A 72,089-nucleotide genomic window follows, 5' to 3' on the forward strand; every position below is an offset into this window, starting at 1 on the left:
ACACGGTGTCTTGCATTAATCATTCACCCCACCCACTGCACGACATTCAGGATGAAGACAAGCAAAGAGAGCACACCCGTTTAACTAATACAGGCTGCAGGTCTAAAGTAAACCCACTTAGGCGTCAATCCTCTTCACCCCTCCCTAGAAGTAACCCCCACTGAACAAAGCGGGGCTTGCTACTGAGTAAACATGCACTGGATTGTGATGCGTGTCTGACCAACAAGTTTGGCGTTCCGTGCTTGAAAATTTTCTTTGCTCGAATTAAAAAACAAACAAACCTCATTCAGTCTGCAGCATGGCTACTCTTGTAACAATAAACTTATGCTATATCGTCATTCTAACGATTTCCATATGTGAGGGTGAATTTTCCTTTGCAACCAATAAAACAATTCTTTTAGCTTGGGCTTGTTTTTAAAGAGGTGAAATGTTCAAAAAGCACAAGATGTGTACAATTAGTCTGAAACTGTCTAAACTGGCATATATTTTGAGATTGCCCCCCTCTTCTGTTCCATGAAGTCCTGCCTGTTCACCTAGTATTGTCTAATATCATTTCAAGCATTCTATTTCTGGGTGTGCTTGCTGAGAGCTGGGGGGTACTGTCGTATCCTGTACCCTGTGGAAAGTTCGAGTCTTCCAAGTTTCCATCTGTGCTTGGCCACAAATCTTCCAGGTCTGTTAGCACGAACAAGGTTAATAGTCTCCTGAACGGATAGACAACCTAGGCAGCCGGCCTGTAAGTGAATGAAATAGCTGCATATCTCAGATGTTGGCTATGCTATTTGGGCAGCCAAACTCTTAGCTGTAAATGACATAACGGTGTAAGGTGGGGATCATTTGAGGAATGTGATGGGTAGGGATGGGTAAATCTGTCCATGCTGGTTTCTCTGAGTTTCTCATTTTTCAGATCTTCAGTTCATTTCTCCACATTTTGACATCTGTTTGACTTTTTTTAAAAAAAGTCCTCATGAAAATTCACCAGCACTTTAGTGCAAAATTCTCTGAATAGGCAAATTTGCATTCCTTTTTGCCTAATACTCACATTTTGCAAAATGCACTGAATGCATTTGTCTGAGTGTTGTTTTCACCAACACATGCATTTTAATGCACCATATTATTATTTTTTTACACGTTACTTGGCTGGAGAAATGCAAAATTCAGTTCACTAAGAGCAGATTTCAACTAAGCAGGCCTGTCAATGGGCGTCTTGTTCAAAGATTTCCAACCACCTTCCATTGCTTGGTGTATTCATGGCATGTGCTTTTTTTGGAGCCTGGCATGTTTACCCTGTGCTGGATGAAGTATGGGTTGTTGTTGTTTTGCATATGCTTGACACATACTGTATCCCCATAGTTCCCTTAGTGAAGGAAGGATTATTCTGCTTCCAATCATCTGTGGGGCTTGGGACTGGTAGTATGTGCCTCTACCTGACTTATCCAGATTCCAGCACCCCACACTTTCACAGTTTAACTGACTGCAAATCTTCCTGTTTTATATAGTGCAATAGGAGAGCTGAAAATAATGCCAAAATATTTCACATCTGGCAACCAATGAGCCACTTTAGTTTCAGAGAGTACATGGGCAGACGAATCTAAAAAGCCCAGTACACTAATTTTCACGACCCTCTTGCAGCAGTGGTGGCTCATTTACCAGAGGTAATGCATTTAGCTCCAACTCGGCATTAACTCTGGAAACGTATACTTGATCCTGACCAAACGTAGCCTCCTAGAGCAAAATGTACAGCAGGAGACTTAGTTTGGTCAGAATTGAATACAGTGGTGCCCCGCAAGACGAATGCCTCGCAAGACAGAAAACTCGCTAGACGAAAGAGTTTTCCGTTTTGGAGGTGCTTCGCAAAATGAAACTCCTATGGGCTTGCTTCGCAAGACGAAAATGTCTTGCGAGTTCCTGTGGGTTTTTTCCCCTCCCCCCTTTTTCTAAGCCGCTAAGCCGCTTATCAGCTGATCCGATAAGCCGATAAGGCGCTAAAAGCAGCTAAAAGCCGCTAATAGCGCTAATCCGCTAATCCATCAATGGGCTTGCTTCGCAAGACGAAAAAACCGCTAGACGAAGAGAATCACAGAATTCTTTTCGTCTTGTGAGGCACCACTGTATATGTTTCCAGAGTTAATGCCGAATACTTTATTTCTGGTACATGAGCCTTCATATAGCCGCTAGAGCGCAATGAAAACTTGTTTCCCAAGATTTTTAGACTCATCTACCTATGAACTATATGAAACAAAAAAATTGTTGGCATTGCAGCATTGACAACAGTTGCCAGATGTGAATTCTTTTCCCCCAGTTTTCCTGTTGTTTAGTTGTTTAGTTGTGTCCGACTCTTCATCACCCCATGGACCCGAGCACACCAGGCACTCCTGTCTTCCACTGCCTCCCGCAGTTTGGTCAAACTCATGCTGGTAGTTTCGAGAACACTGTCCAACTATCTCGTCCTCTGTCATCCCCTTCTCCTTGTGCCCTCAATCTTTCCCAACATCAGGGTCTTTTCTCTTCTCATGAGGTGGCCAAAGTATTGGAGCCTCAGCTTCACGATCTGTCCTTCCAGTTTTCCTACCCCACTATAATAATGAATATAACCTTTACATCCCATGCTGTGTATCTTGAGTCTCCTTTCTGGCTGTGGGCGAATAACATCAGCAGACCTCACTTGGCACTATTGGTCACTGCCAAGGTAGCCCTTCTTCCAGCTCCTGCCACAGGTTTGCATGCAGGGTCATGGTGGTAAAACATTTCTTTTCAACTGAGCGTATCTTAGAACTATAATGCTAGAAATATGCAACCATCCTTAGCAATTTTGCCCATGCAACAGAAGAACCCATCCTGCTATATATATTTTTAAGCATCAGAAAGCTGGAAGAACCACTAGGCCTCTAGGGTGCTGTTGGCTTATCTTGTGAGGTTGTATGTATTCTCACTGAAGTACCTTGATCAAAGTGCCTGGTTGGTCACATCCTTACAGGGGTTTAAGGGCATCCTAGGCAGGCTAACTGAAACCCCCCCCTCTCCCTATCCAGGCAGTATTGGATTATTTGATGTGAATCCCTTGGTTGCTAACTGTGAACCTGCTTATTCCTCACTTTTCTTTGGATGCAGGATGCTTCAGAGTATTGTGTTGGGCTGGATCCCAGGTCTAACAGCAGGAGACACTTAAACAGACTGTATTGTTGCAATATTTCTAATAAAAAACATCTGGCCTAAGTACTCTAAGGGATGACCAGAGGGGAACCTGAAAAGCATATACACACAACCCACAGCAGCCAGCCAACTGGCCTAGAATGAATTCTTTCCTAGTGGTTAATATGTTCAGCTGCAGATGAATTCAGTTTTGACTCAGGCCAAAAGGCAATGGCTGCACCGCCAAAGTACTCTGGGTGATTTCATGGAATATGGATTGTTCCACAATGCACTTGCCAAAGACTGAACTATTCCAAACCCTACAAGTGTCCCTATTTTCCAGGGGCAGTCCTGGATTTATGGAAGCTATCCCAGTTTCTGATTTGATCCCAGAATGTCCCGCTTTTCCTTAAGATGTCCCTATTTTCATCGGAGAAATGTTTGAGGGTAAGGAGTTTAGAAGACACCTTAAGGCAGCCCTGTACAGGGAAGTGTTTTTTAAAAAATGTTTAATCTTTTATTATGTTTTTTATATATGTTGGAAGCTGCCCAGAGTGGCTGGGGCAACCTATTCAGATGGGTAAAGTATAAATAATAAAATTATTATGAATAATATTATGGAATACAATGTCCCTGTTTTCATTGGAGAAATGTTGGAGGGCATGCTATCCCTTTTAGGACGCATTTTCAAATTTCAGTCAATGGGTGCCATGTAGAAAGCTTTCACAGAAAAGCTTATATTCTGTTAGAAATGTTGCATGAGGCCGTGCTTGGCCTAAGATACTGTTTTCCCCCCATTTTGTCTGTTATTTTCCTTTACTTCCTCATTTAGCATAGCTAAGTGTCTGGGTTTAATCATGAATATTACAAGGAAAAGAATTACTTTTCCATATTGTGGTGCTCAACAGGACCTTTGGATATAAATGCTTGTCAAAAGGACAAACGGGTATAAGTCATGAGTGGGGACCTTCTGGCCCTACAGACATTGTTGACCACCAGTTCCCTTTAGTCACAGCTAGTATGGCCAATGGTCAGGAAGGAAGGCCACAAGCTCCCCATCTCTAGTATAAATGCTATTTCAAAGGGTCTTCCTCTCGTTCTTTCCTTGCTTGACAGTTCGATCCTATACATGTCTGCTCAGAAGTGTGTCTAACTGAATTCAAGGAGACTTACTCCCAGGTAAATGAATACAGTCACACCTTGGAAGTTGAACGGAATCCATTCCGTAAGTCTGCTAGACTTCCAAAACATTCGGAAACCAAAGCACGGCTTCGGATTGGCTGCAGGAAGCTCCTGCAGCCAATTGGAAGCCCTGTCGGATGTTTGGCTTCCAAAAATAATTCGCAAACCGAAACAGTCACTTCTGGGTTTGTGGCGTTCAGGAGCCCATTTGTTTGAGAACTAAGTTGTTTGAAAACCAAGGTATGACTGTATAGGACTGGAGCCAGAGATCATCCTCCCCGCAGATGAAGAAGAATTGTTATTATTTAAGGAAAGCTGGGCAGCTGGTTCAAAACTTTAGGCAATGGAAAACTGCAACGTATTCACATAAATTATTCTCATTCTGTGTTATATGATGTGAATATCACATATAATAACCACTGGTTGTGCTGTTTATATATATATATATAACAGAAACTAAGACAAACCATAGTTTTCTAAATATCTACTGTTAACATCTATGCATTGCATCCTTCATTAAGATGCCCTGTCTTGAAAATTCATTTTGTTCTATTCCCAGCATTATCGAAGGTCTACTTTGATAGCCATCCTTACAATTTTTGTTGAAGTGCAGCTCTTTATGCCTCCAAAAGGTAAATAATACATGACAAAGATCTACTGAAGTTATGGAACCTCTGACTAGCATTTTCCTTTAAATATTAAAGATTATTTTTCGAAGTTGTTTGAACTATGATCAGTTGCATGCAACTGTTTCCCTGTTAGAAGGGAAATATGCCAGACTCAGCCATTTTACCCCTTTGATGTCCATGCATACTAATGTTTGGTAGGGATTCTTATTAATGATTTCAGTGCAGTCTAAACTGTACACAATTTCTCAGCTGATTATTTAATTCTGAACGAAAGGCAAAAATTAATTGTCTGACTTGAGCTTTGCTAACATTCTGTGCATTCTTTATTTGGCAACCAGAAGAACATGCAATTCCAACTTTGCACTTTCAATATTGACGTCTGGTTAGGGAAAGAGGAGAAATTTGTTTTGTTCAGATTTTAAGCCGAGCCTTCCTAATTCACTTTGTGAAACAACATGTGAACTGAAACACAGCTGCCTTTTAAAGTTTGCATTCCTCTGAATCCTGAGATACATTTCTCCAGCCAAATAATGTGTATAAGATGTATTGGGGGAAAGTAGGCATAAAAATGATATATTAGTAGAAACAACCCACAAAAATGAATTATAGCAGTGAAAATATTTGCAACAATGTGTACATCGAGTACAATTGCAGACAAACATGTGAATGTGGATAAATTTTCACTGAAATGCTGATAAATTTTCATGGCAACTTTTTTAAAAAAATGACAAAGCAATCTAGTAATGCAGAGAAATGAACTTGGCTGTAATTCTCGAAGACCTGTTCCCTGCTTTGCAGGCCTTTTCCCACCTGGAATAGGAGGGAGGAGCCATGACTGACTCCAGCTACAAAAACCAAGGCTGCTGAACAGACTCTGTTGTTGGTGAGGAGTTGCTGTTGCTATTAATTTTTTGTATATTTATTTTAAATCTTATATGTGGAAATTGTTCAATTCGGTTGTCTACCTTTTGATGTTTGATTTGCTGTTTTTTATTATTATTATTATTATTATTATTATTATTATTATTATTATTATTGCCATAATTGTAATTATAAAATTTTAAAAATATGTTGTAAGTCACTTTGAGCATGGTTTCAACTTTGCAAAGACAGCATACAAATAAAATGCTTGATTTATTGATCTTAAGATGGGGGCGGGGGGGCAGGAATGAGAAATAGAAAGAATTCGATACCGACAGATTTCACTGTCTCTGTTCCAAGCCAAATCAACCCAGAAGGAGAGCCAGTGTGGTGTAGTGGTTAGAATGTTGGACTAGAAACTGGAAGATCCGAGTTCCAATCCCCACTTGGCTGTGAAGCTCACTGGATGACCTTAGGCCAGTCACTGCCTCTCACCCTAACCTACCTCACTGGATTGCGGTGGGGATTAAATGAAGAGTGGGGAAGCCATGTACGCCACCTTGAGGTCCTTGGAGAAACAAAGGAGGATACAAATGCAACAAACAAACAAACAAACAAACAAACAAACAAACGAGTTCTCCTGGGCAAGCCTCTTTGAAATGAATGCGAGCTGTTCCAGAATTCTCTAGCACAAACTCCATTCATTTCAGTGGGTCTTGCGCTAGCGACCTTTTGCTGTGCCCTTTGGTAAAACCATAACATTCGCCGAGAAGTACAAATAAGATTTTTTCCGACAGCATTATATGTCCCTAAACAACATCAGAACACTGTATTTTATGAGTTGGCGAAAAATCCCAGATGCAAAGGTGGCAAAGAAGATCTACTTTTTGCTGTATTCCCTTGCCTGATACAGGGCTTGAGCCACACAGAAGTCTGAACATACTTGTGAAATGCAGAGTTCAAGACAGTGGTTTTGAAGAAGTTGCTCAATAGCACAGCACTTAGTAAACGCTTGGTTTTTGCTGAATGGCACTTCATGACCTGCTTGCACGGGTCAGCAGATCACAGCTTGTGTGCTAAGATCCTTGAGATAGCACAGGTATTTTTGTTTGTTTGTTTAATGTGGTTTTCATAGCCAACTGGGAAGGGCAGTGTCATTGATTTTTTTTAAGAAACATTTTTCTATTGTAGTAGAAGTGTTTAGAGTGTAGGTTTTCTCCAGCACTTTCCAGGCAAATTCCCTATTTTGTTTTATTGGAAGCTTTTTGGGGGGAAACGAATGCTGAAAACAAAATTTGAAGATGCACTTTAGGGAGCTGCGTTTATTCATGAAGTCTATAATGATATATTTATCTTATATACAGAACCAGGCTTGTAGATAAAAATGAGGTGGGAGGAAGGAAATTACAGATGTGACTCTGAGCTCTGAGTTGAAACAGCAGATGAAGTCTTATGTAAAAACAGATTCAGTGAGGGAGCTGTGCTTTGAAAGAGATAGATTTAAATGATAGAGAAATCATGTTATTTAATAATGGATAAAGATATACCACAACGGGGATATTTGATGTAGTTGCCAACTGCTGTTATGCTCCCTATAGATGGCTTCTTTGCTAATGCCTTGAAAAATAATATTTATTTTCCTAGTGACCTTTTTTGGACTGCCATGAATTTGTGATTATTATTTTTATAGCCTTTAGAGTTCTCAGTTAGTTGTAGGGAATGACCTAACAGCAAGTTTTATCTTGGGGCGATGTGGGGTCTCTCATGCGGAATCCTAAACAGGACAATTGCTTGCTTTCAAACTGAATTCACTAAGATATATGTGGAATATTCTAAAAAATGTCAGACTTCGAGACAAAGACCTTGTTCAGATGTTTACTGCAAGGCTTGGCATGGGAAGGAGTAATGGAGGCATCCTTGCTCTTCAGGTAAATCGGTGGTAGCTAATGGGGTGCTCTCTAGATGTTTTGGACTACAATGTCCATCATCCTGGACTATGTTGGCTAAGAATAATGGGAGTTGTAGTCCACGTCAGAGGGAAAGTAGGCTTTCAGCAGTTCTGCCTTCTCTCCATTACCCAACATCATTTCTCTGTCTTCTTCATGCAGAAGACATACTACTTGCTTGTTCTTCCTCTTGCTTCAAAAAGGTGCTGAAGCAATGTTTGATATAAGCTTTCCATGTGGAGACCTGCACACTTTGTTCACTTACTTATCTATTTTTAAAAGCATTTACCCGGCCAGTGATCAGGGATGATGGGAATTGGCGTTGAACAACATATGGAGGTTACCACATTGGCTTCCCCCAATCTAAAGATTTAGTATTCTTCAGCTCGGGTCATTTCTTGTCACAATTTCCTATATGCGTTTAAAATGGATCTTATTGAAAAGTCATTCTCTAATTTTGCATCCACTCTCATTATCTGGCTTCCCATCCCCCTCAGTGTCTCATTGGCCTAGAAAAGCCCAGCTCCTTTCCTCTTGCTGCTTCTGTTCTGTTGAGCGTTGCATTCTCTGCTTCTCCTGTGAGCTCCCTTCACAGTTCTCTTCATAACCAGTTCAATTATCGCATGCACAGAACTTTGTAACTTTAGTGGCTTTTCTAATTTCGGGACTTGCAGTTTCTCCCCAGCTAGTAGGAAAATTAAGATTGGTAGCTGTGCATGTTACTCTGAAAGCATAGAGCTGATTTATTTATTTTGGGTGAAACGAAAGACGATTCACATTCAGAGACCTTCATTTCATTTGGGCCTTATTCCAAACTATCCCTCATGTAACAGGGAGAAAAAAGATGAACTTGGGTTTGAATAGATTGTGGGACTCATTCAGGATTCAGCCCTAAACAAGCTTAGTAGAGAGTAAGACTCATTGAACTCACAGATCTTACATCTTCTGCTCTCTGATTTTTAGACATTACACCACCCATAATGCAGATCAGACAGAAAGACAGGATTATACCAACTACAGACAACAATTGTGAGGTAAATGGCAGGCCCACTGAAATTAATAGACATGTCTAAAACTACAATCCTAATCCCACTTACCTGAAAGCAAGGCCAATTTAATTCAATAGGACTTACTTCTGACTAGCAATGATATGGATCGTGCTATAACTTACACCCAGATCAGGATGCAAATGCGTCCGACAAGTTATAATTCTCATTTGTTTTACAAACTAAGTGCCATTCCCTCAAGAAATTCTTTTCCAGTTTGAAATGTAAAATAAGGTGCTACACTAGACCAGGCTGCTTTGCAGATTTTATGCAACCAATTTTTATTATAAGCCCTTTACTCTTGGATGAAATTCTCATCCGTTGAAACTGTGGCTGATCATTGCGCAGTTATTTCAACTACAAAGTCAGCTACAGTGCAAGTGCAGAAGTTGTGGGTACAAGCGAAGAAATTCTGTCTTTAATACTAACTTTTTTCCTCTCATTAATCATTTTGAAACTAGGTACTTAGAGCAGTCTGAACCAAGCAACCTTTTCTTCGATGAGCATATCTTTTTGGTTGAATTCTCTTGATTGTTTCTTACCTCCCCCTCCATCCAGATCTAAAACCCTTCCTTTTTTGTTTTTGTTTTAAACCTGGCTTTGGAAGTGGGGAGCATGGGGTGGGGCAATAGAATAAGACGTATGTTCTTAGCCCATCAGGATGCATGTGGCAATTTTGCAGAATTCCCAAGATTTATCTGAAAGAGTCGATTCCAAGCTAGTTCTGAATCAACATGGAGGTTGCCCCTCACAAATTCAAAAGCTCATGTAGGGAATGTTCTGCCTTTGAAAATTCCTATATGAAATGACCTGATATCCATCTCTCAGTGCAATGTGAAGCTTAGCTGTTCACTAGGTATTTTACTTCTTCCAAATATCATAACAATGTGACACAGTTCTTGGCAGTTTGAATATATCCAAGTACACATTGAAACAGGAGTGTGTGTGTGTGTGTGTGTGTGTGAGAGAGAGAGAGAGAGAGAGAGAAAGAGAGAGAGAGAGAGAGAGAGAGAGAGAGAGAGAGTTTCAAATACCTATTTTGAGAGGGGTTTTCTTAAAACAAATTAAGGAGATTAATGCAGAAACAGAACAGAATGGGTATCTGTAACAATTGTCAAGATGGGCCAGAAATGGATTTCTTTGTCCATTCCTAGGCTCATGTTAAACACTGTAGGAATTCATAGAGAAGTTGCTTTTCAACAGTAATTAGTACAGTGGTTTGGGTAATTACTACAATGGTTTGAGTATGTGGGAGGGGGTGACACATTTCAAGAGAACATGTACAGTATCTATTGAATTGATACTCTTGGGGGATATACAATTTCCCACTCCATTTCCTTAGTGGGTTCCCCTCCCCTTTACTTCATCATCAGGGACATTTGCTTCTGATGTCACACTTTCATAGCTTGGTGAGGTTACTAATGAACCATGTTGATGAATCCCCCATGCATTGGACCTGGAGGCTCACTGCACAGGCCTGCTGTCACTACATAACTCACTAGCCTTTTCTGCCTCCGAGAACATTTTCTCTGATGTTTTTGTAGAGCTCCGTTCAAGCAGAGGACCTTGCGCTGTCCGTTTCCCTGCAGTAAGGTAAATGTCATCTTTTAACTTAAATCCCACTTCCACTTCCAATGAAGGCTTTGTTCCATGGAAGGCAAGCTGTTGCTGTAGCAACATAATCTATTTCCCTTTTGTTAATGAAATAGACAAATAATGGAGGAGCACAATAGATGGGAACCTTGATAGACAGAAGAGCAGCACCTGCTGCACAAAAATTAATTTGCCTTCTGAAACATTTCAGGAGGAAAGAGCCAGGGAAAAACATTTCTGACTAGAATCGCGTCTCTCTTTGATGGATACCCCTGTCCCCTCCTAGCGAAGGCTCAAATTTTGTGCTTGGGTACGTAATGCTGAAGGACAACAATTGCAACTGCTGTTTATATGATGCCTGCTGTGGATTCCCTGTTCCCATTAAGGGAAATGAAATTGTAGATTGCAGAATGATGACCAAAGCATAATTGCCTGATCAGATTGTTGGATTCCTAGGGCCTACCAAAACTGTGATAACTGTCCTCGTGCAGAGAATATGCCATCTCAGGCAGTTCATTTGAAAAATCTGCCAATGAATTGTTCTTCAGTTAGGATGAGGAAAAGGAGAAGAAGCTGGTCAGAGAGTGAAAAGGCTAGATGAGAAACTTTCTTTGGTTGATTCTTTAAAAAAAATATTTAAAGATTTTAAATTGCATGTCACCTGTGTGAAAAGTTGAAGTGGGACTATCCATTCATTAGAATAGCACCGTAAAGGTAAAGGGACCCCTGACCATTAGGTCCAGTCGTGACTGACTCTGGGGTTGCACAGCTTCTGGGTCATGTGGCCAGCATGACTAAGCCACTTCTGGTGAACCGGAGCAGCGCACGGACACGCCATTTACCTCCTTTACCTACCTGCCGGAGCGGTACCTATTTATTTACTTGCACTTTGACGTGCTTTCAAACTGCTAGGTCGGCAGGAGCAGGGACCAAGCAACGGGAGCTCACCCAGTCATGGGGATTCGAACCGCCGACCTTCTGATCAGCATGTCCTAGGCTCTGTGGTTTACTAAGAGCAGCACACGGAAGCAGAGCAGCACATGGAAATGCCGTTTACCTTCCCGCTGGAGTGGTACCTATTTATCTACTTGCACTTTGACGTGCTTTCGAACTGCTAGGTTGGCAGGAGCAGGGACCAAGCAATGGGCGCTCACCCTGTTGCGGGGATTCAAACCGCCGACCTTCTGATCGGCAAGTCCTAGGCTCTGTGGTTTAACCCACAGCGCCACCCGAGTCCCTTCATTTTTGTCTACCCTGACCAATAGTGGTTCTTCAGGATTTCCAATGTGTATGTGGGTCTCTCCTGGTACTACCTAGAGATGCTAAGGATTGAACCAGGGGCATTCTCAGGAAAAGCAAATGCTCTGTCACTGAGCTACAACCCCAAACACTGTTGTGTGCATGTGAATCGGTTCTTCCTCGTGATGTTTTCAAAGAGAGGGGGGAAATATGTGTTTGACACGGGACAAACTAGAAAACAGCCATAATTTAAACACACAAGGTGGTTTTGCATCCAATCCTATTCCACCACTTGTGGTAAACAGAGGCTTGAATCACAACAGATAAGGTGGGGTCCTACACAAAATAAGAACTTTATTCCCTGAAGTATTTTTCTTGTTGCAACATTGCAGCAACAATAAGGGAACATCCAAGTCTGATTTTAAAGATGGATGTGGCATCTTCCCCTTCCCCATGGAATTCCAGTGGAGGGCAGTGCAGTACCATATAAGGGTTTTCACCCCATGGCTGGCGCAAGAGTATAGTAATGGCGTAGCCAGATTTAAGTCTGGGCAGTTAATCTACTTCCAAGCTAACAGGCATGAATGGCTCAAGAAACCAAGCTGCTGTGATAATTAATATCACAGCAGACACACACACACACACACACACACACACACACACACAAAATACCGAACCATACGAGCAGTCCAGACTTTTTCTTGGACATAATTAAGAAAAATTAACTGCCAGATTATGTTGTGCATATTTTCCATCGCAACGTGACATCAGGCAACATGTAAGAAATGTGCTAACAAAATATTTTCCCCTCTTATAGGATTGGCAAATTTGTGTCTGGGATCTACCACCTCAGACTGCAGGTGAGGGCTCCTATTACGGCATGATCGTCCATGTAAGTCCTTGTATATAGAAATCTAGTGTATCAGGGAGAAGGCTAAAACACCCTTCCTCTGACATCTAGTTTACTACATGGAAGGGGTTTTCTGAATAGGGTAGGACTCAGCCATGTCAGGTGGTACAGCCCATAGGCAGCTTTATCTTCCCAGTCAGAATGAGATCAGAATAACACTAGGATTTCCCAAGTATTAGCAAGTAGTTTTGATCCTGTGATGATGATTACAAAATAGTTTTGAGACCATTTACCGTATTTTGTTCCTTTATTGGATCTCTGTCATGGGAGATGTAATCTGAACATGTGCAGTGTGTACATGCACCCCTACACACTTGTAAACAAAACTTGCACAACTGTAAAATTCAGCATGAAAATGGTGGTACATACCAACTTCCCCCAAATCAGGTAGCTTCTAGATGTTTTGGACTACAACTTCTGCCAGCCTCAACCAGCACGGCCAGTGTTCAGGGATGGTGGGAAATGTAGTCCAAAAACATCTAGCAGGAGCCAGATTGTGGGGAGCTTGACGTTTACAATCATTTCAAAATTAGGGACATTGGAAAGGTATGGATTCGAGTCAATTTCATACGTCCACAGCCAGATCACTTCTCTCAGGCTCCATCCCTTTCTTGGAAGAGCTTAAAGGGACAGCCTCTGGCTTGGAGCCTAACAGTTTTCCTACAATTCCTACAAGGCTTCTTGTCTGGATCTATAAGCTGTAGGGTTCACCTCTGTAGAGCGTACCATTCACCAGGGATGCAAGATCTGAAGGCGCCAGAGTTCCTGGTTCTACGGTCCCTAGTTCAAGAGGATCCAATGGGCTTTGGATCTAGTCGAGTTCCAAAACCTCTGCTCTCTCATGCCACTGGTCTGATGGCTCTGGGCCTTCTTTGTCTTACTCAGCTCAGTAGGTATCCTGAGAGATTTCTCTGGTGCAAATGGGTAGCATCAGCTTTCTGCCAGAGATGCTTGAACTTGTATGTCAGGACCTGGGAGAACCGACTACTTTCTTCACCTCCTCCCCATTCTCCTGCTCTGGATAAGCTTAGTGAGTTCTTGAGGGATAAAGGAAGAGGTAACAGAGCGCCCAGACACATTTTCTAGCATGTTCATATGAAGCATGCACAACAGATGAAGACCCTTTCAGGAGAAGGCCAAGTATCCCTGTGGATCCCAAATTAAGACTGTCTTTCTGCAGAGTGTTGCTAATGTATATAGCCTGGAAACACAGTGCAGATACAAATGAGCTTCAGGAGCTGGAAACAGTGGCAAACTCTGCCAGCATGGTGCTTTGCACACAATCCGGAGATGAAAGCACAAGAAGGAAGAACCTAATGCGTCAGTTATTCCACACCATAGAAAGACCATGAAATTCAGAAATCCAGAATCAGAGCATAAAATCTGGATGAAGAGAACTTTGGAACTAGGGATGCCTGTTCCGTGAAGTCTTGGGTTAGTAACTACAACGTGTCGTGGAAAGCCTTCCGGATGGCAAGTTCAGCAGCTGCCAATGGACTTCCTGGATGACACAGTCTCAACGGGTGTGTGACTTTTGAAGCAGAATCAGAAACTTTAAATTAAATACAAACATGCATCTGCAGGTAGGCTCCACCCCCCCCCCAGCATAAAACTTGGAAATCTCTCCCTGGTGGTACAGTTTAGAAAATGAATTCTAGCTGTGCTTTCAAATTATACTTTGTCTTTCCTCTAATTAAGGAAGTTAACTACAATGCAACAATTTATAAACTCGGGGCAGATGTTAAAGGGTGGAGAAAAACTATCACTAATTTGGCGTAGAAATGGGAGGCCATCTGTACCCTGAGTAACAACATATTTCACTCATTTCAGCACCAGCGATGTGAATACAGTATTCCAGCATTTGAATACTGTAGCTCTTTCAGTATTTGGAACATATTACCCATGGTCTTGCTGTTAAAAGCCTTCTGAGAATATTGTAACAATTAGCACCACCCTATGTGTTCCAAAGCAAACTTTTCTCATATCTTCTGTTAAACTTCAATCTATGCCCTCCCTTCGCTCCGATCCTGCACACAGAATTTATTAATTTTAAAATCCACTTAGGAGAGCGGCTGTTAAAACGATAAATGAGCAACCTTATTTGGTTAAAAGCAGAGTGGAACCTCCAAGTCTTTAAGGCAGAGCATTCCAAACGTTTCATGTCAGTGACACACTTTTTAGACATGCACGTTTTGTGACACAGAAATTCAGTTTTACTAGCAAACTGGAGGCTAAACTAACCCCTTTCCAGCCCCGGGAGGACCGCAGGGAGTGTTTGCAGGACACACCTACACACTGCAGCCAGCACACTAACATATCACGACACACAGTTTGGAAAGCTCCGCTTTAATGCAATAGTGGGGCACCTTTTACAACCCCAGGGCCACATTCCGTTGTATATCAACTTCTGGGGGCCACGTGCCAAAGAGGTGTGACTTTTACCTGTGTACAATAGTCTACATTCCTGAGAGGCAAAAACCAGAGGTTTTAAGACACACACAAACACACAGTCTCTCACACACATGCACAAACATTCAAGCCAGGTGCCTTCAAGCCAAGCAAAAGTACTTGAGGGTAGGGCCAGGGCCAGTGTGGTGTGTGGCTTAGGGAGAGTCCCAAAGAGGTCTAGAGGGTCACATTTCCTACCCTAGCTTTAAGGCACATTTAATAATATCCAGAGGAGACAAATGTACATCCTGTGGGAGGGATTTCCTGAAGGAATGGGGTTGGTATTTGGTTATCACAAAATCTCCATTTATTCTGCCCAACAACCAGTAAGAGGGATCAGTAAACCCCAGGATTTTCCACAGAAAATTGGATTGGATGCATTCCAACGATTGGTTAACTGCACTAATCCATAATGGAATGTCGTAAAGGAGTTTTGGGGCTACTTTGGCATTAAAGACATTTAGAGCAGCTGGAACGAACCGATTCCTTCTGTTAAAGAAGAAATGGGTGGTGGCCACATCCAGTGTCCTCTTAGCCACCTTCCAAGGGAGCAAAGGTAAAGGTAAAGGTACCCCTGCCCGAACGGGCCAGTCGTGTCCGACTCTAGGGTTGCGCGCTCATCTCGCTCAAGAGGCCGGGAGCCAGCACTGTCCGAAGACACTTTCAGGTCATGTGGCCAGTGTGACGAAGCTGCTCTGGCAAGCCAGCACCAGCGCCGAACACGGAAATGCCGTTTACCTTCCCGCTATAAAGGGGTACCTATTTATCTACTTGCACTTAAGAGTGCTTTCGAACTGCTAGGTGGGCAGGAGCTGGGACCGATCGACGGGAGCTCACCCCGCTACGGGGATTCGAACCACTGACCTTACGATCAGCAAGTCCTAGGCACTGAGGTTTTACCCACAGTGCCACCCGCGTCCCTTCCAAGGGAGCAAAGAAGAAAATAAAAGTGAAGCACGTAAAAATAATGCTTGATTGATTGCCTTTCAAACATACATCTCAAGGTGATGTACAAGATACCAGCAAAAGCCCATCTCCAGCTCATTCCCAGTTAAATGCAGTGCAGAAAACAAACACACAAACAAAGCAGACCTATGACAGAGACCCATTCATCCAGGTGGGAATACCAAGCCAGTCAGAACAAAAATGACTTCATCTGTTTCTGGGAAGTGCAGATAGTGGGCACCTGTTTTGTCTTGAGATGGATGCTATGCCACAGAAGAGGGAGAGCCACAAAGACAGCCCTGCTCTGAATTATTGCGGATTTAACAACACTTCAGTCCTTAACTGCAACTACTAAATTAAATATATTTAAATGGAAAGAAGAGTCATTGTTCAAAGCAAGCATTTAATAATCTAAAAATAAAAATATATGGTACTTATTGAATTACAAACTCTCTCTCTCTCTCTCTGGAAGCCACTATCTATTCTGATTTTTTTGAAATCCTCAGACAATGTGCCAATTTTTATATTACCAATTGTCCCCAAGCTCTTTCATACTTATTCTTTAAGTGATAGTAATGGATATTTGTCTAAGATAAACCTTCCATCACTTCAATTCATACCATCAAATGCATAACAAGCTCTTTGTCAAATTGAGATTAGCAGATGCTGTTGCTGAAATGACCTGAAGCCCAAGGAAAGAGTTTTGTTAAATAAAATAAAAGCCATTAATAGCTGTGTGTTTTCCACTCAACAATAGCTGTGAAAAGGCTATGCTGAGCTCTAGCGATTTTTTCTTGGGGAAAGCACCCTGTTATCAAAAGGGCAAGATTTTGTATGTTGATATTTGCTTCAGTTTCTATGAAGGATATGACCACTGTCGTCTCACCTCTGCTCAACACCGATTGGAAGGAGGGACAATCTTCCCAGCCACAAATGCCACAGAATCATTTCAGAAAGAAGTTTGCATTTGCAGAATCCCTTAGGTCTGTGATGCTGCTTTCACTCAGACACTGTCATCAGATAGTTAGTCTTCACGGGAACAATATGATAATATGGTTGAGCCCATAACCCCCCCCCCCAAACAGTTCATGGGAATCATTCCTAAAAGCTTCTCCTGGGAGCCAACCCACAGCCACCAATTAACTTCCTTTATCATTACTTAAGTGTGGAACAAGTTGGGTGGCTGTTTCTGTTTCACTGGAATCCCTCCAGCAATTTATAATTCCCAGAACATTTCTGCACTCTAGTGACGCCTGTCTCTGAGCCACACAACTATGAAGAATGATGTGTCTCCAGCTATGCCTCTCTCACAGATGCTTTAGGGTGGAGGAGGAGAGGAATTAAGTGGTTACAATGAACCATGCAGGACCAAAAAAGAAGTCTCTTTTTGAAAGATGAAGTCTTCCAGTAGTATTACAATAACTTAAATGAACAGCATGACAGAGCGATCCATTGGGTATCAACTGGAGATGGGGAATTATGGGAGATTCATAAGAGTTTGGGTTTTCTCATTTGCCGAAGAATTAAGATACCTTTGTTATATTTATCTGATAACATAAGTGCTAGTGTTCTTCTGGATAGGTAATTATGCAAAATCCTATAATGTGCACTTGACATTTCTCAAGCTTGTGATGTAGAGCACATACTATCCCAGATCCTGCATGGTGGAAAACAAATTGATGAGAATTGTGCTATTTAAAGTCAGCAAGCAAAAGCCTGTTTATTTCCAAAATAGTTAACTGCTAAGCCCTAACATAGTTCCCTAAGTCAGAACTATGTTTTTTAAAAAATAAAAAACCCCTATGTATTTGCATCATCTCAGTGCCATTCCTGCTGGTCCTCATTACCCAGATTGCTCTGTTGTGTTTGATGCTGAAGAGACCCATGACCTCACCAAAACAATTTTTGTTAACTCAAACCATTATCTTGCAACACAAAGGCCTGAGACACATCTGTCAACAACTGCACTGCCAACTCACCCCACAAGTATTTGATTATGATTTCATAAACAGGAACATTTCTCCAAAAATATTTCACAAATCTTCTAGCGGGCAAGAGAAGAGTATGAAGACAGCCGAGTTAAACAAAGGAAGCTACACTGCAACGCAAACTGGGTTAGAATCATAGAATCATAGAATCATAGAATCATAGAGCTGGAAGAGACCACAAGGGCCATCGAGTCCAACCCCCTGCCAAGCAGGAAACACCATCAGAGCACTCCTGACATATGGTTGTCAAGCCTCTGCTTAAAGACCTCCAAAGTAGGAGACTCCACCACACTCCTTGGCAGCAAATTCCACTGTCGAACAGCTCTTACTGTCAGGAAGTTCTTCCTGACAGTTGTTGTTGTTGTTGTTTTGCTCCCTTCCCCCAACCTTGGCAGATTAAGCAACTCAAGAAACACCCAGACCTGAAGAGTCGTGAAGTACAGATAACTGCAAAACGCAGTTGTTTCTTCTGTTGGAGCCTTACATCCAGCAAAACAACAAATCCTTATCACGATGCAGTTCTTAAATGTAATCACTGGTGATTTAAAAAAGCCGATTTGGTGCACATCAGAGGAAGTTAGACACTCCTCAGCCGTCCCATTGAAACAAATGCTGTGTAACAGCAGAGCTAAAAGCTTATGTTCCTCTGATTTCCATGAGACTGTGGCACACTAATGTGGGAGTGAGCCCCATTGAACTCAAGGTGACTTACTTCTAAGTAGACATATGTGGCTTAGTTCTTTCACCTTTTTTGATCCAGTGGCCTGATTTCCCCTCGTGGTGCGTGTGTCACATGTCAGCCATGGGTATGTGTAGGCCACCATGCACAGGAGTCCCAAACACACAGAGAGACATGCACAGACACACATGGGGGCTCATTCTTCCTCCTCAGCTAATCCGTGCAGATAAACTATGGAGTGGAAGTAACGCTGCTCCATCGCTGCTCACCAAAATGATCAATGATCCATTGGGGTTCTGGGCCATGTGGAGAGTTTTAAACTTCTCCACCCAATGCTGTGGTATGTCATTTAATTTTTGGCTTTTGTTTTTGCCACTGCCATGGAAACTGGTGAGATCTTGGGGCAGTGGGGAGAGAAACTTCTTGCTTGGGAAGTGCATCTTACTGCTGGTTGGGGGTTAGCTTCTCCCGTTGTCTAGGATTGTACTTACATCACTCATACACAGACACGCAGTTAATCTAGTAGATTTTTTTGTATTCAAAGAAATGGCCTGTCATGGCTATGATAAGCGATAATAAGTATTCCTATAAGATACATGTGCTTTGAGTCCCTTGTTTGTCACATTCTGAATTTTTTAGTAATAGGCATGGATAGAAATATAAACTGCGAAGAGATCCTTAACCATTATTCAACACATTGGAGGCTTCTAGATCTCATATCACTTGTGTAAGAATTAAAAGGAAGTTTTCCACATTGGCTTTTGCCCTTGAATTTCTGCATAATCCACTGTTGGAATGCAAGCTTCTGTCTTTTCTGCACAGTCAAGTTGTTTGATTTCTGATGCAATGACAGTGCGACATTCATAACTTCCAGTTTGGCAATCCCTGATATTATCCCTTGGGTAATCTGCTTTTCACCATTTCATCTGTAGGAATATCTTCCTAGTTCACTTTACATGAAAACAACAACAACAACACAACATTAGCTAAATAGCCAAACCATGTTTTGCATTCCATATTTTTCTGGATATATTCCTTTTGTCAAGCCATTGTACTGTTGTATGTTGAGCTTGACATAGAGTGGGGATTGTTAAAACACGGGATTGCTTGTCACATGATCCATTAGTCTGAAACTTACCAAGAGTCTTTTACTGAGTTCTGCACTCTTGATAGTATTGCACTCTTATTCTAAAGTGAGAACAATTTCTTCTTTTTTTAAAGAAGGAAAAACCTCAAATCACCCTTGGCTTTGCTAAGTGCAGTTTGAGGTACAGTGCAAAGGAGGAATATATACACATCTTCCCATTTATTGGCAAAGATGGAAAACGTACTTCCCTAAAGTACTTTTGACTATTTATCTGAGAGCTTTATAACCCTAACAAATGGGCACTTATGTCTTTGTATTTGTGGGTAAAAGAGGGTTTATTCAACAAAAACATGCACGGCAGTAGCTACTGTGGCTGCCAGATTATTTGCTCTTTGTGTGTATGAATTTCAGCAATTTTTTTTTTATTCCATCTCCTTTCTTCGGCTTTTGCAAGGCTGTAACCTGCAATATTTGGTGCTTGCAAAATGACTTCAATGGCAGGCTGCTGGGGAGTTGCAATGCCCCCCCCCAACCTCCCATGAATTCCTTCCCTGCCTCAACTCTTTGGCGCACTTCACACCAGTCAGCACATTGGAGCTATATAACTGAGGGTATAACCATTGTTTATAGGTTTTCTGTAGATTTTTATTACAGCTGTGACATTAGATTGATGGACTATTTCCATCTCGTTCCCTGCCAATTGTGCACTGAATGGATACATGATGGCATGATGGATGTGTGTCAGGGCCACGGCCAAGAGACAGCTGCTGCAAAAACAATCGCTGCAATCTTGATATGGTGCTAACCTTCCTACACTTTTGCTAATTTTTCTTTAACACTGAACAAAACCTGAACATGCTCCGTGGAAGGCAGGGGAAAAGAAGGTGATTGTGAAAGCGATGCAAGAAATAACTGCCGCCCCTCTTCCTGGGCCAATTAGGGCAATCCCCTCCCTGATTAGGGAAAATGTTCTTCAGGAAGCTAACAAAATAGAATACTGCTATGTTCTAGGAAATGTCAAAGGTGAGCCTGACTAGAAATAAGATTTACTCTTCACTGAGGCAAAAAAGAAGGAATGGTTGCTCCTTTGCAGCAGGGAATATTTAGGCTTTGTCTGAGGAGAAGCACGAATTAGCTAAAAGCAACAATATGGAGGAGCTTTCTGGGAGTGGGGGTAGAGGTAGAGGAATGCTTTTGAGATGAGTCATCACACCTTTTGAGCCTGATTTACTGTGTCAAACAGCTATTGAAGTCATCTCTCGGGAGAAATGATATGAAACAGAATTTGAACATTTCCAGCCCATTTTTAACATCAGGAATGCTATCACTGGGCCTTCTCAGTAGTGGCACCAACCCTGTGGAGCACCCTCCCATCAGATGTCAAGGAGATGAGCAACTATATAACCTTTAGAAGACATCTGAAGGCAGCTTTTAATGTGTGAAGTTTTATTATGTTTTTATATATGTTGGAAGCTGCCCAGAGTGACTGGAGCAACCCAGTCAGATGAGTGGGGTACAAATAATAATAATAATAATAATAATAATAATAATAATAATAATAATAATAATAATATCATTCCTATTTTCATCAGAGAAATGCTGGAAGGTATGCATTCAGGAGGTCCAAGTTTAAATCACTGGCCTCTCCTGGTAGGGCTGGCAGAGACCCCAGTGCTGCCTGTCAGTAGGGAAGTTTTTAATGTTTGATGTTTTATGGTGTTGTTACTATTCTGGGGAGCAGTCCAGAATGTCTGGGGAAACCCAGTGAGATGGGTGGAGTATAAATAATAAAATTAGAAGAAGAAGAAGAAGAAGAAGAAGAAGAAGAAGAAGAAGAAGAAGAAGAAGAAATATTGAGCTATAGGGACAAGTGGTCTGACTCAGTCCTATGGACCACATATTCTAGCTATAGTAGCCCAATGTACAGTGAAGCGCGTTTTAACCTAGTGGATCTCTGAGTGCTTAAATTGTGTTGTATTCTTGTCCTTGTGTAAATATATCTTAAGACAGGATAAGAAATCAGGTCTGTCAGTTACCTTATTGACCACTTTCCATGGCCTCATGCTGTCGACAGTGGCACTAAATACATTTGAAATAGCAACTGAAGGACCGAGGTTTCCTTTGGGTGTCTGTCCTCTCCATCTAATCTATGAAGTACCTCACTGTGCTAATCTCCAGAGATGATCCTTCCCTAATCCTACAATGTTTGGATTTTCAGGTGCCATGTTCCTGAGCAGGTTCTAACTGAAACAGGCTTCCAGTCAAAATGAGCATATATCCTCACAGTCTGAATGTTTTAGTACTTGTGATGGACTTTTTATGTGCACAGTTTGCAAACTAACAATTATATGCAGATATTATTTGGTGAATAATTAATATTTTAATTCTTCTGGTAATTAGAAAAAAAGAAATACATGGAATAATTAAGACTATAATTGCTAATTATGCTTCGTTTTGTTTGCTGAATTTGTTCTTCGTTCCAAACATATTACCACTTGAAGTTTAAACAAAACTTGCTGCTGAACTTACATTTTGAATCGACATTTGCTGAGAAGTAAATTGGTGAACAATGGATATCAGAAATTGAGCAGGAGTTGGACCTCAAATAAAGGCATTAATGGGTTGCCTCTTTAAATGCAAGAGGTAGGAGCAAAAGCAACAGTGTGTTTGTATGTGTTCAGAATGTGAACTCTGTTGTACAAATGCTTGTGTCCCGTCTCTTTGTGTCATATCCAGACCCCTTTCAGACCAGCTCAAAATGGGATGCACCTTCAAAACACCTTATCTCAGGACTGTTCACCTGGATATTTTTCAGGGATATCAGCAGCCGTCCTCTCACCTGCCCAAGTGGGGTGTTGACAGGGGAGGCAAGCACCGTTAGAGGGATAGCCTTAGTGGTGGGAGTGCATCTGAAGTCTAAAACTTTCTCTAATGCTGACCTCCATCATTAACCAATTTGCTTTCAGCAGAAGTCGATTCGAAATGCAAGTTCGCCAGCAAGTTTCATTCAAGCTCCAAGTGGTAACAGGTATGGGCTGAAAAACAAATTCAGCAAACAGAATGAAATATAATCAGCAATAACATCCTTTCTTTCCCAAAGTATTTCTTCTTCTTTTTCCCCCTGAAAGCTTTGCTGATTGAAAGAGATGTTTGCCGCATTCAGACTTTAGGCAGTTTCCCAAGCTGTATTTTTAGGACACAGCCAGGGGTTTTGTGTGCTTTCAGATCACTCTCACATATAAACTTCCTGTCATATTCTTCCTCAAAAAGAAAAAGATAGTCTCCCCCCCTCCTCCTGCACAACACACGCCTAGAAATTGCTGGTGGAAGCATTCCTATGATTGGTTTGTACCTGGATGAGTGAACGTCGGGAATCTTTGCATGGCACTATGAACTTCTCGGAAGGTTTGTGTGGTTTCTATGTTTTGTTCAAAAATGAAATTCTTTCAAAAAGTTTAACATAAGAAGAGCTCTGTGGATCAGGCCAAAGAACCATTTAGCTCAACATCATGTCCTCACAGTGGCCATCCAGATACCTATGAGAAGTTATTTTTGTTCACCCTTATAAACATAGGCCATTAACAAAGGAGATAGACGATTACCTCAGTACATAGGACTGTGGACTCCATTTATGTGGAAATCTGTTCAGAGTTATCTTTTTTTTTAAAAAAAATACTTTTTTGTTAAAGAAAAATAGGAGTGATTATCTGTGGTTTTTAATTGCAGTAGTATAGCATCTAACAACTACAAGCACATTCCCATTAGATATCCATGGTGATAAAGTGATAAAGTCCGAGGGTCATAAGTACAGAGTTTCTAGTCAGTCAGGGTGGGGAATGAACTAGCAAAGTGGTTTGAAATGCTTAAAGGTAAAAGGAGCTGAGAACACCCATTAGACAAATAATATGACAAGGACCCTAAAATTAGGAACATCTGAATTCAAGATGGATTCAATACAATTTGATTTAGGTAGAAATGTAGTTCTCAGGGGTAAACTTAGAAAGAGGAAATGTAGAGAACGCAGCCTCGAAGGGGAAATAGTTTATTCTTCCCCTCTGCCATTTCTCATGTTCTTGAACACTGCCAAACGTATGTAATTGCTATAATTATTTTAGCAAGACTGCTATAAAAAAATTCCTCCTTTAATGTAAAGGTTTTTTTTTTTTTATGTAGCTCCTCTTTTGAATATCTGGGGGGAAATGCATTGCCTGCTAATGCTTATCAAATTATTTTTCTCAAGACAATTCCAAACAGGAAACACTGGCAAGCGCTCTCTGTCTCTCTCTCACTCATTCTTTCTCTCTCTCACTCTCTCACAAACACACATGCACCCTTGTGTTTGTCTTTCCTGGTGGGTTTATTTTAATACAACGTTTTTGCTGCAGCTGTTAGTGTTAATGCCAGAAGATTCTCTGACGTATATATTTGGGGAGATCTTCATTTAAGACCTCAAGGTAAAAATTAGGCCCTCTCTCACCTTCACAATATCATACAGTCAGGGCAACAAAGACCATTTTAGTTCTTTAGTCTGTTTCAATAGAAAGTTAGTTATCTTTAAGGAAGAACACAGGATCTTTGTATTTATGTAGAAAGAGTTCATAAAAAGGAGAAGTCATATGGCGTGGCATTATCTTCATAATATAATTCTGCACATATTCTGCACATATTAATAGAAATCAGTTGTTAACAAAATTACTATTCAGCTGCTCCCCTCCACTTATTCCAATATGTCTGCTAAGACACCAAAACCCAAACTCTAGAGTACTTAAAAGGTAAAAGACCCCTGGACAGTTAAGCCAGTCAAAGGCGACTATGGGGTGTGGCGCTCATCTCATTTCAGGCCAAGGGAACAGACAGCTTTCCGAGTCATGTGGCCAGCATGACTAAACTGCTTCTGGTTCAACGGAACACTATGATGGAAACCAGAGCACACGGAAATGACAACTACCTTTCTGTTGCAGCGGTACCTATTTATCTACTTGCACTGGTGTGCTTTCGAACTGCTAGGTTGGCAGAAGCTGGGGCAGAGCAATGGGAGCTCACCCCATCACACAGATTTGAACCACCAACCTTCCGATAGGCAAGCCCAAGGGGCTCAGGGTTTTAGACCATAGTGCCATCCGTGTCCCACTTCTAGAGTACTTATCCCATAACAACAAGACCTAGTGCAACTATCTTATGGGAGGCACTCAAGCACATATTGCAAATTTAAGTTTGTGCAGTTAAATAGGATCAAAGCACTAGTACCAAAAGAAGAAGAAAGAAAGAAAATCCACTTTAAAAATAATAATAGGAAAGCAGTTAGGAAGTGAAAGGGAAATGTACAGAAAAGAGTAGGACAAACAAATCATTAACAACAAATCATTCTGTAGTAAAAACAGTACAGAAGCAAATCAGAATGAATTATAATTATATAACCATGCTATAAATAAATCAGAATTATTACATTTGAACAACAGCAAGAAGAAGAGCAAAAGGAGAGCAAAAGCAAACTGAAACCCAGTCTTCCTCTGAAAAATCACACTTCTCTGAATTTTGCAGTGTGGTTCTCCAGCCAAGTAATTTATATGGTGTATACAAAAATATATATACTAAAGTAGCTATAGAACTGCACTATAAATTAGTGAAAATAGCATGCAAAAATGCATTGCTTTGGGGGAAATCACTTTGCAAAAATGGGTGTTAATCAAAACTTCATACAAAAATGTGTCTATACTGAGAATGTCACGTTAAGTTCTGGTGATTTTTCATGAGAGGGTTTTTTGTTTTTTTTAAAAAATCACTAACCATTGTTGAAAGTGGACATCTGAACTCAAGAAAGGAAAAATGACACTGAAAGAAACACAAATTCGCTCATCTCTTCCCTCCAGAATTGTGCTAGGAAGCTGTGCAAGAATACACAAAAGTTGTATACTTGTTCTCTGCCAGCCAGGTCCTTCTGTTGAATCAAAAACTTTCTGTAGCTTGATAGAGCCTTTCTATCCATGGATGGTAAAGCCTGGATCCAACTGACTAAAACCGAGAGGTCAGATATTTTTCCTAAATATCAGTTCAACAAGCAGAGAATCTCTCTTACACTTCTTAAACACTTTCTAACCCTGCTTTATTTTTCTGTCTCCCATTAAACTGGTCTTCCATATTTCATCATGCCATTCATGAAATACCTTCAAAATCTTCAAAATAATACTTACTGATCTAGTGTATTATTTTGTAAACCTGTTTGTGCTCTGCTAATCTTGACTTAAGTTTGAAAGACTCGTCTACTTGCTTCCATCATTCCTTTTTTTTTAATCAAACAAACCAAAAGGCAGTCCTTTTCACAGTAGTTCTCAAAACAAAACTGTAGAAATGGCGTTTTTCTCACCCCATATCTCTGTGTATTCAGTGTTATATCTGCTTACTATGGTGAAAAACAACTTTCTGCTCACTGGAAGCCTCACATAATTAAGACAGAGCATGAGGTGGACATTTCAGTTTTTTTGCTTCAGTTTTCCCCTTAGCTATCACCCCCCCCCATATTCAGAAATAATGGCTGTTAACAATTTATAGCCCTTCAAAACGGGGTGCATGGATTGTTTTAAATGTTTTCTTTTTCCTCTTTGGTTTTAATGAATGTATATTTTTTGTGTTGCTTGTTGTTTGTTTTTCTAAAAATAGCTTGTGTTGCTTGTGGTGAGAGAAGGCATCAAATAAGTTTTAACAACAGCAGCAACTTGTGTCCTTTTACATGCTTGGTTCCAATTCAGATCCACCTGACCTGATGCTGAAACCTGTGATGAAATTGATCTAGTAATAATTCATATATTGGTCCCTAGAAAGGCCTACTATATTTAGCTGTACTGATCTATAGCTGGGGAAAGTACAATGTATTAAACAATAATACTAGAACAGCTTTGCAGAACATTGATGAAATATAGTCTCAAAAAATAAATTGCTTATATTCAGCTATTAGTACTCAACATCAATGTTTGGCATCCAAAAAATCATTTTCAGTTAGCAAACTCAGGCCCCATTGGCACTGTCCATTTAAAGGAGTATCATACCACTTTCATCTGCCATGGCTTTCCCCAAATAATTCTGGGAACTGTAGTTTGTTAAGGATCCTGAGATTTGTTAGGAGGTGCCTATTATCCTCACAGAGCTACATTTCTCAGAGTGGTTTAGCAATCAGTCCAGTTTTCATTTACTATGAACCAGCAAGACAGAGCAGCCCATTGAAGCAGGCTTTTACATTGCAATATTTACTTGGGCCCCATTCAGCTAAATGGATGTAGACAGTACAGTGTATCACCTTTTGGGGTTACTAGTTACAGCGTGTGACTGATTTCTACAGCTGGAGATAGATTGGGCCTTTGTATTTGAAAATTCACTTCAACTTGAGATATGGATAAGTACTCTTATCTATGGGATTCCGTTTCAAAATTCATTAGGTTTTCTACTTTAATTTTGATATAGGGCTTAAAATATTTTGAGCAGGTCTCTGTGGCGGTGTTAGGCCCGTTTCAGTGAATCGCAGCTACTGGCACTTATCCCCCCCCCCCACTGCACCCCTTTTGTGAGACATGGAACTTCTCTGGAGGGGAAAACACTTGCACATTATCATTTGCAGCTGTTGGATATACCACAGCCCTGATAAAGCTTTGCTTGCAACAGAAATGCTACACTCTCAACCGGTGACCCTAGAATTTGGCTAGTACTTCAGCATCGCCAAATAAGGTATAAGTGGTTTGTTATCACAGCCATAAATATTTACATCCAGTGGTGACAAATATATGAGAAGTGTGGAATGACTATGTAATTTAAGTTGTTCTCCACAAGTGTGCCAGTAGTTTTGTTATCTCCTGAAGGCTGGCAATGAATAGCTCCCGCAGGCTAAATGAAAGCACAAACTCAAGCTGCTGTCACTGGCCTAATTGGCCATTTCTAAAGCATTACTTACCTGTGGGGTCTGGCTTGATTCCCACGTCTCTTCAAAAGCTCCCTTTTCTTGGTATTTGTACAATTCATAGAATGTAAATGCAAATTTTAATGAATTGCAGTGCAGTTTGTAAAAGGGCCAGGAAGGTGGAATACCAGGAACAACAACAACAACAAACAAACAAAATAAATAAATATAAAAAATAAAAAATAATGTTATTTGTACCCCGCCCATCTGACTGGGTTGCCCTAGCCACTTTGGGTGGCTTCCAGCATATACAAAATAATAATAAAACATTAAACATTAAAAACTTCTCTATGCTGGGCAGCCTTCAGATGTCTTCTAAAGGTTGTGTAGTTTATCTCTTTGACATCTGATGGGAGGGCATTCCACAGGGCAGGCGCGACTACCGAGAAGGCCCTCTGTCTGGTTCTCTGTAACTTCTCACAGTGAGGGAGCCACCAGAAAGCCCTTGGAAATGGACCTCAGTGTCTGGGCTGAATAATGCGGGTGAAGATAACTTTTCAGGTATACAGGGCTGAGGCCGTTTAAAGGTCACCACAACACTTTGACTATATTATATTGAAAGGATACTTGAATACAAAAATGTGTGTATTTGGAGAAATGTGCAGTAAAATGCTGAAAAATCTCCATGAACCTAAGACTGGGGAAATGAGAAAGTGCTTAGCCTTCTCCAAGGAAGTAGCACTAGCAAGGAAGTAGAACTAGCAAGGAGCACAGAATAGACCTTCACAAGGTGATTCAATACTTTAGCACCCCTTCCCTAAAGCACTGTGATTGGAGAGCCCAGGTAAAAGCAAGGCCTCGGTCCAGTATACCTGAAGGAGCGTCTCCACCCCCATCGTTCTGCCCGGACACTGAGGTCCAGCGCCAAGGGCCTTCTGGCAGTTCCCTCAATGCGATAAGCCAAGTTACAGGGGACCAGGCAGAGGGCCTTCTCGGTAGTGGCACCCGCCCTGTGGAACGCCCTCCCACCAGATGCCAAAGAGAAGAACCACTACCAGACTTTTAGAAGACATCTGAAGGCAGCCCTGTTTAATGTTTAAAGCTTTTAATGTTTGACAGACTACTGTATTTTAATATTTTGTTAGAAGCCACCCAGAGTGGCTGGGGAAGCCCAGCCAGATGGGCGGGGTATAAGTAATAAATTATTATTATTAATAGTAGTAGTAGTAGCTAGACTTGTCAGTCACAGAAGAGCTTTCCTTCAACTCTCTGCCCACACTGGTGTTTTTCTCATACAACAAAGTTGGGGAGAAATGTTTCAATCTGTGCAGAAACACTGGCTGTCCAGTTGTTTGTTTTGTTTTGTTTTGTTTTGTTTTTGTTGTTGTTGTAAATCCACATCTCAAAATCACACTGGAGGACCCTGCTTCAGCTCAGAACCCTAAGGAAGGGTTCTTCTTTTAGCTTAGGCAAGCCTCAAATCTGTCTGAAGCAAGATTTGTCCAGCTCTGATGCACATCTCTAGTGTGAATGAGAAAGTAAGGAAACTTAGAACACAATATGTAAAATATGGATCCGAGGGAAAAGCTCCCCTTTGTCCCAGCCTTTCTTTCAAGGGGTTTGTCCATAACAACGTGATTGTAATGTACTCTGTTCAACCCTCTTTCCTGATCTAGGTATATTGTCAGAACAGATGCATCCGATTCTGGCACAAATGTCTTGCTAACATTTACAGTGCTGATAATGAAGCAACTTGGGAAATATTACTTGCTCATCAACAGAAAACACTTACTTTTTTCCAAAGAGTGAATAGGCAGTGTCAACTGATTAAAACTGTATTATGTAGGTTCTGCTTGGAACCCATTAAGAATAGTCGCCCGGCTTATCTCTGCAGCCGTTTTGCAGCATTTTCTTGCAGAAGCCAGCTGGTGTGTTTTATACAGTGTTGGCTAATTGTTTGCAAGGAAACATTCCCAGCCAAATATAAGCAAAAAAGCTTACTGTGCTTTTTCATATCTATTTCTGACTATTATTATTATTATTAATGCACAAAGCCATCCGCTTTACCTGTGCAGAAGAAGCATCTTAAACTATGGGATCAGTTGAACTGTTGAAATGTCATCTCAGAGTTTTGCCACACTCCATCAATTGCTGGTGGGCTCTCGCACAGAAATCTATGTGTCAGGAAACAAAAATACCAGTTAAAATATTCCCCTTTCTCTCCATAGCACCTCATTATTTATATCATATTATGCATAGCTTCTAGATAAAGTAGGTTTGGACATGTTGCCTCCACACTTTGGTCTCCTGCGACCGGTTAAAAACAGCCCTACCATATTCACAAAGCTTTTCGTTACAATCTAGGCCATTTGAAGGAGTGATCAATCAGGATCATGTTCAAATGACAGGACTAGTACAGACTGCTGCTTTTTAACTCAACTTAGCCACATGTTACTATATCTCTGCAAAATGCATCTTAAGCAGACTTGTGAAAAGGATGTCCTTTCCCTCTTTGATTGTGTCCTGCGTTCTCACCATGACAAAGCTATAGTAATTATGCCCCATTTTTTTCACCCCATTCCGTTTGAAATGAGGTTGGCATACTTCCTTTCTTTGAGCTGTCCTAAGCACAGTTGAAATGAATTTGTTCCTAACATTCTCTTTAAAATTCTTTTCTACAAATTTGGGTATGGAATACTGCCCAGACATTCTCTTGACTGCTTGTTGTTGTTTTTTTCTGTTTACCAAATGTCTGATATCTGTAATTTACATCCAATGATCTTTTATGCTAATATTTGAGAGCTTGTACTTGATCACATCATAGTACTTAGTGTTATTGACAGTGTTGATAGTTTGATATATATTTCTCATATCTAACTAGATATAATAGTGTTTAGCTGTTGACTCTGTTTTACAGTCAACATGCAGTAATATTTGGAGCCACATTCAACAAATTGTTGTATTATGCCCAATAGCACAATGGGACTCCCACCCCCACGTGGTTCCTGTGCCCCCCACCTCAATCTGCTGTGGAGGGTCAGGGGAACCCCCATAAGTGTGCAGGGGGAGCAGAGGAGAAATGATTTTGTTGGGCAAGCAAAAATGCTTAAACTGACAGAATAATCTATTTAGCACTACGCTGAATACTACCCTTAGTGTCTGATAATAGTAGGTGGCTGACAACCTTTGAAATTGTGTCTTTGAAGCATGCCCAAATCAAAACAAACAAGCAATGCCAACAAATCTAAAATACTGCAGCTCTGGAATTTAGGTCGAAATCCTATATTTATTCACTTATTTCAACCATTTGGATTCTGCTTGTTCCGGGATGATGGGGTTCATCTTTCAGATCGGGGGAACGATATTTGGTTAGGTAGCATCATCAGCAGTATTAGGGATTCGTTACAGCTGTGAGGGTATTGGCGGCGAGCCTCTTGGGCTTGGGTGGCGGTTAGGCATTGGAATGTGTTCATGGTGTGTGGAAGGGCTAGGTGTGGCCATCACCTACCCCTTCAATTTTGGGTATTCCGTTAAAGGAATCCGGCGGTCGAGGATCCTGTCTGATGCCTGTGTGGTGAGGGGCCATGGCACGACCCTCGGTGACATCAGGGGTGAGCTTATAGTTGCTTATAGAAGGCTCCACCTTCTGGTGAATAAACCCCCTTTCGGGCTCACCCCCTCTCTGAGGGGGTGGAGTCTATCTGTCGTGGTCCAATGCCTAAGCCAATACCTTTCACTTGCTGTAATCAATAAAGTTGTGGCCTTTTCTTGCCCATTCACCTTATATTCCGTGTCTGTGTGTCTTCATTTCACAAAGCGGGGATCGGGTCCTCGAACCACAAATATTAGTTGTCTCTGGAGACCTAATACAATGAGACTAAAATCAGAGAAAGCTATAAAAAATCAAAGTTTAAAAGTTTGCTAAAATAAATAAAATCTTAAGTAAGTTCAACAGGAAGGGGGCCTGTTTGAACTTAGCTAGAATGCAGTTCAACAAAATTGGGCCCGGATGGTCAGGGATGATGGGAGTTGTAGTTCAGGAACACAGCTGCATCTTCCCCAGCTAGATACAGAATATCAGTTTATAGGCTGCTGCACTGTGACCTCTTCATCATGCCACCATTCTCAACCATTTCCACCAAATATTTTGAGTGTTCTTTGTTCGTTCGTTTTGCCGGCTCTTTGCTTCCCCAAAAAGATCGGGGTAGAGGAAATTATTCTAATCAAATAATTCTCCCTGTTGGTTACTGTGACTTAGTGACACGTGTACAGCACCGTCGGTTTCATGGGGGTGGTGGTGGTTTGAGGGTCTGCACCTGGCTTGTTGCCATGGATGCAATTATACTGAGTGACATTTAGGGTACCCAGTATATTAATAGCATATGCTTACCTTCCAAGATGGTGACATGAAACTGAGCTTGTCCTCCAAGGATATCCTATTAAGATTCTGGTTTTGTGGATTTCCTATGCTTCATGAGAAGACACGTCTAATGATTCAGAATTAAATATAACCCTTCAGCTGACAATGACGGATGTATTTGAAGCACAACAACTAGTCAGAGAGTACTAATACCATATCCTGTTCTCTCTGTCACTGGCTTTTAATTGACATTCAACTACCCCCCCCCCAAGAAGCATCAATACTTTGGAATCAGGCAGGCCTTTTTGAGTGAGTCCCACCCTTTAGTTCTTGTGAATCACATATTTTTCTACAACATTCTCTTTGCCACCACAAACAAATTATAGACTTTAACTCTCGGCTGTCAGACAGACAATATTTTGGCAGCCTGTTAAGTGCAAAGCAGGTGGGGCAGGGAGAGAGCTGTGTCGTCCAAAGATTATTGTTGTGATATTGTTTGTTTTCTCCTCCTTGAAATCAGATTTTTGGGTTTTTTTGTCTTTAGATGGTGGTATTTCTGAGAGGCATTGAACTCCTAAAGAACTTGAGTTTTGTTCTTCGAACACTTTGTCAGCTTAATCTTCCCTTTCCTATTTTATCTCCCGCCTTTGTAATACCTCTTCTCTAAACAACGTTAATAATTACAACGGCAACAACAAAAATTATTGCAAAAAGAAATGGAGGTTGTTAACAAAGCCACAGTTTGTGAGGGGGCTCAGTTGATGAGACTGGCACATTCAGTGGCCTTTGCTCAAAGTTTGCAATGTCGTCTTGCCTAAATTGAACATCTATCTCTCTTGTCACACTCTATGTAGTGCTTAAGCGTGTTCTCCCTAGCAGAGAGCACGTGTTGCGGTTGGGAACAGGCCACCCTCCAGTGACTAGGCGAATTTAGTTGAATCCCGACCATTTAAATGGTTAAACTGGGTTGCTGGGGTGTTTTGATTGTTGCCAATTCAGAGGAGGGGTCAGAGTCTATATATACAGGGGCCAGACGTTGGCACGGCCTCTTGGCCGTTTTGCATCGGATCACATGGAGCACTTGGACAATCTTCTCATTGTCTGGTTACATTTCTTTATTTCTTTATTTTCCCCTTCTTTTTAATCCTCTCTAGTCCCTTAAATAATTTAATTACCCCCTTTTCCTGTTCAATTTCCCACCCCACCCCTTACCCTGCCCTGTGGGAAGATTCTCCCTGTATCTGTGGCTTGCCTTTCCCAATAGTGAGAGAGCCCCCGTTAGGGGCTTTCTTTCGCAAAAAGGTTTCCCCCATTTCTCTTGTTGAAATTGTGGGGCTAGTCAGGGCTGTTTCCAGCTTAGCTGGTATCACTTTCGTTTATAGTATCCCCAAAGGTTGGCTTTATGTCTCCCTGTGCCTCCAAGGACTATGAGCACTCTGTATATGCTCTTGAACTATGCTGTTTCGGAACAAGTTTATTTTCTTTAAGTTTGTTTTGCCCTGATAGTGGCAACTGCCATTTTAGAGATGCGCCATTGTGGATTAGTGGCTAAAGTGTAGGACTAGGACCTGGGAGACAGGGTTCATATACCCCTCTTAGCCATTGTTATAACAAAACAAAACAAACTGCTCCTTATGGGCTATTCTGTTGCTGGGTAGTTCGGCCCATTTGTGATAAAAGAACTTTGGGTTTCTTGAAGGGGTGCTTCCCTCTAAAAGGGCAAGCAGGGGTACCTGGACAAGCTGTGGGCTACCTCAACTCTGCTATTTCACTGGAAACATTTATGCCTGGCCTAGCAGGTGACCCTAGGGCTTTGCCCTAGAATTCGATGGCCTGTAAGTGTTTCCGGCCTCAATAGTGTCCCCATGTGGTCCATGAAGAATTGGTTTCACTGGGTCAGCGGATAGTGCCGGTAATGCCTAGGTTGCAGGATTGGTCCCTGTATGGGACAGCTGCATGCTCCCCTATTGCTCTACCTGGACACTTAAGTCCTTTTGGTGGTTACCTCACTGCGAGGGATGTAACGGGCGCCATGTTTGCAATATGCAACTGGGAGAAAGCACCTTTGCGTGCGTTGCAGAGCACGGCGCTGCACGGGCTGCAATTGCATTGCATTGCTAGGAGATTTGCAGTTGCATTGCACGGAGGGTGTGTGCATTGCACGGAGGGTGTAGTTGCATTGCACGGAGTTTGTTGTCGCATTGAACAGAGGGTGTGCAGTGCACGGAGTGTGTAGTTGCATTGCATGGAGTATTGTTGCATTGCAGGGAGTGTGTAGCTGCATTGCATGGAGGGTGTAGTTGTATTGCACAGAGTGTGTTGTTTTGTTTTGTTTTTGCATTGCACGGAGTGTGTGTGCATGGCACGGAATATGTAGTTGCATTGAACAGAGGGTGTGCAGTGCACGGAGTGTGTAGTTGCATTGCATGGAGTGTAGTTGCATTGCATGGAGGGTGTGTGCATTGCAGGGAGTGTGTAGCTGCATTGCATGGAGGGTGTAGTTGTATTGCACAGAGTGTGTTGTTTTGTTTTGTTTTTGCATTGCACGGAGTGTGTGTGCATGGCACGGAATATGTAGTTGCATTGAACAGAGGGTGTGCAGTGCACGGAGTGTGTAGTTGCATTGCATGGAGTGTAGTTGCATTGCATGAAGGGTGTGTGCATTGCAGGGAGTGTGTTTTGCATTGCACGGGGTGTGTAGTTGCATTGCACGGAGGGTTTGTGTGTGCATTGCATGTAGTGTGTAGTTGCATTGCACAGAGTGTGCTTTTTTTCCCCATTGCACGGAGTGTGTAGTTGCATTGCATGGAGAGTGTGTGCACTGCACGGAGTGTGTTTTTGCATTGCACAGAGTGTGTGTCTGAAAAGGAAGCTGGCTTGGCGGCAGCTTGGTTGGGACTTCTTTAGGGGTTCAGGCCAGCATCGGCCCTGTAAATTTACATATCATGATGGCAGCACAAGATGCCCCCTGCCCAAGCGGGGGCTGGAAGCTGGCAAGCAATAGCTCAATACCATTTGCCCATATTCCCATTTTATTTAGGGATCCAGTTGGATATCGTTGCTAAAACATACCACTTGGCTATGGAGAAGCTGTCTGCCTTGAAGGAAGTTAATTTGTAATACTTCCTCTGTAGCAAGTGATGCTTCACCAGATCCGATCTTGCTGGGTCACTTAACTAATCTTCCCACTAGGCCAGGCTGCCTAGATTTCACCCCTCCCATATCCAAGAATCTCCTGAGGAGTCTGCTGATTCTCCAGAAAGGAGGAGGCGTGTTCTGGTCTCTACTTATTCTGCTCCAGCACCAAGTCAGTCAGTCAGTCAGTGTCGGAGAGGGAGAGAGACTGAGTGTTAGAGATCATGTGTAGAGATAAGGTTGCTGCTAAGGGCAGCTGCAGACACTCAGTGCAGTGCAGCATTTATTTATACTTAGACCTATTAAGCTCTGTATATAGTTTGTATAGTTGTAGATAGAATAAAGAAGATATTCTACAGAGCTGCTCTCCGAGTTGTTTATATACTCTGCTAGACTCTGCTGTGCGACGACTGTCTTCTTGTGGGAGTGAATCTGGTGCTCACAACTCTAAGCTGTGAGTCCACAGCACTTTGACCTGTTCCTGTGCAGAAGGTGGTCTCTGGAAGTGCTACCCAGCTCGCCTAGCCCAGTCGGGGCTGAAGTGGATGAGTCCAGTTGGTGGCACTGGCTCAAGGGCGATGCTGACAGAGGTCCCCTTACCTTTGTGTATGCCTACCAAGTGTGGTGAAGGCAGATATCAGGCGATGGTAGCAATTCCTGAATGTATGCAATAGTAGTTCGCCATGGCAGGATACCTTGAACCCGCTCAGGGATTTTCAGGTTCATGCTGGTGCTGCTGGATCTTTGCCCTTTGGTTTTTATTTCAAGGGCTGCTGGTGTGCAAAGCTATGGCCTCAAGCCTGGTGTGGTGAGGCAATCATGTGACATAACTTTTCTTGAGTTTTCCCCATTGTAGTAGCAGTTCATGTGGCCCGAGGAGTTCAGTGACCATCGGATCTGCTTTTGGTCTGATAACCAGGTGGTGGTGAGCGTCTTGGCAAAACAGTCCTCATGCTGTAACACAGTCTCTGCCCCTCCGCTCATGCTTTCAAGCTGCGCCACGTAAGGTTTAATATTGTGCTTTCTACTCTCCAAATTACGCTGACACTATCCGATTTCCAGATGAAGCGCTTCAGATCCTGGGCTCCAGACTCAGCTATTGCCAGACTTTTCCAGTCTTGTGGCATTTTGACAACAATTAGTAATTTCAGAGAGCGGCAGCTTCCATTTCCCCTTCTGCTTTTACCTCTTATGGGAAGGCCTGGATGGTTTTCTTAGCCTTAAGCTGGCAGTTCTTGGCCATTCGGAAGAATTTGCCCCCATCCTCTGAGCAGATCCTGCAGTATTTGGTCCACCTGCTGCAGATTGGGCATGCGGTTATAACTATCCGAATTCAGTCCGCTGCAATGTCTGTTACATTGAAGCTTTATTTTTTCAGAGACCCTTGTATAAAGTTTGCAGCGTGCAGGGCCTTGGAAGGTTGGAATAGGCTCCAACCTCATAGGACAGTGGGCAGGGAGTCGGTCAATTTTACCTATGCAGTATCTGCAACAAGTTAAAACTTGTCTGCGGGTTAAAGATCAAGGTGAGACTCCTTTCAGTAGTCCATTGCATTTTCGCACTGAGGGTTGGGGAAATGGTTGTTGGAGCCAGCACGGGGCTGAGAGTCTGGAGGCTTATTGCTTCAGGACTTTTCCTTATCCTTTGGAGCTTGTCATTAGAGCTGTTTACTCTAAAACAGACTTAGTGGGCAGGAGTGCCACAATCAGACTTCCCGCCACAGGTGAGGAGGGCCCTTGCCCAGTTATGGATAACAGAATATTTGGCTTTTTATTCCCTGGGGGCTGGCCCGCTCCTAGTGCATGAAAATGGGTTCCCGTTAGCCTGGCATCAATGTGCTTACGTCGTGCACCAGTTATTACAGCCTGCGGCTTGCTTACCGCTGAACACTCCTCATTCCTTACGATTAGGTGCTGCTGCAAAGGCTGCACACTGGGGGCCTGTCTGTAGACAGGATTGTGAATACGGGTCATTGGAAGTCTGACGCTGACAAGGGTTATATCAGGAAGTGTCACAGTGATGTCTGTGCTGATGCTTGTCTGTTGTTTCCTTTTTTTCATAGGAGCAGCTGTGCACATTTGGGCCACAGCATTGTACACTAGGCTGGCAAGCATGTTGACGGGTTTGGACTGGGGCGCCATCTCAGTCTTCCTGCCCATGTGAACATATACTGGATGTCCAGATGGGGAATGCTTTGGGAGGAGATCCTTCCTTTGGTGCGGTCGAGTGTGAACTGTGCAGGTCCTCCCGCAGTGCTGGTGGTACAGCTGGGCGAGAATGTTTGCTGTCTTCCTCCAGCATAAGTTTGCATTCCTGCATGCAAGAGGGCTTGGATTGAGTTGATGGCAGCTCTCCCTGGACTCAAAATAATTTAAGGCATTGGTTCAAGGTGGTCTGGAGGGGGGGTTGGAGCACCTGTCCCCTCCAATGCGCAAAGATGTTCCATTAAGGGAATCCAAGGATTTGCCATGCTTTTGTCGACCCCTTTTGAGGGGTAGGGCCATGCAAGAGTCCCTGGGAGCATTTGGGGTGAGCTTGAGTATGATCCTGGTTCATTCCTCCCCCATGCTGTTTACTGGAACTGACGATATGGTGGGGCCCAGTCGTCAGTGCTGCCCTGCTGAGGTCAGGTGCAGCTAGTCGGGAGCCAATGCCTAGACAAACTACCACCGAGCAGGCCAGAAAGCATGTTAATAAGGCGGTGGATAATAGAATAAAATAAATAAAGTAAATAAAATAACAAATAAAATAAAATAGGTCCTTGCTTTAGGTGGTTCTGTAATATTGCACCCTCCTAATTTTCTTCAAGGCTATTGCCCTCTTTAGGGCAGATGGGGTGCATCTTTCCCCTATGGGGAACGACACCTGGCGGGATGCGATTGCCTTGGGATTCATTGCTCCCCCACAATGTTTGCTGGTACTGACGATATGGTGGGGCCGAGTCGTCAGTGCTGCCCTGCTGAGGTCAGGTGCAGCTAGTCGGGAACCAATGCCTAGACAAACGTACCACCAAGAAGGCCGGAAAGCATGTTAATAAGGCAGTGGAAATAAAATACAGGTCGTTGGAAATCGAATGCATTCAAAGATTATGTTCGTTAACATTATTGGTGTCTTACAATTTTTGCTTGTTTCATCTTATTTATCAGGTTTAGCGGTGACCCGTGTTTGGATTGTGGGGCACAGTATCGTCCATTGGGCTGGCATCGCAGCACGGCAATCTGGATTGGGTCCAGATTTCGGCTTTCCTCCACATATTCGCTTGTCTTGGCTGTCCAGACGTGGGATGCGCTGGTCGGAGTTCCTGCCAAGTATCCGGAGGCAGTTGTCCCTGGAGGGGCCGCCAGCTGCTATTGTGGTGCAGATTGGTGAGAACGACCTGGTGCCCATGGACTGTTTGTCACTACGTGCTGCAATTTTGGGTGACCTGGAGACGCTGCGTGCAATGGTGCCGACAGCAAAATTTTTTTTTTTTTGGTCAAAGCTTTTGCAACGCTGCGTTTGGAAGGGCAGTCGTTGCCCGGCTGCCACTGAAGGCCCGAAAACGCATCAATTCTGCTGTGGTCAAAAAAGTTTTGGAGCTGGTGGCGATGCAATTTCCCACCCCGAGATTCTTTTTGAGAGGCCATCCTTTTTCCAAGCTGATGGCATGCACCTTTCCGCTTCAGGGAATGAGGATTGGATAGGTGCGGTGGTGACCAAGCTGAGGTCTTGGTTGGGGCTGTGAGTGGTTTGGCGGTGAGCTGAGGGCTCCATGGCGGTTAGGCACTGGTTAAATTGGTGCTTGGAGGGGTAAGTGCCTACCCCTCCAAATGATGCGAATGGGAATTCCGTTAAAGGAATCCAGGGGCTTGCCATTCTTTCGTCCTTGTCCCCGGAGTCGGACTTGGGCCGTGCAAGCCCCACAGGAACATGAGGGTGAGAAGTAATGGTCTGGTGCCCAGCTTTATTTCTCACCCGATACTTGTTTCCCACGCTGGCTTCCGCTGGTATCCGGAAGGCCAGCACTGTCCCTGAGGGCAAGGACAGATAGTCGGAACCAGTGCCTAAGCAACCACTCACATTTTTGTATTTGAATAAAGTTGTGGCCAAAATTATGCCAAAAACCTTAAACAAAAAATTGATGTGTGAAGTGTGAATTATTGGGGGGCTACTGTGACTCAACACGCAAAGCGTGTTCTCCCTAGCAGAGAGCACGTGTTGCGGTTGGGAACAGGCCACCCTCCAGTGACTAGGCGAATTTAGTTGAATCCCGACCATTTAAATGGTTAAACTGGGTTGCTGGGGTGTTTTGATTGTTGCCAATTCAGAGGAGGGGTCAGAGTCTATATATACAGGGGCCAGACGTTGGCACGGCCTCTTGGCCGTTTTGCATCGGATCACCCGCCCTCCCTCCCTTGTTTAAGGGGGGTATTGAAGGATTGCTTGACCTTGCTATGCCTGTCATGGGGTCGTTCGCCTTGGTGCGAGGGCTTGGTAGGAATTTTGCCATCTGGCTGATTGGCTGGTGCCATTTGGTTTTTGCCTACTGCGTAGCAAATCGTCACAACTTGTAAGGTTGGCGGTTAGGCACTGGTTAAATTGGTGCTTGGAGGGGTAAGTGCCTACCCCTCCAAATGATGCGAATGGGAATTCCGTTAAAGGAATCCAGGGGCTTGCCATTCTTTCGTCCTTGTCCCCGGAGTCGGACTTGGGCCGTGCAAGCCCCACAGGAACATGAGGGTGAGAAGTAATGGTCTGGTGCCCAGCTTTATTTCTCACCCAATACTTGTTTCCCACGCTGGCTTCCGCTGGTATCCGGAAGGCCAGCACTGTCCCTGAGGGCAAGGACAGATAGTCGGAACCAGTGCCTAAGCAACCACTCACATTTTTGTATTTGAATAAAGTTGTGGCCAAAATTATGCCAAAAACCTTAAACAAAAAATTGATGTGTGAAGTGTGAATTATTGGGGGGCTACTGTGACTCAACACGCAACTGCAGGGGGAAGGAACTGTACCATCTAGATTGTCGACATTTTGCCTCTTGTATGCATCGTGGCTCTGGATTGCAGCAACAATACCATACATTTGAATTTGAAGAATCTGTTTGATTTTCAACTTTCCACACGCCCCCGTTTAATTTATCTCCATTCTGAGTCCTTTATTGCAGCAGCTCTCTCTGAATTCTTATTCGATACGGTGCTATCAGTGGATCTCTTCACTTCTCAAGCATTGTCACATTTTGCCCCAAAGACTGTGTATTGTTTAACCTGTTTGGAGGAAAGTTAAAAGAGTCCGTGATACAAATGTATGAGATATTTCAGACTTTGGCATGTAAAGCCTGCTTGAACCACTGCGCTTCTAAACTTCACACTTTTTCAGCACTGAGAGCTTATCCAAAGTAGTTCTGGTTCATAGCACCTCTGCTGGGAAAGCAAAAATAATAATAATAAATACTTGGAAACCATTTCAGAATAGCTAATCCTTTCTAAGGATGAGCAAGGAGACCATAAAATTTATCTTTTATTTCAAATACACACTTGCTCTGATATACCCTGAAAACTGGTTGACGAAAATACACAGGGCAGGAAGGGAACGCCAGCATGAGTGAAGTAAAGGTCAAAATGAGAGAAATCATTAGCTGGCAACTGATAGAGGAACAGGTGAGTGGAGCTGTTGGCAAAATTTTCTGGAAATGAATTGTGTCTACTGCACAGGGACCTGTCATTTTGTTTCTCAAATCCCTCTCTGCCCACACAAGTGACCTGGAAAAATGATGGGTGAAAGATGGCAGTGAGACCTGTGCCTGGTTCTTATTGCAATAGTCTTCCCTTGAGCCCCTCCCTCCCAACTGCCTTGCTTTAGGAGGCTGGTGAATTGCTTTGAAAGATTTTCCCCAAAAGAAAGGTTAGATTTTCCCCTCTTTGCAATGCAGCTTTGCTGACTCCCAAGTCTTTACAGTACGGAATCTGAACAGAAGCAGAAGGAGATGAGGCAGTGACAATAATTCAGTGTCTTAAACCTGGCGTTGTCGTCATAAATCCCAAGCCACTCTGCAATAATAATATGGTGTGGGAATCAAAAGAAGTGTTTTAAATGGCACATTTGGCTTGTCGCATCAAGAAAGAGATTCAGTAGCCTGGGATTCAATATAGCGCTTTCCGAACCCAGTGCCAATGTGACAGTTGCCTGCCTCCCACCAAACAATACATTTCTCCCCTTTTATTACAGACTTACTATATCAGGAAGTTTTTAATGTTTGATGTTTTGCTGTGTTTTTATTATGTTGGAAGCCACCCAGAATGGCTGGGTCATTCCGGTCAGATGAGTGGCATTATGTAGTCAGTGGTCTGTGTTTGCCTGAGCTTGAGTCTGGACTAAGGATTCTGAGCCACTGTGTTCTGATTCGATACATGATATCCAGTCACAGAACATTTCAGGATTTGGGCCTCTGCCATTGGCCCTTAAACTCTGAGTCATGATTCGCAGTTTGGAAGTTTAGACAGCCAATCACATTGGCAGTGGGAGTGGCCCAAGCCTTCAGAAATGCATATAAGCAGTTGCTTTGCCCCTGTTATCCAGTTCTGTAGTTCAACAAAGGTTCTTGCTGTAATCACTGTGCCTTGCCTAGTGGGAACCCACCTACACTTCAGGTGGGGTATAAATAACAGCAGCAGCAGCAACAACAACAACAACCTAATATAAACATGGAAGTTTGGGGAAAGGCCATTGCTCAGTGACTGAGCCTCTGCTTTGCATGCAATATGTGCCAGGTTGAATCCCTGGAATCTCCAGGTAGACATGGAAACCTGAAACCCGGGAAAGCTAATGCCAGTCAGTATTGGCAGTACTGGGGCAAACGGACCAGCATAATGACTCAGTCTAAGGCAGCTTCCTTGGTTCCTGTGGAACATCTCTCTGATATATTGGTTATCGTTCAGAGGAACACTTCCTGACGTAGCCATGAGACCAGTCAGGCTGCCTCACTTGCAGCAGAAGGTCATGCTTCTGAATACTAGTTACTAGAAGCCACAGGAAGGGAGAGTACTGTTGTGTTTGGGTCCTGCTTCTGGGTTTTCCTACAGACATCTGGTTGGACACTGTGAGAACAGGATGCTGGATGTGAGAAGAAGGACACTGACAAACTGGAACGTGTCCAGAGGAGGGCAACCAAAATGGTCAAAGGCCTGGAAACGATGCCTTATGAGGAACGGCTAAGGGAGCTGGGCATGTTTAGCCTGGAGAAGAGGAGGTTAAGGGGTGATATGATAGCCATGTTCAAATATATAAAAGGATGTCACATAGAGGAGGGAGAAAGGTTGTTTTCTGCTGCTCCAGAGAAGCGGACACGGAGCAATGGATCCAAACTACAAGAAAGAAGATTCCACCTAAACATTAGGAAGAACTTCCTGACAGTAAGAGCTGTTCGACAGTGGAATTTGCTGCCAAGGAGTGTGGTGGAGTCTCCTACTTTGGAGGTCTTTAAGCAGAGGCTTGACAACCATATGTCAGGAGTGCTCTGATGGTGTTTCCTGCTTGGCAGGGGGTTGGACTCGATGGCCCTTGTGGTCTCTTCCAACTCTATGATTCTATGATTCTATGACTAGATGGGCCATTGGCCTGATCCCACAGCCTCTTATGTTCCTAGTGATCAGTAGTAGTATCTGTGATGAACATAAACAAGAACCGGAAGTTATAAAGTGCAGGGGAAAACATTATTATTATTATTATATGCCCATCTGACTGGGTTGCCCAGTCACTCTGAGCGGCTCCCAACAAAAATAGTAGAAACACAATACAACATCAAACAGTAAAATTCACATAGTCTATCTGTTTGACATCTGCTGGGAGGGTGTTTCACAGGGAGGGCGCCACTACCGAAAGGCCCTCTGCCTGGTTCCGTGTAACCTCACTTCTCGCAATGAGGAGATCACCAGAAGGCCCTTTGATCTGAACAATGGGAGTGGAGGTTCTCCTTCAGATATACAGGGCCGAAGCCGTTTAGGGCTTTAAAGGTCAGCACCAACACTTTGAATTGTTCTAGGAAATGTACTGCTAGCCAATGTAGTTCTTTTAGAACCGGTGCTATATGGTAAGGTTAGCAGATTTTTTCCAATGAATTCGGGGACACTTTTCAACTTCCATGGATTTTGTATGGGGACTGATTTGTAAATCTGGGGAATGTCCCCGGGAAACGGGGACATCTGGTAACCTTACTATATGGTCCCGGCAGCCTCTCCCAATCACCAGTCTAGCTGTCACATTCTGGACTACTTGAGGGGGAAAACATTTATTATCAAGCTTTTAAAAGAGCAAAACACCACAGAGTTCTGAAATAAAACAATCCTTAATGGGTAGGATGCATAATCAAAAAATGTTTTTGTTGTTGTTGTTTTTGTTGTTAAAGGACTTAAGAGACAATTGTATTTCTGCTGTTCAGGAAAGGATTCCAGGTTCAAGATCTGTAAGAAATGAAGGAGATAACTCTTAAATCACAGGCATTTTTAGGATCCAGGTTACACTGAAATACCTTCGTTTTGCACCCTTCATCTGTCCAGATGGAGAGATAGAAACAGACAAATGTCGAACCACTAGTCAGAATTAGTTTTTTAATGAACCACTTCTCTGCTTTCATTTGATAAAATAAGGAACTATCTGCTGCTGCTGCTGCTGCTGGCTACAAACTCAGTGAGAATAAAATATTGTCTGGAGTCATGGAAACTAATAAATCCTCCCCTGACAATTAAACAGGTTGGCATAGGGGATAAAATTACCTTTCATAAAAATGCTGTGCAGATGGTGAAACCACAGGAATTAAACAGGGATCAAAATTCTCCAGAAAAAAATCAAATTGTGGAGATCTTAGGAGAAATTGATTAAGATGTGGTTTAAACTGTTCCTGCTTTAAGATCCTCAGAGGATTTGTTCAGTGGTTGTGTATATGGTCCCCAACCTGCTCAGTTGGTTTCAGCCTGTGCCATATTTTAAGATGTGTAGATATGTGTTGTTGTTTTTTACGCCCCCCCCCCAAGAAATCTACAGGATCCAATCTTTCCGGATAAGATTTCTGCAGCATTATTTTGCTGCAATTTTAGCTTCTTTTTGCATGATTACAAATCTGTGGAAACATTCGTGTTCCTCAAGTTCCGTTTCTGATCTTATATACGCAAAGTCCTCAGCAGAAAAAGACGAACCCCTAAGTGCTTACAGGATGAAATGTCATTTCAGTCTCCAATTTGTTTTTCCTTAGTAGGAAAGAATCTAAGTAAACGCCAAAAGCAAGATCTTTCTTTCTTTCTTTCTTTCTTTCTTTCTTTCTTTCTTTCTTTCAAAAACAAACAAGCAGAAGTAAATCATATGTAATTCCCAATGGTGAAATATTTTTTTTCCTGGGATTTCTAGAGCAATTTTCAAAGTGCCAGTGACACAGAGGAAAAAAGATTTAAAGAAACTGACAGACAACATTATTCTTGAAATCTATCTCAAAGGGCTCCACTCAGCATGGTAGCACCCTTGTCGTTTTTTCAGCCAAGTACCTAGAGGCAACGTTACTCTGTGGAACCTTTCAACATTTATTTCTGAGGCAGACAAAAAGTACAAGCGCAACTGAGAGGATGCAATGACTGTGCCTTAAGAAGCCTAAAAGAGCTGGAGTTTGCGACTAAAGAAATAATGCTTAGCTCTGCTTGCTACCTTCCTCAGAGCTTCTGGTTACATTCTTTAAGAAATCGAATGGTGAGCTCAATAGACCAGTGGCCTTGTTGGATATGATGATTGTTGGCTTTGGTTTTGATTACTTCCCCTGCCTTCATCTCTTCAGATGTTTGCGAGACTTTATTAAAGAAAAAAAATGGTCTACCTACCGCTGATTCAGTTTAAGGCAGATTCAAGACCCCTTTGTGCACTGTGCCATGTGAAGGTGGTCTTCAGAAGAGTTAAATCTCCTGGGCCAACCTCAGACATTTATTTATTTAAGAAATTTATGAACCACTCAAACATTGGCATTTCTAAGCAGCATAAAAAAACCCAACCCCATTCTTAAGATGAACTTATAAAACAATAAGCGTTGATCATAAAACCGAACTCTATCTTAAAATGCCTGCTGGAGAGAGAAATTCTTAGGCTGCATTCAGACAGCACTTTATTCGGCGAAAGTTGAAAGGACCAGTGGTTGTTAAAACAAACGAAAAATAAATGAAGGATTAACATCGGAAATGGTTTATCTGGACTAATTGAGAAATGCAATGTGATATTAGGTGAACAGCACTCCGCGAAATTCAGAACATGGGGAGTCACCCAAAGATATATAATTTGGCATTGATATTTGGCTTTTTTGATTGTATTATAATTTGGAATGTTTTAATGTGGTTTTTATTGGATTGTTAAAATGGAAAATTTAATAATTTTTTTTTAAAAAAACAACAACAGACAGCACTTTATTCTGTTTTTGCGTTACCTTGCTGGATAATTGTCTTTCACACAACATAAAAGTCATGTTGGGAAATCTAGTGGAAGCTGAGTGCTCTTTCCTGCGTTAATTGCTTCCGGGGGGGGGGGGATCCATTTGTGACCCTGTAAACCCATAAAGTCACGAGATGAAATTTGGGGTGGCTGTATCCTAGAATACAGTTCTTTCATGCTGTTCAAAATGAGGTACCAGCAATGCAAGGGACCCTTTCATGTGGCTATTGGATGAAGGGGACAGGGATAAAGATCACTTCTGCTGATAGTTATTTATTAGTTTTGTTCATAAAATGTATACACCTCTTGATTGTAAAAAAGAAAACCCCTCAAAACTGCCTTATACAGAGTCAGAGCATTGGTCCATATGTAGCTCAGGATAATCAGCAGTGACCTGCAGTGGCTTTCCGAGATTCCAGACAGGAGTGTATCTCAGCCCTACTTGGGAGACTCCAGGGATCAACTAATTAAGCATGAGGATCTCTTGTGCATTTCCTGAGCCAACCCTGAAACACAAAATGTTTCAAGGGCATTGGATCAGGCCCATAACTGAGTGCAGAGAAGAAGCGGAAGATTTTTTTCAGCAATGCTGCTCACACCCCCCCCCCAAACTCCTGCAAGTGAAAGGACTTGCCGCAATTGTCAGCAAGGTAATTATAACGCTTTTGCATTTAGAACAGGGAGAGAGAGAGAATCATTTCCTGAATTTCTTCCCTTGTATTATTATGTCATAAATGTAAAAACAAAAAGTCAACAGCGGTGGAAAACACAATAATCTGTGTTTCTTTCCCAAACAATCATTTTCTTTTAAATGGCAGATATTACTGCTTAGAATAGCAACTCTCTGGTGAGATGCTTTTAGTGTAATAGCAGGAGTTGAATTTAGACTGCAGAATTATTATTTTTAATAGGAGTAGTGGTTCTCTTATATATAATTACCTAGGAGTGTATCTTATGTAAAAATTTGTCTACTTCAACATCTCATGATGACATTGCTAAGAATGATACTTTTTCCAGAAGGTATAAAGAGTGTCTCTATATTACAATAGCCAAGATATGTATATCTCTATGATTCTGCCCTACAGTTTGGAAACACACACACACACACACACACACAACCTGTTTCTGTGCTACCAGCTACTTATTTCCCCCATTGCTTTTGAACCGTCAACATTCCTTCTTGACATTCCATGGTTTAATTCAGCAGTTGCAGCATTACCTCCATTGTCAGTTTATCTCCAGTAATGGGCTACTGCTGTTTTGCTCGTTTATGTATCCCAATTGGAGAGGCTTGGGAGAAACGCACCAAATTGTCACGGTGTTTAGACTGCATGGGATGTTGGGAGCATGTTCAACATGTGTTGGGAAGATGGCTAAAATGCTGACAATCCTGAAATGTCAGACTTGGTAACTGAATATATATTTTTCTCCATCCCCACCACTAACTTTCTTATAAAATCATTGACCACATTCGCACCATATATTTAAAGCAGAATAACATGGCTTCTCCCAATGAATTCTGGGAACTTTAGCCTGCTAAGGGTGCTGGAAGTTAGGAGATCCCTGTTTCCCCCGCAGAACAACCAATTCCCTTTCCCAGGGAACTCTTGAGAACGTTATAGGGAGCAGATCAGAAAAGAGGAAAGCCAACATTTGCAAAGTCTCCATGGGAACTTAGGTTTTGAAATGCTTCAAAATTACTGACCAGTTCCTTGGTTGTAGCCAGCCCTTAATGGAGCAGGACCAGGTTTAAGGTGCCGATAGAATATCAAGCCATTACGATGTAGTTGTGGTCCAGTAGTAGCTGGAGCAGATGGTCTGTGGAATCCCCGGGGCTCTGTATGGATGGATGTAGCTGTCACCTTGCAGATTAGTTCCTCACTCTAAGCAACTTGTTAGATAAAGTAGCTCAGGAGTGGGCTTTGGGTAATTTTTGTAATATGAGGCCAAAATTTGGTGACCCCAAATGGGTCTTCTCAATCCCCCCCCCCTCTGCTCAGCCCCCTGTGTGGGGGAAGCACTTTCACCACCCTAAATCTGGCACTGGAGTAGCCATTCTGTCATGCTATGACTTCTTGCCCTCTGGCCTTTTTTGGATTATGACTTTCTGCTTGGCCTTCTTCATCTGCTGGCCTCCATCCCATATATTCTTTGTTCACTTCCTTTGGGCTGCCTTCTTGCCTTTCACTCTTTTTATGTTTCATTTTATCCAGGCTTTTGGCCATATAATTTCAAGGGTTTGGGGGGTATATTTTTTCCTTGCCTTTTTTTTCTTGTGGTGTGGGTTGTCCTATACTTGTTTATTATATATGCTTGGATGTGTTTTTAGGCTTTTACCTGTTCTGGATTTTATACCTGATTTTAATGTTTGCACTATCTTCTAAGCCACATTGGGCTACTTTTTGTATATAAAAAGGTGACTAAAATGCAATAAATAATATAGTCTTCCAACAGAGGTGGTCTCTTCAAGGATGTGATAGGAGATTGCTATGGGATCAGAACACAGAATTCAGGACACTAAAAAACCAATGAAGTGCAGACTTCCTATTTTCTTCTAAGAAACTAGAAACATCATTACAGTGACTCAGATACGAACCTGACTTTTGGTACATTCAAGGCATCTTGTTCTCTAGAACAATCTGAAAATGAAAAGGCTAAGTTCCTTAGCAAATCATTGTCCAAGGGACCTCATTATCATGTGAGTGATAAGACTTTGAGGGAGAGGAAGGACTATATGATTAGGCTGGTGTTTTGCTACTGAGATTTCCAACAGGTGGCACCTGTTTACTGTTATTGTATATTTAGTTAAAAAGAAAAGGGGGAAAACCATAATGTGCAGGGCTGTCCACATGGAGCTAAAGCTTTGGGGCAGGTAATTATGTCTTCTGGGATTATGGTTTGTTTTTAAGTCATGAATACCTTTTTAAAAATCCAAAATATTTGTATGTGCACGTTCATCTGCAGTTATTTATCCCACCAGCAGAAATTACCTATTTGAGGCAGTGTGTTCTTGTGGCCAGTTCCAGGCTTTTTGTTAGGCCCTAAAAGGGAGGGGGAAAGCTTTCCAAATGAAACAAAAGTGGAAAATTGTTGTCATAGTGGGTTTCCCCCGCTTTTTTTCTGTTTTCCAATCAGTCACACTGTTTCGATATAGCTGTCTTTTCTCTTGGAGCGTCTTTCCGCCTTTCTGGAATGCAATCTTGCTAAAGGTACTTCCAAACTTTCATTGCCGAAAGGAGGGATACCTTCAATTCTGCAGATTACAGCAGATTTGCAGCCTGTTACGTGTTGCGTGTTGAGGTCCCCAAGCCACCCCTCAAAATAACTCACAACTCACACATAATTTTTGTTTAAGGTTTTTGGCATAATTTTGGCCCCAACTTTATTAAATTAGGCATTGGTTTAGACTATCTGTCCCCCCGCGTGGGACAGAACTGACTTCCGAACTCCCTCGGAAGGCAGTGAAGGGAAAACAATATTGGGGAGCAATGGAGCTAAGTCATAGGCCCTCACCGCTCACCCACATGCTCCCCAGGGCTTGCAGGCCCTAGCCCCATTTCAGGGGTTCAGACGAAATCGTGGCAAGCCCCTGGATTCCTTTAATGGAATTCCCTTCCGCACCAGCATTGGAGGGGCAGGCCCAGCCTATCCTTACCCCTCCTTCAACCAATTTATAACCAATGCCTAACCGCAACCTTACAAGTTGTGACGATTTGGTACGTAGTAGGCGAAAACCAAATGGCACAGCCAATCATGAGGAGATTTCACCCCTCCCATATCCAAGAATCTGCTGATGTTCTCTGCTGATTCTCGAGAGAGGAGGGGGCAGTTTCTGCTCTCTACTTATTCTGCTCCAGCCTCACATCAAAGAGAGAGAGAGACTGAGTGTTAGAGAGAGATCGTGTGTATGGATAAGGTTGCTGCTAAGAGCAGCTGCAGACACTCAGTGCAGTTCAGCATTTTCATTTAGACCTCATTTAGCTCTGTACATAGTTGTGTATTATAGTTTTAGATAGAATAAAAGAATATATTCTACAGAGCTGCTCTCCGAGTCGTTTATGCTCTGCTATGCTCTGCTGTGCGACGACTGTCTTCTTGTTGGAGTGAATCCGGTGCTCACAACTCTAAGCTGTGAGTCCACAGCACTTTGACCTGTTCCTGTGCAGAAGGTGGTCTCTGGAAGTGCTACCCAGCTCACCTAGCCCAGTCGGGGCTGAAGTGTGTGAGTCCAGTTGGTGGCACTGGCTCAAGGGCGATGCTGACAAATCAGCCATATGGACAAAATTCCTACCAGGCCCCTGCCCCAACGGCAGACAACCCCATGACAGGCATAGCAAGGTCAACCAAAACACCCTGAACTCAGGGCGGGTGGGCGGGTGATCCGATACACTCAGCGAAAGAGAAAGCAATAAGCTGAGTGCCCCAGTATTTAAAACCTTCGATCCCACCCACCACATTGCAACATGCAATTTGCCCCAGCAACCCAGCCTTCCAGTCAAATGCCCCAGGTCAGCATATTCAACCCTGCCTGGCAACAGAGGGATGGTTCGGCGGACCCCACCGCAACACATGCTCTCATTTCAAGGAGAACACGCTCTATAACAATAGGATAGCCTGGGTTGCTTGTCTTGTGTTCCTTTTGCTTATGACAGAATTTCCAAGCATGTTTCTTTTTCTCTCCACTTCCTGATTCCCCGCCTCCCCTGCAAGACAATTCAATCATGACATTATGCTTTTAGCCTGCTCAAATTTAGGACTTTTTTTGGATGTGGTTTTGAGCCGATAAAACAATTGATCACTGGGTGCTTTGAACAAGATGTCCTCAACATAATGTAGCGTGATTTGTTTTGGGGCTGCGTATGAGGGAAAGGCAGTGCCACTGTGCAATTAACTATAGATAATTGTTACTGTCACCTTTGGAAAGTGAGACAAAGGCTCTTTGAGATGCTTCAAGAGGTTTCTCATTCTGGACTGCTGAGATTTTAAGAAGGGGGATTTAGCAGTATGACGTCAAAATCATTGCAATGTGGAAGAAACAAGATTACCACCCAGGGAGAGGGCAAGAAAAGAAATCTACATACAGTAACTCTGAAAAATTAAATGCTGTACTAAGCAGATGGACAAAGAAGAAGAAGAAGAAGAAGAAGAAGAAGAAGAAGAGGAGGAGGAGGAGGAGGAGGAGGAGGAGGAGGAGGAGGAGGAGGAGGAGGTTTGGACTTGATATCCCACTTTTCACTCCCCTTAAGGGGTCTCAAAGGGGCTAACAATCTCCTCTCCTTTCCTCCCCCACAACAAACACTCTGTGAGGTGAATGAGGCTGAGAGACTTCAGAGAAGTGTGACTATTCCAAGGTTACCCAGCAACTGCATGTGGAGGAGCGGAGACGCGAACCCGATTCACCAGATTACAAGTCCCCTGCTCTTAACCACTACACCCTGCTGTAGTGAGCCTATTTACTATGAAAAGTGTTTATAAAAGTTTAACTGTTGGTTTACTTCAGTTGGACTCCAACTCCCATCAGCCCCAGCCAGCCTGGCCAATGGTTTCGGATGATGGGAATTGCTGTCCAAAACACCTAGAAGACCCAAGTTTGAGGGAAACTAGTTTAATGCATCTCGGATCCTTAACACATTCCTATTAATTTCTGTTACAAAAATAAACTATAACAATTTTAACAAACTATGGAGTTCTCCTGTTCATGTCACATCACACATATTCCTCTTTGAATCATAGAAATGTAGAGCTGGAAGGGACCCTAAGGATCACCTAAGTCCAACTGGCTGCAATGCAGGAATATGTAGCTGTCCCTTACGGGGATTGAACCTGCAACCTTGGGGTTATCAGCACCACGCTCTAACCAACTGAGCCATCCAGTGGTGTGTTCACACTTTTGTTGCGACACATTAAAGCGTTAACAAATTTCTGCATCATGTTCCATGCACTAAAGGCAGGATCGGGGCCTTATTAATGCAATAATTCATGGGCAGAGCTTCCTGCAAAATTAAATGCTTCCCTGTATCTTTTCCTTCTTTGCAGTTGCTGTTGGACATGCACTGGATAAAGTCTCGGGTTTGTTATACCACATAGCCTATAGGCTATAAAGAAACATCAAAATTCTCTGGGCCACACTTTCAGCTGCTTCATGAGCTTGTTGGCCTTATTGTCTCCGGCTTAACTTTCAAATCTTTCAGCCATCGTTCTTCCAGCAAAGGTTTCTCAGGAAACTGACCTACCAGCTCAAAAAATAAAAAAATAAAAATTCTCCTGACTCATCATATTCTAGCACTTAGATTTTTTAGGATTTCTCCAATTTGCTGAACATATCCAGCTGGGCAAATAAGGTTATAATCTTAAAGCAGTTACTTTGGTGTAAGTTTAATTCAACACAATGGGACTTGAGCAGATATGGATAGGATTGCATTTTTAATCTCTTTTTAGCAAATAAGGAAACTCTGCTCTTTGAAGCATGCTTCCAGGTGCCCTGTTTGTTTGCAGAGAGATTAGACAATGTTGCCTATTTAATGAGTATTCACAATGATTTCTTTGCAGAGAGGTTAGATGACACGTCAAAGCAAGTGTTGTGCCATGCTTTCCCATCACTTTGCTTGTCGCAAAAAGTGTGATCTTATAAGGGAATGCTTGTTAGTTTTGCAAGAGCTCCAAATCAACTTTAGTTGTACAACCTTGAATTTTCCAGTATTCTTATTGCTAGGGTTTATTTCTCTGCTGTCTTTCAGCCAAAATGGCTCACAATGGTTCACGCACACAAAACCAAAATCCAAGTAAAATATGCCAACTATAGAAATTAAATACAAAGCTCATTTCCTTCCTTCCTTCCTTCCTTCCTTCCTTCCTTCCTTCCTTCCTTCCTTCCTTCCTTCCTTCTTTCCTTCCTTCCTTCTTTCCTTCCTTCCTAAAAGCCAAATAGTTCAATATTCCTGCCAAATTATAAGGGGCGGTTCCCACAAAAATCAATAGGAGAGACAGAATATGAGCCAGAAAGTTAAAGCATTGGTAAACCAGCAAAGCCATGCAACTTAAGAGTGCTTGACTGTGGCTGGATCGTTCCTTTCATTTTTATCTCAACTACAAAGTCCTGTGGTATTTTAAGACATACATATTGCGGTACAAGCTTGCATTGGCCACAGTTCATTAGGTGCAAGTGTTTTTTCAAAATATTTATTGGATAACATTTAATATATAATTATATTATCGGCAAAACAAAACAACAACTAGATCTCACTCAGACTAATGTCAGAGATGGGTTTTTAAAAGAAGATGCTTAATTAAAAAAAAAAAGGCAAGGGTTATCACCAATCTGAAAGATTAAATGATGAAGCAACATCCGGGCACATTGTGAAACCAGAGCAGACACTGCTCCTTAAAAACATCCCTCCAGAAATGATATTTTCTTGGAAGAGGATGGAGTGGGGAGGACAAGAACTCAGAGTTAAAGCGGTGCAGACATGTGTTGTGAAATCTGAGCTTGATCTAGAAATCTGACAGCACAGTTCTATGTACTTCCATTCACAAGTTTAAAAAAATCACATTGACTGGGCTGCCATTTCAAGCAGTATTTAATCCAGCCATACATGGAAGGCAAGGTGCAAACAGATACCCTAACAAAGTTTGGGTGGGAGAGGCAGAAATTTCCTTCTCTAACCTTACAGAGGGGCAGAGTGGAATGTGTGTTTGCTTTTAACCTTTTCTTCTTCTCAGTTTCAACCTCTTGCTGTCTCCTGATCCTCTTTGCTTCCTGTAGTGAATCAGCCTGGTTCTGCTTGCTGGTGTTACCATGGAAACCAGAGGTTTTCATGGGCACTACAGCAAGCACTGGCAAATGGCAGAAAACCAGGAGGGTCATTAACTGTGGTCCTGGACCACAGAGAGGGAGGCACAAATACCCTATAGTGAAAATCCTTGCAGACGACCGCAATGTCTGGAGACAGACAGTCAGGCGCTGCATCCATAGCAGTGACCAGAAGAGGAATGAGTGCTGGGAGGAGCACAGAGAGAAGAAATGCCATGGTGCATCTGTAGCAGCACAACCGGATGCCTTCATCTGCCCAGCTGCAACAAAACATGTCTCTCCCATATTGGTCTCTACAGCCACAGCAGGCACTGTAACTCCCCTACAGTTTGACTTCACCCGCAAAGGAACAATCGCCCGTTGTCTCCAGAGACAGACGGATGCCAACCAACATCTCAACAGCTGGTCTGAGAACTGCAGCCTTATTTTAACCAAACCGTTGATTCAAAAAAATGCCAATTCAGTTTGGTTTTTTGTCCCCTGCGTTTTTAGAAAATTGTGACATGCACACCAACGAAGGGCAGCATTCCTCATTGCAAAGAGAATTGCTTACTTTGGGCAGAAATGGAAGGAGCGGTCTGAAAAACTGACTTATAATGGATGACTGCCTTCACCTACAAGGTAACTACAGCTACTCTGCCATCAGGAAATGATTAACTGCATCGCCTAGGATGCTTGTAGAAAAATCTAACTACCTGCAAGCATATGGGTGAGTAGCTGTCACTACACAAACTGTATGGTTATCACTATCGCATAAGCACAAACCAGTACTGTACCTGCTATTTTCCTTCAAAAGCAGGCCAGTAAAGATGCCCAATAAATTCTTGCTAAAATACGGGCCCTGTTGCCTGTCGTTCGGCTGCCAGTTATCGTCATCCCCCCCCCACTTGACAGCCAGGATTTGTACTGCAGTCTTTGGTTTCAGCATGTCATGTATTGTGTTTAAAACAAACACGGGGGAAAGAGAAGCCAAACCTTTAAGAGTCTTTGCTTATCATTCCGCTGCCACATTTAATTTCTTTTTTCCCATGCGATTAACATGATCATGAGCTATCAACCTCTTGTCTCTTCTTCTTTGTTTCCAGGCTTGCTGGGGTCTTTCATTCTCTTCAGTTTATTTGGAAGAATTAACCAGTCGCGTTTGCGTTTCTGACACATCTGCTCATGTCAAAATAGGAAGAGGGAGAAAGAGGAACTGTTCATATTTCTTATTTAATGGCTATTTGTCTTTGTTCACAAAAAAATGAAAAAAGGAAGTATTGGGGCATAAGCCTCTTTGGGAGGCATGATAACTGGAATGACCACTCCCCACATTAATATAACAACAACAACAACAACAACAACAACAACAACAACAATTATTTATACCCCACCTATCTGGCTGGGCTTCCCCAGCCACTCTGGGCGGCTTCCAACAAAATATTACAATACTGTAATACATCAAACATTAAAAGCTTCCCTAAACAGGGCTGCCTTCAGATGTCTTCTAAAAGTCTGGTAGTTGTTGTTCTCTTTGACGTCTGGTGGGAGGGCATTCCACAAGGAGGGTGCCGCTACCGAGAAGGCCCTCTGCCTGGTTCCCTGTAACTTGGCTTCTTACAGTGAGAGAACCGCCAGAAGGTTCCTTTAAATGGGAGGGGACACTTTGCGTGGTCACACGCAGCCCCCTGGACCCTATGTGGCACCATTAGCACAGGCTTGGCTTCGCCTCCCCCCAGGTGGGATACCTGGAGGTCTCCGCCTATCTCAGCCAGTTGCCCAATCCCACCTTGGGAGGCGTTACCAATGTGGTCAGGCCAGGTGGGGGGAGGGACCACCCTGCCCACACAATAGGGGGAGGATCTTACCTGGGAATCGTCAGTTGCCTCCAGAGCTTCTCCCACCCTATCCACCCTCAGTTAAGACTTCTTTTTCAGGTTAACCTTTTCTCCACAGGTACGTGGGTGCTGCTACGTCATGGTCGCTGTTGAAGGGCCAGAAATGAATTCTACTGCAATGGCAGGTTTGCCTTTCCCATAGCAAAACGTCACAACTTTGGTGGTATCAGGCCTTGGGTGGAATCCTTAGTCTATCTTCCCTAAATGAGGGTGGGCGTGTAGTGGTGACCCACGCCCCCCTTCTCTTTGCAGCGGCAATACCAGGGTTCCCCGTTAAAGGGGTTGTTTTGAGGGGAGGCTTTGGCCGTAAGCCAAGAGGTTGTCATTGCTCTCCCCTGCGACGGCGGCGTAACACGGGCGGGCTCTCTCTACTTGAACATATGTTCTCCAGAGCCAGCCCACCCACCCCACACTGGATAACTCTGATGTTCCCCAGATCCCCGGCGGGGGACTGGGAGGGATAAACGCCCAATGCCTGAGCCAAGGTCTACCCACATCTGAAACATAATAAAGTTGTGGCCAATTTTAATCCCATAGCACGATGTCTTGAGTCGTTATTCCACACGAGGGCTGCCCAGGGTTTGGGGGGGACTCCGCCTGTCCACGCAAGTAGTGATGTGAGGGGAATTTGGTTTGGTTCATCTTTTAATGCGACCCCACCTGATTTACACATCACAAACAATATGTGACCAGGAATTCTTCAAAATTATTACCCGTCCATATTTAGTGAAGCAGTTCTTCTGCCAAATAGGTGTCCTTGCTTCCATGGTCAGCCCTTTAGAGTTTCTAGTATGGATTCCCTTCCCCACACTCTCAATCCCTCCAGAGGAACTGTTCTGCTGTGGCAGCTCCTACTTCTACTGAAGGCAGCCCTGTTTAGGGAAGCTTTTAATGTTTAATAGATTATTGTATTTTAATATTCTGTTGGAAGCCGCCCGGAGTGGCTGGGGAAACCCAGCCAGATGGGCGTGGTATAAATAATAAATTATTATTATTATTATTATTATTATTATTATTATTATTATTATTATTATTATTTTGCAAACCACTTCACTGTCGGCTGTTCAACTCATATATTTGGAACCTTTGTCATTGCTTAGCAGCATAACCAGGAAGGTAGACGTTTGCCAGTGGCCTGCAAAAGCGCACCATCTCTTGATACTTTGCAAAGTCGTTCTTGGGTTTTGCAAGCTATACCTTCTGTTTTGCAAACTACTGTGCTCTTGCAAAGCCCCTAATTGTCTGTGCATTTCTAGCTGAACGGGGAGCCCTGTGGACAACCAGGGACTGAATGTACAGTTTCCCTCTCCAATATAGCAGGCAAGGCTCTGTGTGTTGAACTGTTGTTCTAGCATGGCAAATTGCAGCAGTTAGGTGTTCAAGAGGAATACGGGGTGACGTGGGGTAGATTCAGTTCTCCTCCTCCCCCTTTGCCATGAAATAGCTGGCAATAACAAGTGGGGTTTTAGCTTTTGAAAAGAGATCTGCTTGGGCAGCCCTTGGGAGCCTGTAATCCTCAGATGTTGTTGGACACAACACACCTCATCCCTGACCCATGGCAATGCTGGCTGGGGCTGATGGGAGTTGGCATTCACCAATACCTGAAGGGTCATAGGCTCACCATACCTGGTTTAGCATTCTAGGTGTGTGTTCAATGGACAACCTATACTTCCGGGCTGAAGGCACCCTCTTGTTCATAAATACAGGCTACAGGTTATGAATGACTGAAGCAGTTGACATATACATATCTAAGTATCTTGCTAGTACAAAGCTTTGTACTTGCAAGGCTCTTATAGTTCCTTTTTTTCAAAAAAAAACAACAACAACCACCAGCCTTTGCTTTAAAGCTCATTAATGTTTATTTACCAATACCTTGTTATTTTATTTATTAAGTTTGTCAGTAAGCTCTGCTTTGCATATGCTCATGTTTGCTCATGCATACTTTATGAATATAGAAATTAGTATCTCATTAACTTGATAATTAGGCCAGTGATAAACAGCTGTTTAGTTGCCATGTGGGGCAAGGTTTTCTCCTGCATTCCTTACCTTCTACAAATAGTTGCCTCCCTTTTTTTTTTTGCTTTTAAAATCTCTGCCTTGGAATTTGAGATACTCCCCCCCCCCACATACACCACCCCCAGATTAACATTTACTCTCTGTGTAATTGTGGGTGTACATTCTAAATCTCGTTTTTTCAAAAAGGGAAAATGTGGATTTGCAGCCATGTGTTCTGCATTTCCAAGTAATTTAATTATGCACAATAGAAGGATTTACTGGGCTGTACAAAAAATAATTTTTGATTCAGACTTTAAATGCCCTGCCTTAGCTGGATTACTACCCTACACAGTGCCACTTTTTGTTCCAGTTTGAATTATGTCACTCTGTGATCATTAAACACTCGCTGGCTTAGAGAAGGTTTTTCACAGCTTCAACTCTGAGATCAGTTCATGCCCCTCTGGCTTACCTCCAGTAAATTCCAGTATCTTAATTACAGTGATCTCAGCACATGCTGGGATATCAGCCGTTCAAGGAGACTGGGATAGAACAAACTGTGGCAGGGCAGATCTGGATGGCTGGTGAGCTAAATATAGGGGTGGGAGTTTGTGTGTGTGTGTGTGTGTGTGTGTCTGATTTTTTTGTTTTTGTTTTTAAAAATAAATCTCAGAAGCTACCTGTAAAAATCCCACAGCAAAAGTGAATGGAATGGCCAAGGTGGCTTTGCTTATCAGTTTATATTTCAAGTTCCCGGCCGGCAGCCAAAGATCAGGCTGGTTTATTCCTAATCCAGATATGAACTTCAGCTTTGATGGCCTTACTTCTGCAGCCTCCTGAGCAGCTCAGTTGTTGGCAGAGAAAGACTCCTAGGATCAGAAGGTAATTCTGTGTTTACTGTTTAGTTTTAACATACCAGAAGCTGGAGTAGTTCTAATACGGGTTTAATTATGACATAAACCCTGCTTAGGCATGATGCCTGAACAGGAAATATTGGCGCATGTTAAGAGACATGAAGCGCTGCTCGGCTGCTGCAATCTCTGCTCCTGACACTCTTGTACAGAGTGGGGGAAATCTGAAAGGAGATGACTACCTGGGTCTGCCTGAAACCCTCCTTGCCATCAAGAACACTTATGAGGTAAGATTCTCCTCTGTGGATGCAGGTCAAAGCCTTTCCTGCTGAGAACATAAAAGTCAGGAATTGAGTGGCTGGAGACTTTGCCAATGAAAACCTGAGAGGAGGAGCCAGTGTGCATGGCCCTAAACAATCTTTTGCTTTCAGGCAGAATTTCTCCACAGACAAGATCTGGTCAGGCTCTGCTTTGGACACTTCTCAGCCGTCTCCTGGGTGTATGATGAATCTTGCGCAGACCAGATCAATCAATGGGACAAGATAACCTTCAGGCCATTCTGTTCTTCTGTGACATAAGGGAAGCTCCACCAATCACTGGCAGCACCCCTTGAGTCACTACAATGCCAATAGTCCATTTGAGAAGATGCATCCATAAAATATTACCAGAGAAAGAGCTGCTCTTTCCAGGGGCGGAGGAAGGGGAGTGTGGTGGCTGCGGTCCGCCCCAGGTGTCACCACTGAGGGGGGTGACAAAATGCTGGGCGGCACTCACTGCGGGGCCTGCAGCACGTCCAAGCCATGTGTCTCTCCTGGGAGAAACGCGGTGGCTTGGGCGTGTGCAGGCTCCGCGCTGCCCAAATGGTCCATCCACTGCCAGTGTGGTGTAGTGGTTAAGAGCAGTAGTCTCGTAATCTGGGGGACCGGGTTCGCGCCTCCGCTCCTCCACATGCAGCTGCTGGGTGACCTTGGGCCAGTCACACTTCTTTGAAGTCTCTCAGCCCCACTCACCTCACAGAGTGTTTGTTGTGGGGGAGGAAGGGAGAGGAGAATGTTAGCCGCTTTGAGACTCCTTAAAGGGAGTGAAAGGCGGGATATCAAATCCAAACTCTTCTTCTCTTCTTCTTCTTCTTCTCCCCCCCCCCAGCTGTAGGGCAGCTGAGTGGGAGGAGGTAGGCAGACTCTGGAAGCTCCACGGTGTGCCACGCCCCTTTGGGTGGCTTGCCCCACCCCTGGGTGTGCTGCCCCAGGCGCCTGAGTGGCTTCCTCCACCGCTGGCTCTTTCTTAGAGTCAACTGCTTGTATAAAAAAAGATAGATTTAAACATATTGCCGTTAATATTGTCTAATAGCAGAGATTATGTAGACAGTAATCTCATGCTGAGCTCCAACTAATGATAGTCTAAGGAAGAAAATCATTGAAGCAAATTGCACCCTTTCTAAAGGGGATTGTGAGTTTGAGGACTTCTCTTATGTGTGCCATGCACCATGCAGTCTGTAAAGAGGATCCTGAAAATGGATTAAATTGCTTTAGTTATCTTGGTTTTTAGTTTTCATGGTTGGTTGGGTGGGTGGAGCTTGAAAACAGGGATACCCTCAAATGTTGCCCCAGCTTCAGCCTGGGAAAGAGCTCCAGGTGTTGGCAGAAGCACAAGACCAGGACTCCTAATCACTGGTAAAGAGTAGATTCCAGCCCATTGTGAAATGCTCTGATTGTCTGCCACTGTGAGCAGCATGTGACCTTCTATATCACCCTGGCACTACCGCAGAGTGCCCTAGAAGATCATGTCCAATCATGCCTGGTGCAGCCAGCGGGCAAGGAAAACAATGCCCATTCATTGTGGGTGACGTTCAGCGTGGTCTCAGCCCCCATCCTCAAAACCCAGAGTGAATACCAGAATCTGTTCCATCTCATGTGAGCCAGGCGCTGTTAGCTGTTGTTTTGCCACAGGGGCATTTGGTACCCCAAATCTCTCAACCTTCCCTTTGCTCTGCAGAATCACCAAGACTCAAGAGCAAACCAAAGTGTTGCGTAGAAGGTTGTCTGGAGGAAGCTATTCTGAGGACTAACAAGTAAGGAAGGACCAGAAACCTGAAGCAGCAGCCATTTTGCGTTACCATTGTCAAGAGTTTTACATGCAACACTCTACTCTTAATTTATAAAGCTTGCAGCAGCAAATATCCCTGTTGTTAAGCCACCTTGGTCACATCTGGTTCCTGAATCCTGGATTTAGTAGTGAGATTGTGCTTGTGGTTAACAATCTGTCCTTGTTGGAGAGGGGTGTGGGAATGTACTTATCTTATTAGAACTTTTAACATTAATCATGAAGTGTTGATGATATGTCTGTGGGAACTGTCAGGAGTTGTGGGTCTGGTATAGAGTCAGCATACTGGAACACCCTAGAAGGTGATTATCGATGCATGCAGATTCCTTTCTTGGGATCACTCTAATGGGAGGACATTTTCCTTCAGCCTCCACTCTCATTCGCTCTAAAGAAGGTGGATAAACATCTGCAACCCTTAGTTCCTACTAGAGGCCTTAGATAACAATTCGATTCTGGGTTAATTCTCTCACATCCCCACTTTGTCTTCACATAGTTAGAGAATTCAAGCATATTCTCTATTCTGGAGATCCTGAGACTTTATTTTCTCATATTAGAGGAGAGAATGCAGTGTGCTGTAAAATAAGCACAAACATATATATGGCTGGCTTCTTCTTCTTTTTTAGCCAACTTTTATAATGTATGATTTCTTCAAAACATGTAGCAAAGGCTGAAAAAGGTGAAATATGAAACATGGTTTTCATACTCTCTCACGCACATATCCCATAAGATTCTTTTATGCTCAGAGAAAAATAAAAAAATTGGGATACAACTTGCTTTTGTGGTAAAATTCTTGGGATGAACAAAGGTTTGTTTAATGGGTTGTCATTCCTAAACCAAGAAACCTATTGCCATGCTTTGTTGAGTGTGTCAAATAGCAAAGACTAGTGGGAGACTGGCATGAAATATGATAGGTACTCTTGTTGCCTGAGGTGTGTTTGTGACTGATTGCTGTAGCATTTTACGTCATCTTCAGAAATGGAAAATGCCCATGTGAGCATCCCCTGCCTTCTCCAAGAAAACTGAGCACCTTGTTAGTTGGAAACTTTTCTAGTTTTTCATCAGTCTCCTGAAAATACATATGATCACACCACGGCTCCTTCTGAAACCCACATCTGAAGATGAGAGAATGAATTACAGAAAGCTTTAAGTTGTGAAGAGTCAGGAAGAACACATGTATTTGAGTCCATTTCTCCCCCTTAAATGATAGTTGTATTTTCTGAAGCAGAAACTGTAATGATAGTATCTAGGCGAGAAACGGTTCAGTAAAGGAGGCTGGATATTTTTATTCCAAATGAAACTGGAATTGAATCTGACAATATTTTTTTGTCCCAATTCTCTAAAGTTTCTGCTAAAAGTGCCAAAATAAAAGAGAAAATAACATGGAGGTTATGTAACTATATTTTTTTGAGATGGATGTTAAAATATGTAATCTTTTTTTAAAAAATTGACGATGCTAGGTACCTGGTGCTGAAGTCATACAACAGCTCCTTTGTTTGCATCTGGTCTGCTGTTCTATCACCAGTGGGGTTATTGAATTTAGAGTGAAGCCTGGCAGTTAGGGAGGGCAGCTACACTTGCCCCTCACCCAGGATTTCAAATGGAAACCAAACCATTCTGCCAGTAGGGCTCTAAGATTAGCTATAGCTAATGCTGTGCCAAACTGCCCTCCTATTTATCAAAACTTTCCTTCCTCTACAAAAGAGCCTTTTCCCCACCTCATTCTTGGGCCACTGTAATGATTTTGGTGGACATGGGGTTTTGATCTTACATTATTGTGGTAAGATGCCCAAGGGTTATGTCTGTGTTTCTCTGCCCAGTAAACATTTCTCCAGAACCCTGCAGCTTCCTCACCTGCCTGGGCTTCCTGATCTGAGAAGGTCCCTCAGGAGCTTGCCTCATGATATCTCATGATCTGAGAAGGTCCCTCAGGAGTTACCTCATGCTGTCTTCCCTTGGTTTTAATTGAAGCATGGGCACCTGAGAGGGCTGCAGAATACAGACTACTTGCTGGATGGTTTGTAGAATTAAAGAAAGGACACTCCACCCAACACACTCCCCCAGCTTCCACAAAGAAAATTAAGTACACCCACTACATCCATAAAATGGAGGAACTGCTCTCAGTAGATGGGAAGGAACCACTATGCTGCCCTCCTGACAGGTAAATTGCTGCTGCTTACCAGCAGGAAGAGTCGTGGGAGGGTTGGTGTGGTGCAAAAGCACTGGCAGGAGTGCTGTGTTCGTTCTGCTGATGCATTTTCACCTTGCCAATGTTCCTGCGACCATGACTCTCCCCACAGATGACCCATCTGTGGGGAAGTGAGTGGAATGGCTCCACCCAATGCTGCAAGCCACTCCTGCTTGCTCTGCTTCAGAATCCTAAACTGTAGGAACCTTGCTCCTTTTGGAATATGATCACTCTAATTTTGCAACGGGCAGACCCACCATATCACTATGAATAATTACTAGTTACAAGCTAGCTCAGCTGCTGACGGGACAACAAACCAAGACACCCATTATAACCCTGGGGAGTAATTTAGCTCCAAGGTGACCTGACCTCAAGAAGGCTGCTACACCAGATGGAAAAGCCCTGAGAAATATGGATATTTCCCTAACCTTTGTAAGATTGTTCTAAGTTAACCTATCATAAACTCTAACAAATGTAATATTTAAAAAATGTGAAACCTTTGCTAGGGAATGAGAACTTCATGGAAGCAGAGAAGCATGCTCGCGGATAGTACAGGAACATGAACAATTTAGCCTGCAGCCTCCTTGAAGGAAAGAATATATTATGCTCCTCTGTGGAATGTTCAGGGGCGAAGATGTTGCAAGGGTGTCCGTCCCCCCCGTTATATTATTTATTGGGATTCTCCCTCCTCCCCCCATGGGAAGTGGTGTATCAGAAATGCCAGCCAAGGTTCTTCAAACTTTTGCAGAAATAAACAAAGAAGCAACATTTTCCCCACAACAGGAGTAAAACTGCAACTGTTGGGCACCCACCAGACAAAAAGTCATTCCTGAGGCACAAGCAGGAAAGAGAGGCAGGAAAAGGCAGAACAGGAAGCAGAATAGTAGATCCAAGAACAGCCTAGGTAAAGGAGGACAATGTAGGCAGCTCTTCAAGAACAAAAACAGCCCAGCAAAAGGATTGTCCATATGGAAAATCTGGAGCACTACAACAGTTCTTAGAGCAGTTAGTTTGCTTTCTGAGAGTACTTTGATTGTGAGAAGTAGCTGCTCAGCCAATGGAATTGCAGAAGAATAAGGCCTCTTCTCCTACCATCACACTTCCTGTGTGATAGGCTCCTTGGAGGAGGAAAGGTGGGATATAAAATTGATAAATAAAAAATGTTTAAGGACGCTTTTAATCTTTGATGTATTACTGTATTTTAATATTTGGTTGGAAGCCACCCAGAGTGGCTGGGGAAGCCCAGTCAGATGGGTGGGGTATAAATAATATATTATTATTATTATTATTATTATTATTATTATTATTATTATTATCATTATCATCATCATCATCATCATCATCATCATCATCATCATCATTATCATTATTTGCATGCTTATTCCTAGTTGGAGGCCATCTCCTTGTAGGAAAATTGCTCAGAACTGGAAAGAAGAAAAAGCACCAACAAAAGACAAATGGATTTTAAAGCTAATGGACTATGCAGAGCTGGTGAAACTAACAACAAAAATAAGAAACCAACATGACGGACTATTCATGGAAGAATGGAAGCGCTTTATGAAATATTTGGGAAAATGTCATAATCAGATGAAATCACGAGCAGAATTTGAAATATGAGCAGCGGTGGAAAATTGATAATGTATGAAATAGAATAATATGTCTTAGGTGAAACATTTATTAGAATGTAGTATGTAAATGGATGGGATTAAGAACAGCACAGGGGGGAGATGGGAAGTCAAAGTTTAAAGAGAAATGTATAACAAATTTGGAATCTGGAATTTGAATTGAAATTTTTAAAAATGTAATACAAATTTGACAAAAAAGGAAAAGGAAAATGCTCAAGTGAACTACTCTTTATAGTCACACTAGAAAAACTTTCAATGTTCATTTTTTCTTTCTGGGTTCAGATGGATGGTTGTGTTGAGGTTGAGTTTGCTATCTGTGAGGACCAGATGGTTGGGAAAGGCAATTCCGTTGTGACTGTGTGGTGTGCTGCTTTAGCAGAATGAGTGCTTATAGGGTGCCAGCCTTCATGGGTGGGCATCCTGACACTCATCTCATCAGGAGTGCCAACTGGGCCCCACAATCATGGGTGCCCAGGGTCGTGTACCCTGGCACCGAAATTTGTCGGTGCTCAGCCCCTCCATGGGGAATTTTGGGGATGCTCGGGCACCCAGAGCCCCAGGGAGTTGGCACCTATGTCTCAAGGTGCGGGTTGTACTAGCAGTATTGCCAGCATTTCCCAGAGTTTGTTTGTTCAAATAAGAGAAAGTCGGAGATGGGAGCATACTGAGAAAGGGAGGAAATAAAATTAAAATGAGACAAACATGCTAAAAAATTTACATGGTGGGGCCCATACTACAGGTTGGGTCTGAAGTGTGCCCTTGATTTGGAAAGGTTGATGATTATTGGCTGAGGGCACAGTTTCCACTGTTCATTACCAGAAAGGCTCATTTTTCTGTTGCTCTAAGGGCATTACTAGGTCTTATTATCTTTTGCCTAACCGGTTTAAATTCACAACGAGAAGAAACTTGGAGGGCAGCCTGGATATGCACAGGAGACTTGCTGGGCAGACAATGACGCTATGCAAACAGCAGCTTGAAACACAGGTTATTAGTGAGTGAGGACAGAGGACTTTGACCTGGAGTCAGGAGGGGGAAGCCAGTTCCAGAAAGCAGGGGAACGGTGGCCAAAAACAATCTCAGAGAGCAACAGTGGTATAGTCAGCACCTTAGGAGGTGAATCTTGGTCCAAAGGCAAGCACAGCAGGTGAGATGGAAGGAAATGCAGAAACTGGTAGTGTGTGTGTTTTTAGACAGCTTGACTTTGAAGGAAGCAGTAATTTATGTGCAATCATGGGGAAAGCAGTGAAAAGCCTCTGCTGGAAACAAGAAAATTGGGACATTTTCATTGCCAGTCAATCTGCTGCTTTAAAAAGCAGCACTCCGCATTCCTTTGGGAGCTGTGAAGTTCTGCTCCAAAAGAAACAAAAGCCCAAACAAGTTTTACAGACCAATATTTACCTGAGATCTCTCTTTAAAACCCCCCCCCACAAAAAACAAGGCTTTCGTTTTCATTAAATTTATAACATTAAAAACCTTTCAATTGAAACTTTTATATGGCAGTGAAGAAGATGGATATGGTTTGAATGAGTAGGATTGCACTGGGAAGCGATATTTTGTACTGTACGTTACTAGCATGGCCAGAAGCGGTAGCTAGAACAAGGTTGATGAAACTGTGGCCATCCAGAGGTTGTTAGACTACAAATCCCATAATCCCTGACCACTGGCCATACTGGCTGTTGCTGATGGAAGTTGTGGTTCAACAACACTTGGAGAGCCACAAGTTCTCCATTCCTCAATGTAGGATGGGCCTGGGTGATCTGGTGAGCCGTCTGCCTCATATCACCTCACAATTGTATCTATGGTTGCTCTTTTCCCCACAATCTGACCACCTTATCCCTCCAGCCAATTAATTTTTGACCTTGAACTGTAATAATATGTCTTGTTGGCCTGTATAGGAGATGAAGAGATGGGTTGGTGAAGGTAGAGAAGCTGGAATGTATCCTACTGTACAAAGGTAAGAGTCATAACCATTGTTCTCCCCACTTTTGCCTCTAGCCCTGCTCATCATTGGCATGTGGACCCCAGAGTTCCTGTCAGTTATGCTGGGCTCTGCACATATAGATTTGTTCAGATGTACGTAAACAAGCGGTGTGCCTTTGTGACCCTACTGCTCTTTCCCTCCTCCTTTCTTGCTGCACCACAAAAAGCTAAGAAGGTCTCAGTTAACCACAGTTTCCTGTTGCATCCAACCAGGAACAATGGTTATTGCTTCGGAGCAAGTCAGGATTTTAATAAAGCATGGGTTAATATTTAGCTTGTTCTGAACTTGGTATCTATCATCTCCTGGTTTGGATGTAATAGAAAACAATGTTATTCATTGTTTTTATTTTATTATAGTACTAAAATTGAAGATTTCTGGAATTCCTGGAATTCAAGGGAGGAAGGAAGGGTGCTTGCAGAACTAAGGGTAGTTTATATAGTGGTTTATTAAGACAAGACAAGTATTTTGAACTCAACCATCACTTTTAGTTACTCCATAATTACTTTTGTGTGGAATCATGAACAACTTACCTTATCAAGCTGCACGCACTCAGAGTATGTCCCATTATAAGATTTATGGAATATAATGATTACCTTGATTTCTGTGTGCCATTTTCCTGTCCGAATGTGGCTCTGAATTGTTGAGTTTCTTATATTGCGAATATTCTAATTAATTATTTTACTGTTTGTCTAGTGAAATTCAGTACATCTGTGATGCTGTTTTGCACTCATGGGAAAGATTGAGTAGTTGTAAAAAAAAAAGACCTGCTAGTCTATCTGATGCTTGTCTCTGTAGTATTTTGTCACTAACTCTACTTCATCTTCTTGCTTCCTCATTTGCAAAGGTGACTTCATGTTCCTTGGAGGGTCCATTCAGCTTTGGCAAGGGCACAGCTAATAGACTCTCCGGTGTCATGGGACGCCCTTGACCCATTCCGTCAACACCATTCTGTAGAGGATTATGGAAGACAGCCAGGAGACAGATGTCACGTTTTACCCTTTGTTCATGCAATTTCCTTTGCCCTCTTTTATCGTGAGTGCTGATGACAAGATGTGTTATTGCGTGTTGAATAACCAGGACTGTAGCTACTTGGCGAGATAATGAAAAATAAAACAAATAGCAGCTATAGAATTGCAAAACCAAATTTTCCAAAATTGTTAGAAGCATTTTCTGCATGTAGCAGAGACCTACCAGGAGTCTCTCACAGAAGCCTCTGTTACATATATTTTCAGAAAGGGGGAATTCACAAACTTAAACTGTTCAGGTTTGATCTGGTAAAGAATCATCAGCTGTATTTATTTAAGTACTGAATTGCAACTCTATTTATTTTTAGGATATCCTCTTACTGAAATGCTTAGTTGGAGCATAGCTAAACAATTGCTGTCAACTGCAAGTGTGTTGTTTGGGTGATGTATTGCGAACCTCAGTGATGAATAATAATAATTTTTAAAAGCAAGAAGCAAGTCACAACATTGGTTAGAAAAGCTAAGTATTCATACACTACTTTAAAGGGGAAATAATAATAATAATAATAATAATAATAATAATAATAATAATAATAATAATAATAATTTATTTATATCCCACCCATATGGCTGGGTTTCCCCAGCCACTCTGGGCAGCTTCCAGCAGAATATTAAAATACAATGATTCATCAAATATTAAAAGCTTCCCTAAACAGGGCTGCCTTCAGATGTCTTCTGAAAGTCCGATAGTTGTTTATTTCCTTGTCATCTGATGGGAGGGCGTTCCACAGGGTGGGTGCCACTACCGAGAAGGCCCTCTGCCTGGTCCCTGTAATTTCACTTCTCGCAGTGAGGGAACCACCAGAAGGCCCTCGGAGCTGGACCTCAGTGTCTGGGCTGAACGATGCGGGTGGAGACACTCATAGAATCATAGAATCATAGAATCATAGAGTTGGAAGAGACCACAAGGGCCATCGAGTCCAACCCCCTGCCAAGCACTCCTTCAGGTATACTGGGCTGAGGCCATTCAGAGCTTTAAAGTCAGCACCAACACTTTGAATTGTGCTCGGAAACATACTGAGAGCCAAGTTAAAAAAAGTGATGATTTGTGTTAACCTCTCCCTTATTTGTGTTAACCTCCCTCCCTCCTTCCCTCAGGCACAGTAAGCCTGAGGCCACGGGGGGGGGGGTGCAGGGTGTGTGGAAAACAGCAACAAATGACACAACAAAAGCTTGGGACCAAAATGGACACAACTTTATTGATTACAGATAGCAGTAGGCTTTGGAATAGGCACTGGGTATGTATCCTGAATCAATTAACCCAATTGCTGGGTTATGGATACCCCCGTGATGCAAATTAAATACTGGTGATCCCTCCAGAATGCCATCTGGGGAGTTCTGTGGCCCATTAGCTTATTCTATTGCTCCCTTTCACCTGGTTGTCAGTTTTCCCCCTCTCAGTCTTTCACCATACCATACCACTGAATTATGATGATGCTGGTGTCTGTGTAGTGGTACATGTTCTTCCACCTGCATAATTTTATCTTCATTCCTTGTGGTTACCTCGAGTCTTCCAATACCACTTTCTTGTGCATAGGTGCTGTGCTTTTGGCTACCTAAGCACAAGCCCAGGAAAGTGCTAATGGATCTCACTATATACTGTAGATATGTTTCTTATGGCAGCCCCTTGTTTTCTGTGAGACTCAACTCTGTTGTTGAATGAGCTGATTCTCTCTTTCTAAGGATACCTTTCCCCACTGCAACTCGACCATCCCTCAAGCTATTTGCCTTGTTCTAAGAACACACCCTGGGAACATAGCTTATTCCCCCAAGTCATGCTCTGTAACTAATGGGCTGTTTGAAATGTGCTGTCTCCTACTGCCTGTCGAGTCCTGTTAATTGAAACAGAATGGGGGGGGGGAATTGAGGCTGTTTTTCTTATTTTCAAAAAAGGGGTTTAATTCAGCCAAGACACCACGAAACAGACTCTCCACTTGCCTCCCTCCCAAGTGATTTTAGAAAGAATCTTTTCAACCATAAGACATCAGTGGTGTGGTTCTGCTTCATCTGACAGATCTCCTGACAGAAGAGGACTTCTCATATCAAACACACATGTAGAGTCAGTCCTCCTGATTCAGGACTCCTACTGAACGAAGGGTAGGAAGGAGCACAAAGCCCTGTAGTGTCTTCAGATATTTTCCTTCATTAGGATAACTTAGCAAGCCAGATCATGGCTGTAAAAGTAAGCAATCAAATATAAATATGGCATTGCCCTACACATAAGTAGCACAGGCTTCTGAAAGTTGGACTTGGGTGTGTTTAGTAACTCAGGGAACCCTAGCATACTTGTTATCTGGGTTGTAAGCAAACACATTTACACATCTTTCCTACAGTATAGTCAGGATTTTAATTACTGAGTGACTTGGTGGAACACAACCTCGACTGAAAATGAAATGAAAGAAAAGAGCCCGCAGAGAAAATACTGATCTGATGTAAGCCTGGTTGGCTTGCGAAACTTTTAGAGCTATTTTTCATTTTATGGAACTTTTAATGTGTGAAGTGCTACTACAGAATTCAGAATTAGTCTTCCTGCCTGACCAGGTCCAGCTTGTTAGTAGAGCAAAGGTAGCCAAAATGCTTCCCTCCAGGTGTGGTTGGACTACATCACCCATTTATACTGTAAACGTCCCTGTGATCCTCAGATGAAGGGCGGCATATAAATTTTATTTAAAACAAACAAACAAACAAACAAACAAACAAATAATGCCCCCCCCGACTGTTGGCCATAATTACTCAGGTTGATGGGAGTTGAGGGTCCCATAATATCTTGAGGACACCACATTGGCTACCCCTGATGAAGAGAAATTGAGTCCGAAGTAAAACCTGGATAGGAAATCTTGCCAGATGTCAGTATGCGAAAACTGCAGTAAACATGGGCCTTTTCTATGGTGGCTCCCCATCTCCCCAGGCTCACCTGGCTGCATGGTGCCAGGTGAAAACATTCATTTTCTACCCAAGCCTTGAGACATTAAGTAATCTATGGCATGTTAAATGTGTGTATGTGGGGTGCTAATATTAGCATTATCTTAATATTATTATGCTCAGTATTTTTTTTTCAGGGGTACTCAAGGGTACGCAGTACCAACCACCTCTTTTTTGTTTAAAAGTGTGACATTTACTGTAACATATTCATGGAGAGTACCGGCACCTATTTTTCTAGGGGAGGGGAGCACTGATTATTCTGCATAAATTACCGGTATGTTCTTAGCGTTATACATCACCTTTGGATCTTAGGATAAAGGCAGTATATAACCGAAATAAATAATAATACATCAGGGTGACCACAAAAAAAGATGGCGGATGTTGTCATAGATTTGCACCAGCTTATAGGTATAGGTAGGGGACGCGGGTGGCGCTGTGGGCTAAAGCCTCAGCGCCTAGGGCTTGCCGATCGAAAGGTCGGCGGTTCGAATCCCCGCGGCGGGGTGCGCTCCCGCTGCTCGGTCCCAGCGCCTGCCAACCTAGCAGTTCGAAAGCACCCCCGGGGGCAAGTAGATAAATAGGTGCCGCTTACCAGCGGGAAGGTAAACGGCGTTCCGTGTGCGGCTCTGGCTCGCCAGAGCAGCGTTGTCACGCTGGCCACGTGACCCGGAAGTGTCTCCGGACAGCGCTGGCCCCCAGCCAATAGATGTGAGATGGGCGCACAAACCCCAGAGTCTGTCAAGACTGGCCCGCTCGGGCAGGGGTACCTTTACCTTTACCTATAGGTATAGGTTGAAATGTAGAAATAATTACTATATTTTGAAATGCATTCCTATTCTGCAACTGTGACACGAGAAATCTGCTTTCCCTTTCGGATATTCCAGAAATAATGGGAGCGGGGTAAGTGGAAGAAAATAATAGGCATCTAATAAAAACGTAGAGGAGGAGGAGGAGGAAACCATAGGGCTTGAATGAGTGAATTTAATGTGTGCATGGGGTCCTATTTGTCCAGTTTCTCAGGGGCCCTGTAGGTGTAGCCACAGCCATGATGGAAATCATCTGTGTCTAGTTTTACATGGTTTCCATCTGAAACCAGGCCAAACTCTGTCCTTTCAGCTGAGCTTCATGGAGCGTTCTGGGCTTTGTTCAAACATGGAATTCAAACAAAACGCAGAGGAGGAACACAGCATTTTATTTTATTTTATTTAAAAACACAGTGGTTTTCATAAGCCCTTTGCAAATGGAACCCATTAAGCTTTGCGCAGGGTAACCGGCTCGCTAGTGTTGATATTCTTAATGTAGCATAGAAAGTGAGAGTGGAAGGCTCCCAGCACATGAGAGAATGAGACGGGAGATGCCACAATTGCAACATGGAAGCAGCAACTTGCTTCTCCCCATTCCCTAATCTGCCTATTCTTCCAGCTAGGATTAGGATGAGCACAAGCAACAGCATCCATCTCCCTTCTTCCAAAAACGACACCAGAACTTGTCTTCCCCTCAGTGTTTCCACCCCCTCCTCTTTCACACATATGGCTCTGCTTTCCACACCGACCAGAATGTCCTTCCACATCAAAGGGACCCCTCTTGAGACTACACAATTACAGGGACTGGTGTGTGCACGTGCGCCTATATATAATGGAACACTTCTTGACAAAGCAACCTTTCCTTAAAGCGCACAGAAGTTTTGTTTATCATTCTGCACCACCACCGTGAGTAAGATAAATACTAGAAATCAGCAAAAATTACAGGAGGGATTGCAGACACTGACAAATGACAAAAGTCTCATTCAATTACAAATGGGTGAAACAACCTTCTGAAACAGAGCCTGAACAACAACAAAGCGTGTTCTCATAGAAGAGAGAGCACGTGTTGCGGATGGGGCCAAACAAAACCCCCAGTTAGCGACCAGCCCATTGAGGGCAATGGGATGGAGCAGATTGGTTAAAGCTGTTACTGGGGCAAAATTGATGTTGCCAATTTAGGGGTGGGTTTAGTTCCCTTATATAAGCAGGGTCCACAGCTTTCTCTTTCTCTTTTGCTGTGGACATCGGATCTTGTACACCGGAGTGAAACAGCGAAAGAAATCTTGGTCGTATTGATCTTAGCTTTACCTTTCTTTCCTTCCCAATTTATTTATCCCCAAGTGGTTGGTTAAGTTAATTTTTCCTAATTAATATTACTTTAATTTTCTTCCCTGTTACTTTATCCCTGTCTTC

General features: G+C 42.9%; 1 long non-coding RNA gene across 3 annotated transcripts; it reads right to left on the reverse strand.

Annotated features, from left to right (window-relative positions):
* Positions 1-29,652: 29,652 nt before the first annotated feature.
* Positions 29,653-41,636, reverse strand: LOC309535253. 3 transcript variants are annotated; one of them, XR_014221152.1, is made up of 4 exons: positions 41,279-41,636; positions 40,060-40,311; positions 31,961-32,057; positions 29,653-29,744 (listed from the first exon to the last, which is right to left on the reverse strand). It is a non-coding gene; the product is annotated as an uncharacterized lncRNA (long non-coding RNA). The 3 variants fall into 3 exon arrangements; XR_014221153.1 differs by having other exon boundaries at positions 40,039-40,311; XR_014221154.1 differs by lacking the exons at positions 29,653-29,744; positions 31,961-32,057 and adding an exon at positions 32,073-32,786 and having other exon boundaries at positions 40,034-40,311.
* Between the last annotated feature and the right edge of the window lie 30,453 nt (positions 41,637-72,089).

This window comes from Podarcis vaucheri, assembly GCF_965113315.1.
Source record: "Podarcis vaucheri genome assembly, chromosome: 6".
In the NCBI taxonomy this organism is placed as follows: domain Eukaryota; kingdom Metazoa; phylum Chordata; class Lepidosauria; order Squamata; family Lacertidae; genus Podarcis; species Podarcis vaucheri.